At 37.1% G+C, this 72,089-nt stretch overlaps 3 long non-coding RNA genes, 10 other non-coding genes and 4 pseudogenes across 16 annotated transcripts; 1 reads left to right on the forward strand and 16 right to left on the reverse strand.

The window, feature by feature from the left end:
- Positions 1-3,827: 3,827 nt before the first annotated feature.
- On the forward strand, positions 3,828-5,648 carry LOC136206957 (uncharacterized). The gene is made up of 2 exons (XR_010676488.1): positions 3,828-3,928; positions 5,438-5,648. It is a non-coding gene; the product is annotated as an uncharacterized lncRNA (long non-coding RNA).
- A 115-nt stretch (positions 5,649-5,763) lies between these two features.
- Positions 5,764-16,644, reverse strand: LOC136206958 (uncharacterized). Of its 4 annotated transcripts, none has more exons than XR_010676492.1 (6): positions 16,482-16,644; positions 16,003-16,048; positions 13,321-13,459; positions 13,151-13,195; positions 10,563-11,146; positions 5,764-6,104 (listed from the first exon to the last, which is right to left on the reverse strand). It is a non-coding gene; the product is annotated as an uncharacterized lncRNA (long non-coding RNA). The 4 variants fall into 4 exon arrangements; XR_010676491.1 differs by having other exon boundaries at positions 5,764-6,493; XR_010676490.1 differs by having other exon boundaries at positions 5,764-10,442.
- LOC136207514 (U2 spliceosomal RNA) lies at positions 7,112-7,307 on the reverse strand. The gene has a single exon (XR_010676660.1). It is a non-coding gene; the product is annotated as a U2 spliceosomal RNA (small nuclear RNA).
- Positions 10,739-10,862, reverse strand: LOC136207842 (small nucleolar RNA snoR127; annotated as a pseudogene).
- LOC136207814 (U1 spliceosomal RNA) lies at positions 11,859-12,019 on the reverse strand. Its single transcript, XR_010676939.1, has one exon. It is a non-coding gene; the product is annotated as a U1 spliceosomal RNA (small nuclear RNA).
- On the reverse strand, positions 13,552-13,747 carry LOC136207518 (U2 spliceosomal RNA). The gene has a single exon (XR_010676664.1). It is a non-coding gene; the product is annotated as a U2 spliceosomal RNA (small nuclear RNA).
- Positions 15,288-15,476, reverse strand: LOC136207858 (small nucleolar RNA snoR127; annotated as a pseudogene).
- Positions 16,316-16,476, reverse strand: LOC136207720 (U1 spliceosomal RNA). The gene has a single exon (XR_010676849.1). It is a non-coding gene; the product is annotated as a U1 spliceosomal RNA (small nuclear RNA).
- A 5,708-nt stretch (positions 16,645-22,352) lies between the features above and the next one.
- LOC136207173 (uncharacterized) lies at positions 22,353-23,699 on the reverse strand. Its single transcript, XR_010676603.1, has 2 exons — positions 23,496-23,699; positions 22,353-22,609 (listed from the first exon to the last, which is right to left on the reverse strand). It is a non-coding gene; the product is annotated as an uncharacterized lncRNA (long non-coding RNA).
- Positions 23,700-25,648: 1,949 nt separating this feature from the next.
- LOC136207501 (U1 spliceosomal RNA) lies at positions 25,649-25,807 on the reverse strand. The gene has a single exon (XR_010676647.1). It is a non-coding gene; the product is annotated as a U1 spliceosomal RNA (small nuclear RNA).
- A 5,915-nt stretch (positions 25,808-31,722) lies between these two features.
- Positions 31,723-31,898, reverse strand: LOC136207542 (U2 spliceosomal RNA; annotated as a pseudogene).
- A 7,260-nt stretch (positions 31,899-39,158) lies between these two features.
- On the reverse strand, positions 39,159-39,319 carry LOC136207744 (U1 spliceosomal RNA). Its single transcript, XR_010676872.1, has one exon. It is a non-coding gene; the product is annotated as a U1 spliceosomal RNA (small nuclear RNA).
- Positions 39,320-40,215: 896 nt separating this feature from the next.
- On the reverse strand, positions 40,216-40,411 carry LOC136207523 (U2 spliceosomal RNA). The gene has a single exon (XR_010676669.1). It is a non-coding gene; the product is annotated as a U2 spliceosomal RNA (small nuclear RNA).
- A 6,716-nt stretch (positions 40,412-47,127) lies between these two features.
- Positions 47,128-47,252, reverse strand: LOC136207818 (small nucleolar RNA snoR127; annotated as a pseudogene).
- Positions 47,253-47,717: 465 nt separating this feature from the next.
- On the reverse strand, positions 47,718-47,878 carry LOC136207698 (U1 spliceosomal RNA). The gene has a single exon (XR_010676827.1). It is a non-coding gene; the product is annotated as a U1 spliceosomal RNA (small nuclear RNA).
- Positions 47,879-49,242: 1,364 nt separating this feature from the next.
- Positions 49,243-49,438, reverse strand: LOC136207506 (U2 spliceosomal RNA). Its single transcript, XR_010676652.1, has one exon. It is a non-coding gene; the product is annotated as a U2 spliceosomal RNA (small nuclear RNA).
- A 1,738-nt stretch (positions 49,439-51,176) lies between these two features.
- On the reverse strand, positions 51,177-51,337 carry LOC136207605 (U1 spliceosomal RNA). Its single transcript, XR_010676738.1, has one exon. It is a non-coding gene; the product is annotated as a U1 spliceosomal RNA (small nuclear RNA).
- Positions 51,338-72,089: the final 20,752 nt, after the last annotated feature.

Raw genomic sequence — 72,089 nt, forward strand, 5'->3', positions numbered from 1 at the left:
ATAAAAACCCGTTGGTTCCGGTCCGAGTCCGGTCCATGAACATATCTACTCAAGATCTAATCTGCAGCTTAAAATGTAAATGAGTTAGTTGCTTGTTTAAGCTCTAATACGATAACAAAATATTTATATTTTGTAATGATATCTGACCAAATTTGTTAAAATTAAGAATAAAATTGCTCTTGATTATCAATTTAAGATAAAATTAAACTATTTTATATATTAGCGGTAATTTTACCTTATCCCTATAATTTATCCCCGTGTAAGAAAAATATTAGAATTATAAAATGAGATATTTGCTTGCTCGGAATCCAAATATGAAGCTTAAGATATGAATGAGCATAATTCCTTGCTCACATTGTAATAATGTTTTGTACATTTTTAATTGTGATAAGTTGTAAAACTACTTTTTAGCGTTGACGGCTCGGAGCAATTTTACCTATAATGTTTAAAATGGTGTAATTTTATCTTTAAAGTTGGAAGCTAATAGTAAATTTACCTCTAACATTGGAAAGTTGGATCAATTTCAGACACACCATTATAAAAGACGTACTTTTTGTTTTTTTATTCTGCATCAGTTGCAAATCAATTGGTTCTTAAAAAAATATTCACATATTTTGTGATTTAATAATAGAATTGGAGATTGATATTTTTAAATTCGATGAAATATTTATATTTTTTTATATCCAAATCGTACAAAATGCAATATAGTTTGATGAATTATTATTCAAATTGATCTAACTTATCAATGTTAAGAATAAATTTGGTTTTTACTGTCAAACATTAGGGATAAAATATCTCATGACTATCTTTGATAATGAATATTGATTTTAAGTCCAAGTCGGTCCAAACCCATTAGAGTCCGTCTATAAATGGGCTTGGGATTAATAAAAATAGCATAGAGCGACCCGCCTATTAATATTCATTAATAACTTTATATATTAAATTGTGTTTCTTATAATTAAAAAGTATATATATATATATATATATATATATATAGGCTCTTGTGAGAACCCTTTTCTAGGTGAGGATAGGTGAGAACCACTCAAAACTACGTCGTTTTGAGTATAAAAGTTAATAAAAACAAAATGCTACTGTTAGGGCTTAAACCCTGGCCACTTCACATACACTCCATACTACTTACCATTGAGCTAATTGTTTTCCTTGTCTATTATGGAGCGCGCTGATTAATATACCATTATCCATGTAAATTCTATTGTTTAATATTTGACACATGCACTTATTAATATCGATTAAATGTGCATAATAATAAATTATTAATAGAAAAAAAAATGCGCATAATAATGAATTATTAATAGAACAAAAAATCCAAAAACATGCTCCAATTTTTTATTTATTTAATTCCTCTATATTTTTTATAATTTATGTTTTTAAATGTTAAGGACGATGTTCTAAATAATGTTACATAATTCTAAACTTTATAATTTACGTTCTCCAAATTAAGTATAATGTTTAAAAAATCAGTAAATATCTCGATCATTTTTGCATTTGTTCTATAATATAATTTATAACTCATGTTCGAAAAAACGTAACGCATGTTCTATAAAACATAACACATGTTCTAAAGTTTATAGTTTATGTTCCAAAAATTAAGTATAATGTTTTAAAAAAATCAGTAGATATATGGATCGTTTTTTCATTTGTTCTATAATATAATTTATAACTCATGTTCGAAAAAACATAACACATGTTCTAAAAAAACATAACGTATGTTCTAAAAAATACGTCGTACGTTATAAACTTCATAGTTCGTGTTTGTTCTATAATATAATTTATAACTCATGTTCGAAAAAACATAACGCATGTTCTAAAAAACATAACGTATGTTCTAAAGTTTATAGATTGTGTTCCAAAAATTAAGTATAATGTTCTAAAAAAATCAGTAGATATCTGGATCGTTTTTTCATTTGTTCTATAATAATTTATAACTCATGTTCGAAAAAACATAACCAATGTTCTAAAAAAACATAATGTATGTTCTAAAAAACATGTCATACGTTCTAAACTTCATAGTTCGTGTTTGTTCTATAATATAATTTATAACTCATGTTCGAAAAAACGTAACGCATGTTCTAAAAAACATAATGTATGTTCTAAAGTTTATAGTTTGTGTTCCAAAAATTAAGTATAATGTTCTAAAAAAATCAGTAGATATCTGGATCGTTTTTTCATTTGTTCTATAATATAATTTATAACTCATGTTCGAAAAAACATAACACATGTTCTAAAAAAACATAACGTATATTTTCTTATATAACATAAATTACAAAAATATAGAGGAATTAAATAAATAAGAAATTAGAGCATGTTATTGGATTTTTTTCTATTACTAATTCATTATTATGTACATTTCTTTTTTTCTATTAATAATTTATTATTATGCACATTTAATCGATTTTAATAAGTGGATGCATCAAATATTAAACAATAGAAGCTAAAAGAGAAGTAGTATATTAAGCAGTGTGTAACATGATACACAAGAAAAGCAATTGGTTTAGTGATAAGGAGTGTGGAATGTAGCTTAAGGGTCTTAGGTTCGAACCCCAGCAGCATTTGTGTTTTTTTTTTATTTTCATACTCAAAACTACGTAGTTTTGAGTGTAGCCCACCCTGATCCCGTCTAAATTAATAGCGGACTAGGATAGGACTGGATTGGGCATTTTTACATAAAAATACGATAGGTCCGGTCCATGAACAGGTCTAGTGATGATTAATCCTAAAAAATCTGCAATTCTTTAAGTATTTAAAAAACTGTGAGACATTTGTTTAGTAATACCAATCATAGGCATGACTAAGGGTGTTATGAGCTAGGGTGTTTAGAACATGTGTTATATCATAGTTCATCTCCGTCAAAACTCGCTCAATACGACTTGGATCGAGTTCGAGATCAGCTCGAACCTTACCCGAGCTTCCTTAGGTTCTACAAAGCTCGCGAACAGGCTCAATATTACTATATTTATTCATTAATTTCTAATTCAAAATAAAAAAAATTAATGACCATAATAAAAAAAATGAAAATGAGTAATTAGTTTTTAACTCTAACCTTTAACTAGTCACAACTCACAGCCCCCCTTAAAAACACTAGAAGCCTTAACAATTATTGTCCATGCACAATCACAATGGCAACAAGACCATATGTGATCTGTGAGCCACATGTAACAACTACTATCTTTTAAGCTGGTCCATGAAATGTGATTGTTTTAATCTTTTCAACTCATATTGACTATGTTATACGGATTTTATTTATTGTCTTCTATACTACTTATTTTTCTAGATTTTAATCTAGAAAAAGCTCGATAAAAACTCGGCTCGATCAAACTCAGCTCAATCAAAGCTTAGGTCGAGACATTAAGGAGCCAATACCGACCTTGTCTAGGTTCGGTATCGCTTCGGCTCGTTAACATCCCTAGGCTTAATACATCACAAGCCCCCCAAATTGTCCAAAAACGTTACAATTAACTCTTTCAACTTGTTTATTTGAAACAAATAACCCCTCAGATATCACGTAACAGTGCGTGATTAGAACTTCAAAACGTTACACTACTATCACGCGCTGCGAATCACGAGAACAATGAAAGACTCAATACATTGAAATGGAGGGGCAGGTGCACTAAAATTTGAATGATAAGGAGGGTAGGATGTATTTAGGCATAAAGAAAAAGACAAGTGAGAAACAAAAGCAACAGCAGCGTTGACCATTGCATAGTGTGTGTGAAGGCATGTGAAACAGAAGGTGGCACCCAGAAAGTCAACTCTTTTATCACCCACTTTATTATAAGTAGGAAACATGCCCCCCTCTCACTATGAATTTAAGAGAAAAGAGAAGAGAGAATGGGTAATGGGCGTGCTGTTTGTGTGCTCTTTTTTCTTCTACTTTTCTTTGCTGCTCCTAACACCATTTTCATCTCAGGTATGTATGTTTTTCTCCTACTTTTTCTATTCGTTTCATATCTGATTGTTGAGAATGAATTACGTTATATATATTATGTTCTATGTTGCACGGAAACTCCTCTTTTTGGCTTCTGCGTTTCGTATCCGTGTCAAGGGTGAATTGTATTTTCAAGCTTATAGCTAGCTGTGTGTACCAATTGAAATATGTTTTTGATTATATATCAATAAGTTGGAAAGATGCTCTCCACAATCCAGAAGCTTGTCGTTTTCCTTAATTTAAAAATGGAGGTTGTAATTAATAATGGTAAACTCGACAAAAAAAACTCATATACTTTCATTATTTTTTTTTCAATTGGTATTTGAAAAAAAAAATTAATAAACTCTCCCCTGAACTTTCAAATGTCTCAATAGCTCAATTTGCATAAAATGCTCAATTAGCCCCTGAACTTGCGCAAAATGAAATCAATTAATCACTCGGTTGCAAAAAAAAAATAAGTTAAATACAGAAGATGTACTACACGAGTCTTAAAAAAAAAGTAAAATGACCAAAATCGAGGTATACAGTTCTAATATTAGAGAAGAGAAGTTGTATGGTTGTGCAAGCAATAACTTCATTTTTAATCTATTTTTGAATTATGTAATAACATTTTAAGATGCGTGGAATACATCTTCCGTATTTAAGTTACTTTTTTGCAACCGAGTGATCAATTGATTACATTTTACACAAGTTCAGGGGCTAATTGAATATTTTATGCAAGTTGAGGGGAGCTATCGGGACACTTTGAAAGTTCAGAGGGTCAATCAAACTTTTTGGACAAGTTCAGGGGCAAATGATGTATTAAGGCAAAAAAAATGTCCTGTTATTTTCATTTTGCTAAAAACGATGATGTTTAGTTTAACACTATAAAAAGGGAGAAATTATTAGACGCACTCAGTTCTCCACATCAAATGGAGGACCTTCCATACATATTTTGACATGTATAATATGGATCCACACATACTGTAAGAAGTTCCACTATTTTAATTATTAAGTGGATCACAATGCACGTGTCCAAATGTGAATTAGAAATCTTCCAAATGACATGGAAGACCGAATGCTTAATATAACTCAAAAAAATAACTGTTAATGACCTCTTAATAGAACATTCCAAAAATTAAAGTTATTTAGTACCATATTTACTATAGAACCAATTTTTTTTATTTCCCAAAATCATCATTTTCAGAACTCTCTACATATTCATTTTCTCTATTTCCACCAAACAACACTTAAATGACCTCAAACTTAAAAAAAAAATTGAAGATTTAAAGTTGCTTAAAATAAGTGTTTTAGCTTTTTCAATTTTAAAATCGTCAACGCTCATTTTAATCTTGTTTTTAAATAAAGCGAAAAACCCCAATCATCTATCACAAACGAAAATCACAGTCCTCGTCCTCATCTCGACAAAGAGTGAAAGTACAGGAGTTTTGTTTTTAACTTTACCCTTTATAATAATAAAAGCTTTGATGTGTGAAATTAAATAAATTACAGGGGAAGGAGATGATGGAATGAGGGGAGGAGGAGGAGGACGATTTTTGAAGGAGATGCTAACCGACTACAACGACCCAACAGCAAATAGAGGGCATGATCCCCCTTCCAAAAATAAGCCTAGGCCTTAATTAATTTCCCATTTATCTCATCAATAAATTGTATTTGCTTTTATCATCTATTATCTATCTATCTATCTTATCTATTTTATGAACATGGCACGGCACGCAATTCATAATATAATCCCCAAACCTTATCTTTTCATACATTTCTCACCATTAGGATGTTTCATTCAATTCCTTTTTAATTGGGAGAAAGAAATATGTTCAACAACACAATTTATAAAGACAATCCCCTGACACGATCCGCGCACTCTAACACACAAAAATAAGTGATCTTTTCAAGCACTTTTCAGCAATCATACTTTCATTTTAGACATTACAATGAGCAGTATTCTGCCATGAGAAGGAAGGGCCCGTTCGTGTATTCACAATCTAAACTCCCATATATATATATATATATATATATATATATAATCTATAGTACTCTCTCCTCTCTCAACATACCTATAATTGATGTAAATCTAGCCCCTGGTGGGCACTTAAATCAAACAACTTCTATAGCCATACCTATGATTGATGGAAACCGAGCGTCTGGTAGTTCAATTCCCCTGAAAATTGAGAGAACTTATCCTCCAACGAGGGAATGGATGACATGAAGTGTGAAAGCCAAATATATGCATCAGATGAACAAACTTAGTTCAAGAATGTGAGACACAACGGGTCAACAAATCGTCAAGATTCAGATAGTAGACGTCCACAATAATAATTTTATGAACTCCCTAGAAAATCAGCTAGGTCAATCACTACAACCAGACAACTGACTTGTATCAACTAACGGTAGTTCACACAGAACCACAACGCATACACTAGAATTAAGTTGCAAAGAAAAGACAACCACATTGCATCCATGAACTGACACCTGCATTTCTGCAATCCCAGTAATACACAATGTGATTATGTTTATACGCTTCTCAGGAATTGCTGTTTGCGTTTCCTCCTACATATATAGTAATAATCTCAATATTCATTGTCAATATATACAGAGGACGTGCTTCTACATGTTGACGTATAGACATTGCCTAATGGAACCATGAACCACAGAAAAGGATTATACTTTAAATCACAATAGAAACTAACTCAATGCAGGAACAATCTCTTGAGTGAGCAAAATACCAAACTACCTTTAAACTATTTATCACTCAACAAAACAGAAAGTTCAGCTTCACCAACCATACATAGACCCATAAACACATCTAAGCAGCAGCAAAATATTACTCAGTAATCACACTATATACAGAGTAATACTCAATAGTGCCACAGATGCAAAGCAAAGAAAGGATAATGATCAACAGAGGATACACTTCTACGTAAGGCACCATATCTAATGCTTGGTTGAGCTTACACGAGACATTAATAATGCTTTGTAAAATCATAAATATTAAAAATTAGAATTTGGTCAAACATTGAGTCAAGTTAAATCAAAACATATACCCTTAATCTATCTGTACTATTTAATTATTTAACCATAAAACACAGTCTAACATCAACCACTAACACTATTTCAAATAAAAGACAAAAATTAAAAATAGAAAACTTAAAGATAGAACTGGAATTGGAGGGGTGAGCCAGGCCAATGCTATAGTGCAACACAATGGCGACTCTTGAAGACCCCAATGGCAAGCCATTGATATGGGCCTTCCCCCTAAAAAAATTAATTTAATATCGTGTGGACCATTGGCCCACATATCAGATATTAAACTGATAAGAACAGATACTACACTTGATCTTAGCCAAAAGGCCGAGAAAGGTATGCTTCTTCTAGTGCTACGTTTCTCTTTTTATACTTCACTTCTTGGCCCTCAAAGAGCTTTCTTTCTTTGATGTGGGATTTTAGTCAAGTAAATGACACACTTCCTCACTCACTTTAACACCTTGTCAACAATTTTAGCAAAGTATTTCCATAAATCACAACCAAATTTATTTCTTACAACCATCTTGTGCAGATGAAGTCCTAAAAATAACCATTTATGCATACATTAGTAAGTTATTATCATCATCTAGCATATCGAGATGGCTTCACAACAAATTAACAAGTGGGTTGGAGCCAAGGCTAGAGAGATAGCTCCTTGGGGTTATAAGCTTTGGTACTCAGGAAAGGATAAGGGTAGAAATGGAGTAGGTATTCTTATTGATAGAGAGTATATTGATGATGTAGTAGCGGTGTCTAGGAAGAGCGATAGAATTATGAGTGTTAAGCTAGTGATAGGGGATGAGGTTGTGAATGTCATTAGTGCCTATGCGCCACAAATAGGATTAGATGTGTCTATAAGACAAGCTTTTTGGGAGGACTTAGAGGAAGTGGTGCAACAGGTTCCTAGGGATGAAAAAATGGTACTGGGGGGTGATCTCAATGGACACGTGGGTTCTAGACGTGATGGGTTTGAGAGTGTTCATGGAGGGTATGGTTTTGGAGATAAGAATGAAGCAGGAAATGATATTTTGGAATTCGCATCAGCCTATGACTTGAGTATCATGAACACATGGTTTATGAAGAGAACATCCCACTTAGTGACTTATCGGAGTGGCGGTAATGCGAGCCAAATTGACTTCTTCTTAATAAGGAGTGCTTGGAGAAAGAGTTATATTGATTGTAAGGTGATCCCTGGTGAGAGTACGACAACCCAACATAGAGTAGTGGTGCTTGATTTTCGAAGTAGGAAATGTATAAGAAAACAAACACCACAAGTAGAGACTAAGATTAAGTGGTGGAAATTGCAAGGGGAGAATCAACAAAAATTTGTGGATGAGATGACCAAAAAAGATATTTGGACTTGCAATATGGATTTAGATATAGATTCGATATGGACTAAGATGGAGCATAGTATAAGGGAAGTAGCGAAGGAAGTTCTAGGGGAATCTAAAGGTAGCATGCCACCGGGTAAGGACACATCTTGGTGGACAGAAGAAGTACGACAAGCAGTAAAGAGTAAGAGAGAATCCTATAAAATATTGGGGAAATGTAGGAGTGACGAGAACTACGAAAAATACAAAGAGGCTAAAAGGGAAGTAAAGAAGGTCATACGAGATGCTAGAGCAAAGGTGAATCGGGATCTGTATACAAGATTGGATACGAAATAAGGGGAAAGAGACATATATAGAATTGCTCGGATGAGAGATAGGAAGACGCGAGATCTCGGAAAAGTTAAATGTGTGAAGGATGTGGACCAGAAAGTCCTAGTTGGAGATAAGGATATCAAGGAACGATGGAGGTCCTATTTTGATGACTTATTTAATGGAGATCGCCAGCAAGATGTTGGAGATATAAGTATCCATCACGATATGATAAATCATGAATGCCTGCGGAGAATTCAAAAGGGTGAAGTCAAAATGGTATTAAGTAAGATGAAGTCGAAGAAAGCAGTAGGACCTGATGGCATCCCTATTGAGATTTGGAGATGTTTGGGAGAAAGAGGAATCAAATGGTTGACGACGTTCTTCAACAAAATTTGGAGAAACAATAAGATGCCATCAGAATGGAGGAAAAGTATCTTAATCCCTTTGTATAAGAATAAAGGCGATGTCCAAGATTGTGCCAACTACCGGGGAATCAAATTAATGAGTCACACTATGAAACTTTGGGAGCGAGTGATCGAACAAAGGCTAAGGAGGACGGTGAAGATCTCGGAAAACCAGTTTGGCTTTATGCCGGGAAGATCAACTATGGAAGCCATCCATCTAATGAGACAATTAATGGAGCACTATCGAAATAAGAAGAAAGACTTGCATATGGTTTTCATTGACTTGGAGAAAGCATATGATAAGGTACCAAGGGAAGTACTTTGGTGGGCCTTGATAAGGAAAGGCATTTCGCGGAAATATATTGACATCATAAAGGACATGTATGAGGGAGTATGCACGAGTGTACGTACTAGTGTTGGGAAGACTGAAGAGTTTCCTATTACGATTGGAGTGCATCAAGGTTCCGCACTAAGCCCATTTCTTTTTGCCATCGTTATGGATGAACTAACAAGTTCACTTCAAGAGGGTATACCATGGTGCATGCTGTTTGCAGATGATATTGTGTTGGTTGATGAGACGAAAGAAGGAGTGGAGAGGAAGTTGGAACTATGGAGACAAACTCTAGAATCTAGAGGCTTTAAGTTGAGCCGAAGTAAGACAGAATATTTGGAGTGTAAGTTTAGCGGCCATAGGAGTAGGGAGGCAGGGACAATCACCCTAGATGGGAGAGTTGTTCAGGCCTCGGATTGCTTCCGGTATTTAGGATCTATTATCCAAACGGATGGAGAAGTAGATGGAGATGTTGCTCATAGGATTAAAGCTGGTTGGTCGAAGTGGAAGAGTGCTACGGGTTTCCTTTGTGACCCCGGCATGCCTAATAGATTGAAGGGAAAATTCTACCGGACGGCAATTAGACCAGCATTGTTATATGGTATGGAGTGTTGGGCAGTGAAACACTGCCACATCCATAAGATGTCGGTGGCGGAGATGCGTATGTTGAGATGGATGTGTGGTCATACGAGAAAGGATCGGGTGCGTAATGAAATAATTAGGACAAAAGTAGGGGTCAGATCTATTGAGAATAAAATGAGAGAAAATCGACTAAGGTGGTTTGGCCATGTGAGACGTAGAGCGCTTGATGCGCCGGTTAGGAGAACCGAAGAGTGGCAAAGGGATGTAGTGGTGAGGGGTAGGGGAAGACCTAAGCAAACTTGGAGGAGGGTGATCGAGAATGATATGAGTTTACTGGGAATTGAGGAAAATATGGTAGTGGATAGGACGGAGTGGAGGGAGCGAATTTGTGTCGCTGACACGACTTGATTTCACGGTTTTATATGATGGTTCATGTTAGCCGACCCCGAATCATTTCAGGACTAAGGCTCTGTTGTTGTTGTTGCTGCTGCTTACATTCATCAAATATCATCTTCCTAGAAATGAAAAATAAGCAAAGGTTTCACAAAAAGCATAGAAAGACAGCAAACAAAACAGGAAATATATGTAATGCTACTACATGTTCAGATACCAGAAAAAAACAAAAAGGACTATACCTTCAAAGCTTCTCGAGAAGAATATGCTTGACCAGTCGGCGAGAACCGGATAAACTGTGCTTATTGCTTATATGGCTGATTGTTGATCAGTTTTTAGAATTGCAAGCTGGGTATACAATTTGAGAGAAACCCTGACTAAACTTAACACAAAGGAGCAAGCTTCAACACATAAATAATCTAGAAGAAACGACATTATGGAGCACAAGAGGCATCTATGTGCCTCTGCAATAACTAACTGAAGCTTTATGGAGCCTTATGGAGCACATTTGTTTCTGATTTGGCTAAATAACATCATTCCAGAGAAGGGAAAACAAAAGATATGATAAAGATTGTGTGGTTTGAAGGGAAAAAACAAAACAAAAATAACCTCATCAGGGACTCCAAGATAATTAATACTCCATGGATGTATAAATCTAGCATTACAGCTAAAATGGAACCATGAAGCACAAAAAAAGAAACGCCCAATTAAGGAACGCTTTCTTGAGTGAGCAAAATACCTTTGAACTATTTATCACTCAATAAAACGGGAAGTTCAGCCTCACCAACCATATATAGGCCCATAAATGACAACAAAGTTAGTGTACCTGCAATGATAGGGAGAATAACTCAAGTAGAAAACAACTGATTGAGATTATGGCTGAACACGTCTTGAGCCAAAAAAGAAAGAGCTGGAAGCTTATGCTTCCCTTGCTGCTACTTTGCGTCTACAGACACTTATTCAATCTTCTAGAAAGAGTCTATGGACCCTTTATGAAGCTTACGCACTGATAGACAAAGCAGCCACACAACTAAACACAACATTACAAAAAAAAGTTAACAAACAAAGAACACATCAAGTTAAAAAAAAATAAAAAAAAAATAAAAGCTAAAATAACGGACTTATTAGTTGTTGCCCCCTTTGCTTTCCCCGATGGTGTGTAGGCGTAGGTAAGGCAAGATGTTATTCCAAATGTAGACTGCAACAAATTTATTCTTAAAATCGGAATGTTTGTCTATGTATGTAATTTCGTTCTTTTATGGAAGGAATTTAATTCCCAGTTTGTAAGACTCTTTCTTGCTCTTGTCCATCTTCTCCTAGGTATGGTAATCCTAATTTGCCTCATGAAAAACTTTGTTTTATAATGTATTCATTTGCAATACCCCTTATTATTAAATATAAAGAAGGCCACAAGTAGAAGCAACCGATGCTTTGGTCATTCAGTTGACTCCTTGCTGCCACTGCCAGTCCGTGCATGCTGTCATGCTGGCAAAAGCAGGGGTTTCGGCCAGTATCAACAAAACTGAAACTAGTATTGGAAGGGGGCCGCGCGAACGCAGGCCCCCACTGCAACAAATTATGACATAAGCTCTCCCTCTTGGGGAGACTTTAGGGAAGCACCCCTCCAAAGTGCAATGGAGGTCACAACCCTAGGCCATGAGCCTCAATGATCACCCATTGACCCCGTCCAGGTAAGTATATTACCCCTTCGTTCTTGACTCTCATTTATACAGTTGCTGCTTCATTATCCTGCTCATGCTTTCCAATGTGGGATTGTTCGTCATATTGTTCTCAAGGCGAGGCTTTTCTTACACTCTTATAAAACTTTATTTTATAATGTATTCATTTGCAATACCCCTTATTATTAAATATAAAGAAGGCCACAAGTAGAAGCAACCGATGCTTTGGTCATTCAGTTGACTACTTGCTGCCACTGCCAGCCCGTGCTTGCCGTATGAAAGCGATACTCTATTAAAAACATGTAAGCAGCAGCGAAACAAGCCTGAGCGTTGAATTAACTTTAAGTTTTGGTTCTGTTAAAACAAATTAACAAGGACCAGATCTCCATGATTTTAACTTTTCCATAAAGGTGCATCCATAGTTATTAAAGGCGCATGGCGCACTAAGGCGCTAGGGGTCCTGGAGCCTTGGCGCATGGCGCGCGCTACAAGGCGCACTTACAAAAACAAAAATTATAAAACTATAAAACTATAAAAATGCAATATTAAGCATAAATAAGTTTTAAAATGCAATGTTAGAAAGCTAAAGTTGAATACTAAATCCCAAGTTCTACTCCTGATCAAAACTCTCTAAATTAATCACTCATGTTGAATTTGAATTCCCTTGGCTGTGTTTCTGTTTGAATTCGTTTTCTTTGTTTTGTTCTACTAAACTTCTTCCTCATATAATAAGATTTTGTGGTTGCCTCTTCTAATTAATTCAAATGTATAATCTCTCTCTTCCTTTTTAATATTTTTTTTTTCTCATTTTGGACCCTTCAGAACACTTGACTGTCAAACAAACCATAAAACTGCCCCTAACTCACCAAGGCTCGCCTTAGTGCGCCTTTGGCAACTGCCCTTGGCGCAAAATGGCGCACAAGGCGCGCGCCATGGCGGTTGCACCACGCCATGGGGGTGGAATGGCGCTAAGGCTTGCGCCATAGGCGCGCCTTTAATAACTATGAGTGCATCAGTTTCAAAAGCATCATAAAGTGAAACTATAACTCCTTCAAGCAAAAACTTATTATTTCTAACACGTACTTAAAGGGAGTTCAAAACCAGTTCAAATTTGATGTAAAACAACATAAAAGGCAGATCCACTATTTTACCTTGGAATGATGACCGAGGGCTGTCTTTAGCAACGAAAGAGGAACCTGATACATAAACGAATCCAGTATAATCAAGCCCCAACATAACATCCAACAGAAATATTCGCAACCCTAATTGATAATGAGAAATAAAATAACAATGACTTTGTTAAATAAAATTAATAAATTACCTCCACCAATAGGATGAAGAGATATATAGATAGGAGAACACGTAAAAAGTAGAAAAACCTGCTTGGATACCAAACCTTCAAAGGCTATAAAGGGCAGCCCAGTCGCACTACGCATCCCCGCTGAGCGAACCTTCAAAGGCTATAATGAGCAAAATTCAAAATGAACAATAAGAATCCCAACTTATGAAAGTTACTAAGATCAATCAAAAAATAAAACTGAAACTAGTATTGGAGGGGTGAGCGAGGCCAATGCTATAGTGCAACGCAATGGCAACTCTTGAAGACCCCAATGGCAAGCCATTGATATGGGCCTTCCCCCTAAAAAAATTAATTTAATATCGTGTGGGCCATTGGCCCACATATCAGATATTAAACTGATAAGAACAGATACTACACTTGATCTTAGCCAAAAGGCCGAGAAAGGTATGCTTCTTCTAGTGCTAGGTTTCTCTTTTTATATTTCACTTCTTCTTCCTCAAAGAGCTTTCTTTCCAATGTGGGATTTTTGTAAAGAAAATGACACACTTCCACACCCACTGAATACCAGACTCAAGACAAAGTATTTCCATAAAGCACAAACAAATTTATGTCTTACAAGAACCATGTGCAGATGTAGTCCTAAACAACAGATAATAATGAGTCTGCACAGCCAACAACCAATCCCTAAACAACAGTAACTTTATTCCTCAGACGATTGTGGAGAGAAAATTCCAACAGGAAACCAACTATTTTGTTTGATCACATGTTGGGTTGTGAAGTAAGACAAAGCACATCTTAAACACCACATTGACAATCAAGCAAAGCCTTTGTTCTTTCCATGAATCACAAGTACAACTCGACAATTTCTTATAAGAATGCTGGGTTCCTTATAATCATAATTGCTGAGAGAGTTCCGTATGATCACAATTGCATAAAAGAGTTAACAATTTCGAGCATGACAAAACAATTTGTGTAGACAACTCGACTAACACAACAACATTCAGGGTTTCAGCTCGAATATATCATCCAACATGTTGATTTGGCATATCAGAATGTTATTTCACACACAATCACAAGGCATATACTACAAAACATGAATTGAATTACATGGTACAGACAACCATATTGCATCGAGAAATTATTGATACTAAAAAATAGAAATTATATAACCTACGGTACTCTCTCCTTCTCTCTCAACCAAAACCAGCTAAGCCTATAAAACGAAATGTACCTTAATTCCCAGTTTACCCTTTGTTCTTCTTGCCGCATTCTTTATCAAACTCCAAGATAATTAAACAGCCTAAACGGCATCTCTACAATTTCAACTTCGGGACTGCCTTTAGTAACAAAAGAGGAAGCTGAAACATAAATGACAAGCAAGCCTTAACATAGTGCCTAAGGCTAAGAATCAAAATCCTAATTGATAAAGAGAGTTCGGTAATTATTGAATATCATCTTCCCAGAAATGCAAACTAAATAGACTAACAATAGATTTTGCCAAAAGGATGAAAACGACAACATACAAAGCAAGAAATATATGTAAAGCTACATGTTTAGATACTAGAAAATAACAAAAAGGAGGAATATGCCTTCGAAGCTTCTAGAGAAGAATAAACTGGAATAGTCTGTGAGAACCGGATAACCTGGGCTTATTTCTTATACAGCTGATGGTTGATCAGTTTTCACACGCTAGTAGTAAACCTAGAATAGAATTCAAGCTGGGTATACGATACGGGAGAAACCTTGGCTACACTTAACGCAAAGGAGCAAGCTGCAACACATAAATAACGCTAGCTCAAACGACATTGTTTACCAACAAAAACTCCATCCTCGTCTCATCATCTATATCATCAATTAATTAAATCCTTGAAAGGTTACAGAATCCAAAAAGAAAAATTGAAACTACAGATGGACGGGTCACGTGAACAGAGAATAAATATTCAGAACCTCTCTGGTCATTATATACACAGTAAACTAAAGATAGTGAGTCTGGTCAGCCAACAACCAATCCCTAAGTGATCAACAGAGGACGCGCTTGTTAATTTGTTGTTCTACATGTTGACGTTACACAACAGGCATCTATGTGCCTCTGCAATAACTAACCCAAACCTTGAAGACATAGACATTGCTTTATGGACCACATCTGTTTCTGATTTGGCTAAATAACATCATCCCAGAGAGGGGGGACTAAAAACATTAAGCTCTTGGAACACCTCAGTTTGAAGGGCAAACAAAACAAAAATAACCTCATCAGGGATTCCATGGATGTAAAATTCTAGCACTCCAGCTAAAATGGAACCATGAAGCATAAAAATAGATATACATTGAACCACAATCGAATCTAACTCAATTTAGGAACACTCTCTTGAGTGAGCAAAATAGCAAACTACCTTTGAACTATTTATCACTCAACAAAACAGAAAGTTCATCTGAAATTTACTAAATGCACATTGCAAGTTCCATCATTCATCAGCTTCACCAACCATACATAGACCCATAAATATCAAAAAGACAAATCAACAAGCATCTCATCTCCATGATTTTAAATTTTAAGTGACTCAGTTTCAAAAGCATCAAAAAATTAAACAACTCCTCTTAATTATTCATATACCCAAGCAAGCAACTTCTTTCTAACACGGTATGAGTTCAAAACCAGTTCAAATTTGATGCAAAATAACCAAAAAGGCATCTCGGCTATTTTACCTTGGAATGGATGTCCGAGGGCTGCCTTTATCACCGAAAGAGAAAGCTGAAACATAGATGACTCTAGTTGATAATCAAATTGGCCCGACATAGCGTCCAAGAGAAACAATCAAATTCCAAATTGATAACGAGAAATAACTATTAACAAATAACATCTTCCAAGAGAAGCAAAATAAGCAATAACAATCCTTTGTTTGTTAATTGAAAGATAACTCGGAGAACCCTTTCTGGATAAACAATGATCAAAAAGAAGATACCAACTTCTGCAAGTTTCTGAAACCAATCGAAAGAACAAAACTGAAACTAGTATTAGAAGGGGGCCGCGCGAACGCAGGCCCCCACTACCACAAATTATGACGTAAGCTCTCCCTCTTGGGGAGACTTTAGGGAAGCACCCCTCCAGAGTGCAATGGAGGTCACAACCCTAGGCCATGAGCTTCATTGATCACCCAAAGACCCCGTCCAGGTAAGTATGTTACCCCTTCGTTCTTGACTCTCATTTATACAGTTGCTGCTTCATTATCCTGCTCGTGCTTTCCGATGTGGGATTTGCTCTCCAGGCTTCTTTTCCCTTGTTACGAGTTACGAGCCGCTGTTGCAGTTGGAAGAATAATGGTGTCTTTAAGCGGACAAAAACGGAGGTTTCAATCTAAGCAGGAAAGGTAATGGGAAAAAGTAGTTCCATAGTACGGTACGGATGGCCAATATGATTAGAGAATAAAGCTCTGTTTGTTATATTTACCGTTTGCTATTGCTATTTGATGTTTGCTGTTACGGTTTGATGTTTGCTGTTACGGTTTGTTGTTTGCTGTTGGAAAAAGCTGCTTTTCCAAAAAGCAGAGATTCTCTGCTTTTGTAAAAAGCTGCTTTTCGGGTCTAAAAGGCAAACATGAGACCACTAACCAAACACCTAATGCTGCTTTTCAGATGTAAAAGGCAAACAGAAGATCACTAACCAAACACCTAAAACTCTCCCTTTTAAAGTGAAAAGGCAAAAAGGAGCATGAAAATGAGCAACAAACACCCCATAAATTACATTCATCGCCTCTAACTTTGCTCTTTCTAACATGATTACCCCTCAATTATATTTTTTTACTAACATAAAAATCTTTTAGCTTTTGACCATAAAAGCCCCTCATTTTAGAGTCGGATAGAGATGTTATTCTAAATAACTTGAATTCTCGATTTTTTTTGTTTAGATTGTCATTTAGTTATTGTTTGGTTAGTGTAGGAATTAATAGCATAAATATGTCTTGATCTATTTACTGATCTATTAAGTATGTCTGTAACCTTAAGAGCTAGGGTAAAGTTTAGGTTTAGCCTAGTTATAATTTATAAAATATTTCTGTATTTTTAATTTATTCTTGAATATGCGGAATAATTAATATTAATTATTAAGCATTCTGAAATTGTTTTTTTTAAATGTGTAGAATTATGTAACCCTTAAGGATACTGAATAATTAGAGATTATCTTATTCTGTATATTTTTGTCATAATCAAAATTAGTGTGGAAATTGTGTTTCAACACAACTATCGATAGCTTTGTAATCTACCTATAAATATGTTATTCTTTTGATGGATAAATATACAATTATTCACAAAACCACATGGTATTAGAGTTCTCCTTACTCTAATCGTATCTTTCTCAAGCATTTTTTAACCTAAAACAACTGTCCTTCCTCTCTCCTCTTTCTCAAGTCGCTCTTAACATAAAACACCATGACTACCGAAAAAGACTCTCCACTCTTAGACATAGCCTCCCATCCTTTCTTAATCTCGAATCCACCTCTCATAGTTGGCTCTTCCTCTCACGGTACTGAGGTTACCTCTCTTATTACCAACCACAAATTCAATGGCCACAACTATCTCCAATGGTCACAACCTATGATGATGTACATTGATGGAAATGGGAAGGAGGAATACCTTACGGGAGACGTAGTTGCTCCAAAAAGAATTGATGATCCAAAGTACAAAACATGGAAAGCTAATAATCACATAATTAAGTCATGGCTGGTTATTTCCATGAGTAATGAGATTGGAGAATTTTCTCTTATACCCAACAACGAAAGAACTATGGGATGTTGTTAAAGACTCTTATTCAAGTTCTAAAAACACATCAAAATTATTCGAAATTGAGGCTTCTCTCTATGATCTCCCCTAGGAAGATACCTCTGTCACTCAATACTTCAACACTCTTACACGTTATTGGCAACAACTGGATCTGTTTGAATCCTACTCTTGGAAGTGCCCTGGAGATACTACTCTATATAGGAACATTGTGGAGAAAAATAGAACTTTCAAGTTTCTTCATGGCCTCCATAAGGATTTTGATGCACTCAGGAGTAGAATCGTGAGTACCAAGCCCCTTCCTCAAATCAAAGAAGCATTCTCAAAGGCCATAAAGAAAGCAGAAAGAAAGTCATGATGGGCTCTTATATCCTTCCAACTACTTAGGACCCTCCGCCCTTGCTGCTCGAGGAAAATTCCAAGGTGCCAACCAATTTAATCGACATTGAAAGGGACGTCCATGGTGTGATTATTGTCGTAAGCTTGGACATTTCAAGGAAACATGCTGGAAAATCCATGGAAAGCCAGCAGATTGGAAGCCAAGGTCATGGAAAGACAAGGAAAGCTATGTACACACTGCTACCACTTCTAGTATCACTACTGAAGGAACAGTAAGTGGATCTGATTCATCCAGTTTACTAAATCATAATTAGAGGCACTTTAGAAGCTCCTGAGCTAGTCCAACATAACTACACCTTATGCATGGTTGTTAGCCATGAAAGGTAATCATTTAGTAGCTCTTGTTGTCAATAAAAGACCTACTAATCATTGGATTCTTGATTCTAGAGCATCAGATCATATGACGGATGATGAAAACATTTTTTTTAAGTTTCACCCAAGTTCATAAGATCATACAGTGAAATTTTCCGACGGTATCCTCCAAGGTTGAGGGTTTGGGTTCAGTAAAAATAAATCAGAATCTAACTCTCGCATTTGTTCTCTATGTGCCAAAACTATACTGTAATTTACTATTTATTAAGGATAGTGAATAATTAGAGATTATCTTATTCTGTATATTGCTGATTATTAGGAAATTGGTTCCCGATTTTTAGGAGATTAGTTAACTTATGTTATCTATACAGCTATCGATAGCTTTATAATCTGCCTATAAATAGGTTATTCTTTTGAGGTATAAATATACGATTATTCATAAAAACACAATATATGGAAAATATTTTAAAATATCCAGAAAATTATATAAATAAAAAAATAGTTACAGAAAATTAAAACTTGTTTTCGATTCTAAAAATTAATTTTTTTTTCTTCAAAAACACGTTTCTGATTAAAAGTTAGATTAATAAGAGACTAATTATACTTTTTAGATATTGTATATAGATATATATTTGAATATACGTGTGATTTCCTTTATTAAAAATAATTATTTTGAAATTTTATTCTAATTAAATTATTATTAGTTCACAATTGATAATCAAAAATCAGTTTTAATTATACATCATATGTTGCATATATCTGTGTGATTATAATTTATTTGCATATTGCGTGACCACTTGTGTAATCTGGAAAACTGTTTTGTCGTGAATCGTATGTTCTGTTGGTCCCTTGTGATATGAGAATAAGTTCCTAAGGGGGGGGGAGGGGGGGTTAAATGAACTATTTAAAATTTTAAGTATTTAAACTGACTTGTTCTTACTTGTGAAATATATTTTCTCATAAAGTTTAATAGCACAAAGATACTGAGTGCGGTCAGAGGCAGCTTTAGTTGGTCAGCAACTAAAGTTGTTTCTGACGTTGATTCAGGAGATAGCACTTAGAAGTCCATTCCTGAACAGAACACTAGATCTAGCAACTCAGCAAACTTAAGTTAAATGATTTCACCGCAAAGATAAAAGCAAGCAGATATAGGAGATAAGGGATAGAAGATACTACTCAGCAATTTTATCCTGATTTGGCCTCCTGCCTACATCCAGTCCCTAGAATTCATTTTTCGAGCTTTAATCCACTACTGAGCTCTTTCAGGTAGAGCACAAACCCTTTACAATAGTCAGTGAGCAGTTACAGAGTACCGTCCTCTATATACCTACACTCAGCATTATCCAACTCTGATTGCTGAATACCGAGCAACTCAGAGTCTCCTAACTAAGTTTAGTGATTGATAATATTTTGTTCTAAACTAAGAACACTTGAATGATCTATTCTACTGTTTACACAGAAGAATAAGAGTTTGTGTAATATTGTTTTGCTTCGCTTTTAGCTGAAACTTCAAGAATGAATTTGCTCAGAGCTTTCGCGTATGTGAAGATCAAGTTCCAATGAAGCAAGTGACAGACCTTTTATAGTGACACTTCAAGGCATTAGTCATTTCAAATTTTGAAATAACCGTTGGAGGGAAACGACTCTGCTATCCCTTTCATCCTCAACAGCCAGTGCCACAGCCAATCACAATGATGTCTTCTCTGTCATTCTGTTTCTTGTTTAGCAGCGCTTCAGTGCTTTACTCAGAACGCCTCAGATTGTCTCTCCATTTTTTGTAAGACAGCGCAGCGACAACTCGTCTGTTGCATCTGAATCTTTCCTCAATTGGTTAGCCTTTGTCTGCAAGTTAGGAAGTCAACTTGTGCCTTGTCTGCTTCCTTCTTTGGTCTTCGAAGTCATCATCTTCGTAAAGAAGGCAATGGCTCTCTTCTGGATCCTTCCTCCTGCTGGGCTGAGTCAATCCACAAGCCATTGATCCACTTGACTTTCTTCTTTACTTCCTTGGGCTTTGGCTTAACTCATGGACTTGGGCTTTATTTTACTTTCTTTTACACTTATCATTTAATTCATCCAAACACTCAACAAACACATTAGTATATAAAAATCTCTCTTTAAATTTAATGTGTTGAGAATTTTGTTTAGGGATATTAATTCTAATTTATATATATATATTTGTCAAATCAAAATTAGTGTGGAAATTGTGTTTCAACATGTTCCTCAAAAAAATGGACCAAAGATGACAATATCATTTGGATGTTTGTTTTGCGATGACAATAAACAAAAGTCAATGACAACCATTTTACATGTGGTTTATATCTCCCTCATCCAGTTTTTAGCCATGGTCAGATGTATGTTACAGTTGTTAAAGATAAATAGTATATTTATCTTTAGGATAATTTATATTTAAATTATCAAAGATAATAATTGGTAAATCTTATCTTAATCTTGTGTATCTCTAGGGTTAGAATTACCAGTATATTTTGTATAAATAGAACACTTAATACAAATTCTTATATTAGGGTAAATTTTACACCATTCAGTTCTTCTAAACCCTCTAACCCTAATGACTCTATTCTAAATTACTGACACATGCATTTCTTCAATCCCAGTAATACACAATGTGATTATGTTTATACGCTTCTTAGGAATGGCGTTTACGTCTCCTCCTACATATATAGTAATAATCTCAACATTGCCATTATATACACAGAAAACTAAAACTAAATCACAATAGAAACTAATTCAATGCAGGAACATTGAGTGAACAAAATACCAAACTACCTTTAAACTATTTATCATAAAATGAAACTATAACTCCTCTTAGTTATTCATATACCCAAGCAAAAACTTCTTTCTAACACATACTTAAAGGGAGTTCAAAAGGCATAAAGGCTCCACTATTTTACCTTGGAATGCACTACAAAAAAAATGGCTTTTAACGAAGGGGAATATTCTCACTAAAAGCCGAAATATCCTCACAAAATTATTTTTAGTGAGAATAATTACTCTCATGGCCCCCTTCATTACAGGGGTCCCTTGCTAAAAGTATTAACGAGGGCAAAGGGATATTCTCACTATAAACATTCAATGATACTAAGTTTATCCCTATTAGAAAAATAAATTAATGATAATTAAATCCTCTCACTAAAATATTTGTTATGATTTAAAAATAATTCTTATTAAAATATTTATAATGAAAAAGAGTTCTCTCACTATATTAAAAAAATATTCTCATGAAAGTTTTTATAATAATAAAAAGTCTTCTAATTATTCCGTGAAATTTTCATCATAAAAAGTAATAGTAGTGATAAAAATTATCTTCATTAGAAATATTTATAAAATGACATTATATGTCATTAAAAATTAATAATAATGATAAACATTATCCTCACTATAAGTATTTATATATACCAAGATATATATGCCATTAAAAATTAATAATAATGATAAAATATATCCCCACTAGAAATATTTGTAATCATTGAGAAAACTCATTATTATATTGCATTATCATCTTTCCAACATAAAAAAAATAACAATACAAAAAAAAGTAGTTTTAGTATCACAAATTAAACCACTAAAAGAGACATATCATATACCTTCAAATTCAAAATATTACAAAGTACTATTCATTAACACATAGAGACAATTCTCTATGCTGAGAAAAGAGATAATTTGTCCAAAAAGTACTAATAATTCACTAATTGCTTTACAATATATATTCATTTGAAAGCACCTTCATCTATATGATGCAAAACCAGATACTTTGTCCACAAAAAATACTAACTATGTTAATCTATAGCTTCAACCTTCACTTTCGTGCAGCCTGTAAAAAATAACAACAGCATAATTACTAGACACATCATTTGATATAAATGATTCAGCAATATATTTGCAAGCACATCTGATGAATGGCTAACAAGTTAAAAATGACTAGTAAAATGTTAATGATGCATGTCTATTTAGGATTTCTAATTGTCCAAATAAACACAAAGATGAATATGTCATGCTTAAAGAAAATTCAAAATATAGTGAACAAATCTAAAAAACCAAACATGTCAAAAATTACTTTATTTTAGGCAAGCAAGATATGCCAAATCCCATGAACCAAAGCTGAACTGGTCTTGTTCTGTTATAGGACCAGTTTTGTTATGGAACATCCTTCTTTCAATATCCCTGACTTACCGAAAGCACTAAAAACAATTACACATACTTCTATCATTTCCTAGCAAACCACTATTCACCATTTTCCTAAATAACATCAGTGAACATCTAGGATTATAACACCTTCAAATACCCAAGAATCGTGATATTCCAATAAACCACACCTCAAACATTACATCATACTTATTATGAGCAACAACAATTCAGGTTTTGGAGCAATGAATCAACAAAGTTACATTGAAACATAACTTTCGAAGATACACATTGTTCACTACTACACAACATTAATGGGCAGACTTAATGCATAACGCAAAGCAACAACAAAATTTCAAAAACCATATACCAAACCAAGTGCCCAATTTTCTCAAAACAGATGGGCATATATGGTAGAAAATACAAACATATATTAAAAACAGAGAGATGATATTCAAAACAGACATAGATTTCATTAGCTTCATCCAACCATTGTTAACACCAAAAAAGATATAAGCATGAATGATATTTATCACACATCTCGTGATTGTTAGTATCTGCAGTTGGCGATGCACCTGATGCTGATTGGACACAACCATTCCCCATTTTCTCTAACTTGCTTTCAATCGCCTCCAATCTTCTCTTGAGGTTACTATTTTCTTCTTCCCTCTCTTGGATTTTAGCATCCCTCTCTTGAATTTTATCATCTCTCTCTTGGATTTTAGTCTCGAGCTCTTTTTCATAAGCAGATTTTGATCCACTCAATTGCTTTCGCTTCATTCCACCTCCATAACCAAAGACACGGTTGTGGGATTGTGGTCCAAAACATTTGTCAATCACCTCTATCGTGGAAAGTGATGGGTCAGATTGTGTGGTCTTCACAATTTCATCCTACAAAGCTCAAATGGATTAAATGTAGTATTAAACACTTAACATACAATAATATAACTTTAGATAACCAATTAGAAATGTTTACATATTTGTTTGTCATTTCTTGGTCTTGTAATTTTCCATTTTTTTGCCGAGTCTCGAAGAAAAGACTTTGGAAATTAGGTGGATTTCCATCTTTGCCTCCCTATTTTGATGTAAATGAAAGTGTAATTTTATTTAACTGATTAATGAAATAAAGGAAAAGAAGGCGTTGTAGACTTGCTTCTTACCATATCATAAATAATTGCTCGATGTGGCTTACTTCCACTACGATGAGGCATGACCGTCTTCGCTCTATTTTTCATGTTTCGTTTGCTCATTTTCTATAAATATTGTAAAACATCAGATTTCTTCGGACTCTTTATGGTATAATATACAAGCAAAAAATACTATACCTGAAAATCTTCAGTAAAAAATTTCTCGTTCACAAGCCACGTCCAATCTATAACATTAATATGCGGTGGACGATTTTTCAAGGCTTCCCCTTTGGTTTTGCAAGTTTTCACGTAAGTAAGATACAATTTCGACCTCCATACTGTCCACAAATAACCCATATGCTCCAAGGTTTCTTCACGATAAATTTCTATATTCTCGTGTTCAAAACAGTCCTACAACATATGGTACGACAAAACCTCCAAATATTAATTAGTTCTCTTGAGGCAGCAAATATAAATCTACATATAACTAGATGACATATAAGTTTATAGATTTACCTTGACTGAGACCCAAAGATGGAGGGAACCCTAAAGTGGAGGGAAGCTGAAAAATTTGGGGAAAAGAGAGGCGGTAAACCAAAATTTTTGGGGGAAAATTATTTAGAGATATTGGTGAGGATAAATAATCTTATTAATATTAAGCTAAAAAAATATAATGAGAATAGTCAAAGGTAGAATTTAATAAATTCGTAAAAACATGTATTGATGAGAATAAAATAAACTAAAAATTAATAAATAAATTGTTTTGCTATTATTATTAAAACATATAATTTATTCTCATTAAAATTATGGAGAATATGCTTTTAGTAAGAATATTTTGTTATTCTCATTATTTTTTTCTCACTAATACTCAATTTTCTTGTAGTGATGGATGACCGAGGGCTGTCTTTAGCAACGAAATAGGAAGCTGATACATAACCGAATGTAGTATAATCAAGCCCCAACATAGCGTCCCATAGAAACATTTGAATCCCTATTTGATAACGAGAAGCACAATAAGGAATAACTTATCCTTTGTTTGTTACATAAAATTAAAGCTTAAATACACAAATAACCCTATGAACTTGTCCAAATATTGCAACTGCCCCCCCCAGAACTTTCAATTGTAACAACTTACCCCTCAAACTTGTCCAATTGTAAAACATAACCTCAAATTGTTGACATGGACTACAATTGAAGAAACATGTGAAATACAAAAGCTGCAACGCTCGTGGAATGTGATAATCAGATCTTTGGCGTGATACGAATCCGGAAAAACATTTTTACGGTTGCTTCAAGTACGGGGTAAAAAAATTCCCAATTTAGGGTTATGTTTTACAATTGGACAAGTTTAAGGGGTAAGTTGTTACAATTGAAAGTTGGAGGGGGCAATTGCAACATTTAGATAAGTTCAGGGGTTATTTGTGTATTAGGCCTAAAATTAATAAATCGCATATACTAATAGGAGGAAATACATAGCTAGAGAGAACAGATAAAAAGTAGGAAAACCTGCTTGGATACTGAGAAAATAAACAATGCTGGAGCAAAATAATCCCAACTTCTGAAAGTTTCTGAGATCAATAAAAAAAACTGAAACTAGTATTGGAAGGGCAACGCGAACGCAGGCACCCACTACCACAAATTACGATGTAAGCTCTCCCACTTGGGGAGACTTTAGGAAAGCACCTCTCCTAAGTGCAATGGAGTTTCAATCCTAGGCCATGAGCCTCATTGATCACCCATTGCTCCTTCGATTATAGTATTATTATACCCTGCAGCCTCGTTATCCCGCTCCTTCTGTCCGATGTGGGATTTGCTCTCAACACTTTGCTTCCCTTGTTAAGACTTAGGCTCTGTTCTTTTTAACTTAAATTCAGTATAAGTAAATTCAGTTCAGTAGCATTTAGTTCAATTCAGTAATTTAATTTCAGTAATTATCATTATTTGCTATAAATGATATATTATATATAAATAATTATAATTATAATAAAAAATGAAAAATTATATATATAAAATAAAGTATATATAAATAATTATAATTATAATTATAATAAATAATGATGAAATATATATAAATTATAATAATAAATTATATTATAATTATTTATTATTATAATTTATATATATATCATCATTATTTATTATAATTATAATTATTTATATATAATTTATCATTTTTTATTATAATTATAATTATAATTATTTATATATAAGATATCATTTATTATATATATATATATATAATTTATAATTATTTATTATAATTATAATTATCAATATATAATTTATATATATATTAGGGATAAGTACAAAAAAAAAATGCCTATGGTATACCGGATTTGCAAACTCGGCCCTGTGGTATTTTTTTTTTTTGCAAACAGAGGTCTGTGTTACAAACCGTTAGCAAACAGCGGCTAAATTGACTAACGGTGTTAAAATTCAAAGAGAAAAGAGTTAATTTGGTCCTTATATTTATTTATTTTATAAATTAACCCCCCTAATTATCTAATTATCACAAATAAACCTCAAAATCAAAAATAAAAATAAAAAATACATTCTTCTTCTTCTTCTTCTTCTTCTTCTTCTTCTTCTTCTTCTTCTTCTTCTTCTTCTTCTTCTTCTTCTTCTTCTTCTTCTTCTTCTTCTATTAATAGAAGAAGAAATTAATGGAAGAATAAGAAGAAGAAGAATAAGGTATTTTTGTTTTTTATTTTTAATTTTGGGGTTTATTTGTGATAATTAGATAATTAGGGGGGTTAATTTATAAAATAAATAAATATAAGGACCAAATTAACTCTTTTCTCTTTGAATTTTAACACCGTTAGTCAATTTAGCCTCTGTTTGCTAACGGCGTTTAGCACAGACCTCCGTTTGCAAAAAAAAAAACCACAGAGCCGAATTCGCAAATCCGGTATACCACAGACATTTTTTTTGTACTTATCCCTATATATTATTATAATTTATATATAATTCATCATTTTTTATTATATATATATAATTCATTATTTTTTTATTATAATTATAATTATTTATATATAATATATCATTTATTATTATTATATATATACATATAATTTATAATATTATTGTTATTATTCAATATTCAATATTATTCATCCAAAATTATTATTTATTATTATTTTTTTAAAAGTCTAATATCATTATTATTGTTAAGTTAAGTTCAATTCAGTTAAGTTAATTTAATTTAATTTCAACAAAAAAGAACAGGACCTTAAAACCCGGTACTGAAAATTTAAATTAAAAAATTAGTTGGAAGAATAATGATTTTTTTACGGGAACAAAAATGAGAGATTTTCAATCTAAATAGCAAAGAAAATGTAAAAGTAGTTCCATACCCGGGCTCCAATAGTACTAATTTTATTCATAAAGGTTTCTCAACTCTGCCATTTACTAACATAACAGGTGTCATATAACCTTTTGTTTTAGAGCTGGAGCAATTAATATTCTCAACAACTTCAATTCTTAAATTTTTTATTTTGTTGTTTGGTCAGGACTGAGAAAGTGATTGCATCGGCAACATTTCCTCCGAACCAATCAAAAGAAAGAATACATACTAACTCAGAGTAGATATTGGCACTAAAAAATAGAAGTGAACAAGTGTGAATTCTACTATTGGAATAATGGTAACTAATAAAGCTATATACTCTATTAGCACAGCTTCACATTAACGGCTTCTCAGTAATCACACTACATACAGAGTAATATTCAATAGTGCCACAGATACAAAGCAAAGAAAGGATGATGATCAACAGAGGATACACTTCCATCAATCATATCAGTTCCAGAAACCATTGGAACAGAAATTCAACCTCAAATAAAATGAAAGGCATATAGAGAATTCAACCGATACTTATCAATCCTATGTCTGCTTAGTTGAATAATTATAATAGAATCTCAGAAATTCACAGTAGATTATTATGTGACCACATTTGGAGAATAGCCAAACATAACCAAAAATCAAAACAGAGATCTATCTTCATGTCAACATGGATGCAAAATTCAATTAAACATGCAAAATTCAATTAAACATCTACATAAATATGCACTGCATCTCTTACTTAGCTTATCCTAACAAACAACAACAAAGCCTTAGTCCCGAAATGATTCGGGGTCGGCTAACATGAACCATCATATAAAAACGTCAAATCAAATCGTGTCAGCGACACAAATTCGCTCTCTCGACTCCGTCCTATCCACTACCATATTTTCCTCAATTCCCAGTAAACTCATATCACTCTCGATCAGCCTCCTCCAAGTTTGCTTAGGTCTTCCCCTACCCCTCACCACTATATCCCTTTGCCACTCTTTGGTTCTCCTAACCGGCGCATCAAGCGCTCTACGTCTCACATGGCCAAACCACCTTAGTCGGTTTTCTCTCATTTTATTCTCAATAGACGTGACCCCTACTTTTGTCATAATTATTTCATTACTCACCCGATCCTTTCTCGTATGACCACACATCCATCTCAGCATACGCATCTCCGTCACCGACATCTTATGGGTATGGCAGCATTTCACTGCCCAACACTCCGTACCATATAACAATGCTGGTCTAATTTTCCCTTCAATCTATTAGGCATGCCGGGGTCACAAAGGAAACCCGTAGCACTCTTCCACTTCGACCAACCGGCTTTAATCCTATGAGCAACATCTCCATCTACTTCTCCATCCGTTTGGATAATAGATCCTAAATACCGGAAGCAATCCGAGGCCTGAACAACTCTCCCATCTAGGGTGATTGTCCCTGGCTCCCTTCTCCTATGGCCGCTAAACTTACACTTCAAATATTCTGTCTTACTTCGGCTCAACTTAAAGCCTCTAGATTCTAGAGTTTGTCTCCATAGTTTCAACTTCCTCTCCACTCCTTTCGTCTCATCAACCAACACAATATCATCTGCAAACAGCATGCACCATGGTATACCATTTGAAGTGAACTTGTTAGTTCATCCATAACGATGGCAAAAAGAAGTGGGCTTAGTGCGCAACCTTGATGCACTCTAATCGTAATAGGAAACTCTTCAGTCTTCCCAACACTAGTACGTACACTCGTGCATGCTCCCTCATACATGTCCTTTATGATGTCAATATATTTCCGCGAAATGCCTTTCCTTATCAAGGCCCACCAAAGTACTTCCCTTGGTACCTTATCATATGCTTTCTCCAAGTCAATGAAAACCATATGCAAGTCTTTCTTCTTATTTTGATAGTGCTCCATTAATTGTCTCATTAGATGGATGGCTTCCATAGTTGATCTTTCCGGCATAAAGCCAAACTGGTTTTCCGAGATCTTCACCGTCCTCCTTAGCCTTTGTTCGATCACTCGCTCCCAAAGTTTCATAGTGTGACTCATTAATTTGATTCCCCGATAGTTGGCACAATCTTGGACATCGCCTTTGTTCTTATATAAAGGGATTAAGATACTTTTCCTCCATTCTGATGGCATCTTATTGTTTCTCCAAATTTTGTTGAAGAACGTCGTCAACCATTCGATTCCTCTTTCTCCCAAACATCTCCAAATCTCAATAGGGATGCCATCGGGTCCTACTGCTTTCTTCAACTTCATCTTACTTAATGCCATTTTGACTTCACCCTTTTGAATTCTCCGCAGGCATTCATGATTTATCATATCGTGATGGATACTTATATCTCCAACATCTTGTCTGCGATCTCCATTAAATAAGTCATCAAAATAGGACCTCCATCGTTCCTTCATATCCTTATCTCCAACTAGGACTTTCTGGTCCACATCCTTCACACATTTAACTTTTCCGAGATCTCGCGTCTTCCTATCTCTCATCCGAGCAATTCTATATATGTTTCTTTCCCCTTCTTTTGTATCCAATCTTGTATACAGATCCCGATTCACCTTTGCTCCAGCATCTCGTATGACCTTCTTTACTTCCCTTTTAGCCTCTTTGTATTTTTCGTAGTTCTCGTCACTCCTACATTTCCCCAATATTTTATAGGATTCTCGCTTACTCTTTACTGCTTGTCGTACTTCTTCTGTCCACCAAGATGTGTCCTTACCCGGTGGCATGCTACCTTTAGATTCCCCTAGAACTTCCTTCGCTACTTCCCTTATACTATGCTCCATCTTAGTCCATATCGAATCTATATCTAAATCCATATTACAAGTCCAAACATCTTTTTTGGTCATCTCATCCACAAATTTTTGTTGATTCTCCCCTTGCAATTTCCACCACTTAATCTTAGTCTCTACTTGTGGGGTTTGTTTTCTTATACATTTCCTACTTCGAAAATCAAGCACCACTACTCTATGTTGGGTTTTCGTACTCTCACCAGGGATCACCTTACAATCAATATAACTCTTTCTCCAAGCACTCCTTACTAAGAAGAAGTCAATTTGGCTCGCATTACCGCCACTCCGATAAGTCACTAAGTGGGATGTTCTCTTCATAAACCATGTGTTCATGATACTCAAGTCATAGGCTGATGCAAATTCCAAAATATCATTTCCTGCTTCATTCTTATCTCCAAAACCATACCCTCCATGAACACTCTCAAACCCATCTTGCCTAGAGCCCACATGTCCATTGAGATCACCCCCCAGTACCATTTTTTCATCCCTAGGAACCTGTTGCACCACTTCCTCTAAGTCCTCCCAAAAAGCTTGTCTTATAGAGACATCTAATCCTATTTGTGGCGCATATGCACTAATGACATTCACAACCCCATCCCCTATCACTAGCTTAACACTCATAATTCTATCGCTCTTCCTAGACACCGCTACTACATCATCAATATACTCCCTATCAATAAGAATACCTACTCCATTTCTACCCTTATCCTTTCCTGAGTACCAAAGCTTATAACCCCAAGGAGCTATCTCTCTAGCCTTGGCTCCAACCCACTTGGTTTCTTGTAGGCACATTATATTTATTCTCCTCCTCTTCATAACATCTACAATTTCAGCTAATCTTCCTGTCAAAGAACCTATGTTCCATGTCCCAAAGCGTAACCTACTATCCTTACCCCTACCCTTACCCCTACCCCTACCATTACCGTGGACTAGCTTATTTACCCGCAACCCTTGCATATTTGACACCACCCCCGGGTCCTGGGGTGGCACGCCGCTTCGGGGCGACGACCTAGCAACCCTTGCACATTTATCACTACACCCGGGTCTAGGAAGTGCAGCGCGTCGCTGAGTAGGGAACGCCCCAACAGTATTTATAGTATGGTTCATGTCATAAGATGTGGCTAAGTTTTACGCTGGCCGCCACAAACCTACCGCAACCCTCCTCCTTTGTCTGGGCTTGGGACCGGCTGTAAAGGCCACCAAGTAACAAAAGGGGGAAAAATATATGCCATGCCTTAAAGAAATCATATGAAACTCAGACATAAAAATTCAGATCAAAATGTAAATGAACAGACAAGAAATACAATTCTGAATAACATATATCAACCATTATTTTGCTATCTATATGTACTATTCAATTATTACCCCTAACACACAAAGTCTAACATCAATCTATCAGCTCTAATATCAACCATTATTTTGCTATCTATATGTACTATTCAATTATTACCCCTAACACACAAAGTCTAAGCTCCAATATCAACCTTTATTTTGCTATCTATTTTAAATAAAAGTCAACAAATTAAAAATCAAGAACTCTAAAGATAGAACTGGAATTGAGAGTGAACCAGACCAGTGCTATAGTGCAACACAATGGCCACACTTGAAGACCCCAATGGCAAGCCATTGATATAGGCCGTCCCCTTATAAAAATTAGTTTAATATTGTGTGGACCAGTGACCCACATATCAGATATTAAACTGATAAGAAGACATACGCTTCTGACACGGTATTCCGTTTGATACAACTATCATTTTATTCCCATTCTTATACATCCCATTTTGACACCCCTAATTGAAATGCCTCAGAAGATATGGTAAAGATTGATTGATTGGTATGAAGGGGCAAAACAAAACAAAAATTACCTCATCAGGGACTCCAAGATAATTAACGTTCCATGTCAAGTCTTCACATAGTCTCCAACACAAATAATTGAAACCCATTAACATCAGGAAATACATTGAGAAACTAACTAGAATGCTGAAAAAATACGAAGAAAAACGACCAAAGCTTCTACAATTTGTTAGCCAGCTTCAGAAGTTAAGTAACGCTCATCATCAGCCATAAAAGGCTCTGCTACACATCAAAAATTGAAACTAGGATTGGAGGGGGGCCACGTTTACGACAGGCCCCCACAGAAACAAACCAGGACGGAAAGTCTAAACCTTTACCCCCTAATCTAAACATTGATAAAGATCGTACCCTTTGGCCATGAGCCTTTTTTATGGCCCTTATTGATGGCCCTGTCCAGGTTAGTCCTTACTGGTGCGTGAATCTTATTTATACCTGATGCTTCATTATCCTGCTCGTGCATCTCCAATGGGGATTGATCTCAAGACTGTACATGAAGGCTGGATATATCAACTGAAGCTGTTTTGTGATAAAGATTATCCAGAGAAGCCATGACAAAAATAATGATATATAATAGATTGATTAGCTGGTGAGACTGAACAAAAACCAGTTGAAAAAGGCCAGACCATTCTTTTGGGCCATTTTAATCAAATTGGTTAGCTCCCAAGGATGGCAAAGCAGATTTGACACCACTGCGAATCGCAAAGAAATTTTTGGACTGAAATTTTTCCTGTGTTTCAAACTGAAAAATCATTCAAATAGGAAGAAGGTTACATTAAACACAAATTTAATTTTCATTAATGTGATAAATGAAGGTCAGTAAAACGTTTTTGTAAGCTACAACATTTAATTATAAGAACCCTCCATGTAAACAAAAACAAAGTACAGTTTCAAGCATGTCCACGCGTTTCCAAGGATAAAAAGTTAAAGAGACGTAATTACCTGCTTGCTTAATTCACTGATGCTCTAGGTGAATCTGATGAAGTTTCAGGAATCCCATTGGCATTCAGAACTTGTCCAATTGTTTTGGATTATGTTATTTGTCATTTGGCTTGAATAGAAATCTAAATTCCTCCTTCCGCCACTCCGAAAATCATCCGATAAATCTAGCGCTGTTTTGGTGCTGAAATCTGTTAAGTTTAGTAGCAGTTATTAATTAGCTGTTAGTTTGTTAACAGTTAGTTAATAATCACTAGTTAATAAATCTAACTATAGTTACAAGATTAGTTAGACAGTTAGTTATTAAGGACAGCTGTCATAGAAGTAGGCTATATAGGCTAGTATGCCCCTGTATCTTTTTAACAAGATTGTGTTGTAATTTCTGTTTTCTCTTTAATCAAAGAATTGTTTTTCTGTTCATCTCATTTTCTCTAGATGGTATCAAAGCGTTCCGCATAGATAATCGATGGTGGGTAGGAGAAAGAAGAAACAAAGACAGAATAACAAGAAAGCCAGCAATCTTCGAATCCTTGAAACAGAATCAGAAGAATTTGAAGAACCACAATCGCATCACCATTCTAATTCAACAAATTCCAGTCGAAGTCAGCAAGTAGAGGAAGAATCAAGCGAAGAAAATTCCAGTCCCATAAGTCAGCAAGATCTAGAAGAATCAAGTGAAGAAAAATCAAAAGCCTCTTCAGAAGCATCTTCAGACGAAATGACGAGCGATACAGATGCAGATTTGCTCAAGTTGTAAAAGTCTGATAATCCTGGATTATCTCTTGTAAGTGCACCACTTACTACCACAAACTATTTTTCCTGGCTTTGAGTAGTAAAAATAGGACTTCAAGCTAAGGATAAGATGGAATTTGTCCTTCGTGATGATCTTGAGCCACCAATTGGTTCAGTTGCCTTACATAAGAAACGGAGGAAGTGCGATAGTATGGTTCTTTCATGGTTACTTGGATCTATAAGTAAAGATCTTTCAGAATCTTTCTTATACGTGAAAACAGCAAGGGAACTTTGGCTTGAGTTAGCGCAAAGGTTTGGCGAGTCAAATGGGCCTCTAATTTATCAAATCAAGAAAGAATTGAACTCATTGACTCAAGGAGATATGAATGTTTGCATATATTTCACAAAAATGAAAAGGCTGTGGGAAGATCTTGCTGATCTTAACCCAATACCAACTTGCAATTGTACTCATTGACTCAAGGAGATATGATAGAAGCAGATCATTTAATGGGGTTTTTGATGGGTTTAAACGGTTTCTATGAGCATACTCGAAATCAGATCCTTATGATGGATCCCCTACCCTCTGTCAACAAGGCGTATTCCATGGTCCAAAAGATGGAAAAGCAGAGACAAAATGTCCGCATTGGTGCTCAGTTTGATAAATTGGAGATTGCCAATGTAGCAGCAAGTTTTAAGAATGATTTGGATGGCAAGAGTAAAGAAGAAATGGTATGTTCTCACTGCAAGAAACCAGGTCATCTCAAGGAAACTTGTTTCAAGATTAAGGGTTATCCTGACTGGTTTAAACCGAAGAAACGAGGAAATAAGAGGGGCGGCACACAGCAGGCTCATTTGGTTCAAGAAGCATGTGCAGAAGGAGATGATGAACAGGATCAGTCAACTTTTCTTTCTTATTTAATACAGAAAGAGTTCCAGAAATACCAAAAATCTTTCTCTGCACCAAAACCTACAAATGATTATGCTTGCTTTTCTGGTTTTGCAGGTAACACATTTCATTCTAAATCACTAAAATATGCAAGTAGCGATATATGGATAATTGATTCGGGAGCTACAACACATATGTGTGCACATTTGTCTAGTTTAGTTGAGATTTATCCATTGCCTCAAACACAATCGGTTTATCTACCAGATGGGAGTATAAAACATATTACACAAAAGGGTGTGGTGAAGTTTAGTGACATTTTTCACTTGAAGAATGTCCTATATGTACCTTCTTTTAAATACAATCTATTGTCAGTAGGACAGCTACTGCAGGAAGAACAGATTGGTATCAAATTTTACCCTGCTTATTGTGTTTTACAGGACCTGAAGACTAAAAGAGTTTTGGCAATAGGGTTCTTGGAAGAAGGACTTTATATCTTGTCAAAAAGATCTCTTCAAGCTGAGGTATTACAGAATAGTAATTTTCTTCAAGATTTTGCTTTAAGTAGTGTTTGTAAGTCTAAAGTAGTGGATGAGAATGTTCTTTGGCATTATTGGTTGGGTCATGTGTCTTGGAAGAAGTTAAAGAATGTCAAATCTATTCAATGTACTGAAATAAATGTTCTTTGTGAAGTTTGCCCTCTTGCTAAGCAGCATAGGCTTGTTTTTCCACATAGTAGCTCACAATCTCATCATATTTTTGAACTTGTGCATGTTGATACATGGGGTCCTTATCACTTAGAATCTACAAATCAATTTCGGTTTGTTTAAACAATAGTCGATGACTATTCTAGAGCCCTGTGGACCATTTTATTGCCAAGCAAATTTGAGATTTGTAATTACTTGAAGCAGTTCATTTTGTTGGTACAAACTCAATTTCAAATGCAAATCCAGACTATCCGCAGCGATAATGGTACTAAATTTGTCAATAGTGCTTGTCAGTCCTTATTCGCTTCTTTTGGCATTCAACACCAGAGGTCATGTGCTTATACTCCTCAACAGAACGGGATTGTTGAACGAAAGCATAAGCATCTCCTAGAGGTCACAAGGGCTCTTTTATTTCAGTCTGGACTGCCGCACAAATATTGGGGGGAAGCTTTGATGACCGCTACTCATGTGATCAATTTATTGCCTGTGGAAATGCTAGATTGGCAGACACCTTTCGAGAGATTACACAAACGACAACCAGATTATTCTCACTTAAAGGTATTTGGCTGTTTGTGTTTTGCTACTAATGTACTTCCTCATAAAGATAAGCTAGCAGCAAGGGCATATAAAGGTGTTTTTCTTGGTTATAACCCTGGTCATAAAGGTTACATGGTTTTGAATTGTGATACAAATTACATACATGTAACTCGGGATGTTATTTTTCATGAGGATGTGTTCCCATTTAAATCTACTGTTCCTGCATTACTTACAGCAGATTCACCGTCCTCCTCTACTGGTATTCCCACATTGTTTCATTCCACTGCATATTATGAACCAGATTTGATTCCTGCACCTATAATATCTCATGTTTCCAATAATTTACCTCTTGATCACACTATTCCAAATGACACAACTACAGAACCAAGCCCGACTACAGAATCAGTTTCAGAATTGTATGAACATCCTCCTAAGCACCCCAGCATATACAAACTCAAAACTTAACTACAATTTCCTCTGTACCCCAGCAAAACACTATACCTCAGCAAAACAGATTTGGTAGGCACATCAATAAACCTTCTTGGCTTACCGATTTTGTGAGCAATGTCATCCTAATACCCAATTCCTCTTTTGACATCTGGCACTCTCCTATTTTTTCTAAATCTCATCAAACATTCCTAGCAAACTTAATAGTGGAGGAACATGAGCCAAAGTCTTATAAACAGGCTGCTATGGATGATAGATGGCAGGCAGTTATGGCTATGGAATTGCAAGCTCTTGAAGAAAATGGAACTTGGCTTCTCACAAGTTTGCCTCCACAGAAGAAAGCTATAGCCTCCAAATGGGTTTTTAAGGTCAAAAGAAAAGCAGATGGCACTATAGAGAGATTTAAAGCAAGACTTGTTGCAAAGGATACAATCAAACCTACGGTCTTGACTACACAGAATCTTACTCACCTGTGGCTAAGGTGGTTACTGTCAGGACTTTTCTTGCACTAGCAGCTGCAAGAGGCTGGGCCATTCATCAAATAGACATAAATAATGCCTATTTACATGGGTATATAGAAGAGAATTTATATATGTTACCTCCTGAAGGTTACACTAAAGCAGCTCCCAATCAAGTTTGCAAACTGGTCAAGTCATTGTATGGACTTAAACAAGCTGGCAGAATGTGGAATAAGGAAATGTCTGCAAAGTTATTGCAGTTTGGTTTTCATAGGTCAATACATGATCACTGTTTTTATACACAGGAGGAAGGGAATCATTTCACAGCTTTGGTTCTTTATGTAGATGATCTGCTAATTACTGGTAATTCAGAAGCGCATATCAAAGCATTGAAAGATTTCTTACATAGTCAATTTACTATCAAAGACCTCGGGTATGTGAAGTATTTTTTGGGTATAGAAGTGGCAAGATCTTCTGATGGCATGATTCTTTCCCAAACTAAGTATACAAAAGACCTTCTAGCATATGCAAATTTGAAAGAAGCTACTGTAGTCTCTTCTCCATTACCTTCAGGTTTTCAACCAAAACAGGATTCACCTCTTTTACAGTCTGCAGATGTTTATCGGAGACTCATAGGACGACTCTTATACTTAGGGTTCACTCGTCCAGATATCTGTTTTAGGGTTCAGCAGCTTAGTCAGTTCATGACTACACCTCAACAGCATCATTTAGATGCTGCAACACATGTACTCAGGTTCTTGAAGGGTACAATGACTCGAGGTTTGTTCTATCCACAACAAAAAGATTTGAACTTAATAGCATACTGTGATGCAGATTGGGGGGTCTGCAAAGCAACAAGAAAATCAGTCACTCGGTATTGCATTTTTTCAGGCAAATCTCTAGTTTCATGGAAGAGCAAGAAGCAATCAACTGTCAGTCGGTCTTCAACAGAAGCTGAATATAGAAGTATGGCGACCACTGCTTGTGAAATCAAGTGGATCACATTTCTACTTGCTGTTTTCAAGATTTCAATTCCTAAGCCTATATCTTTGTACTGTGATAATACTTCTGCAATAGCAATTGCAGCAAACCCAGTGGATCATGAGAAGACCAAACATTTTGACATTGACATACATTTCGTTAGAGATTATGTGGAGCAAGGATTTATTTGCACCCCTCATGTATCCTCAACTTGTCAACTAGCAGATATTTTCACAAAAGTTTTGACAGGGAATCAACTTGATCGATTTCTGTCCAAGTTTGGTATTGTCTCTATAAACATTACCAACTTGAGGGGGGAATGTTAAGTTTAGTAGCAGTTATTAATTAGCTGTTAGTTTGTTAACAATTAGTTAATCATCACTAGTTAATAAATCTAACTATAGTTACAAGATTAGTTAGACAGTTAGTTATTAAGGACAGGTGTCATAGAAGTAGGCTATATAGGCTAGTATACCCCTGTATCTTTTTAACAAGATTGTGTTGTAATTTCTGTTTTCTCTTTAATCAAAGAATTGTTTTTCTCTTCATCTCATTTTCTCTAGAAAATCTTTGGTTATTTCCAGAAGAAGAAAACCTTGCAGTAGGATAACAACCTTTTGTTCTCCTCCAAAACTTAGAACTCAAGAATTCCGCACCAGGCAGTTTGCAGCATGTGTTATCTGCAGAGTCGGTATCAGGAATCCTTCCCAGTGACAGTGCCAAGTCGAATCAAATTTCATCCAATGCCATGCTGGGAGCTCCCAAAAAATCTCTATATTGAATCAAACCTGAGATAAATGAAGTCAGCAAACAGTTCTAACACTTCAGAAATTACATTCAAACTATTCTGATACACTAGAAATAATGAATCAGAAATTAAAATTCCATCTGAAGCCAAAGCAAAGCAAAACATTATGAAAGCTTCAGCTTCACCAAGCATCTGATCTCCATAATTTGAACTTTGAAGTGCCTCAGTTTCAAAAGCATCATAAAACGAATCATACTTAAAGGGAGTTCAGATTTGATGTAAAACAAACTAAAAGGCATCCCCTCTGTACCTTGAAATGGATGCCCGGGAGCTGTATTAGCAACGAAAATGGAAGCTGAAACATAAACGAATCCAGTAGGTAATCAAATTGCCCCAACACAACGTCAACCAGAAACAATCAAAGCCCTAATTGATAACGAGAAATATCGAATATCATATTCCAAGAGAAGCAAAATAAGCAATAACTTATCTTTTGTTTGTTACGTGATATAAATAAACAATCGCCTCAACGAATAGAACAAAGAGATATATAGCTACGAGAACAGGAAGCAAGTAGAAATAATACACACTCTACCTGCTCAGGATTTCTACTGAGCAAACTTCAACAAAAACAATGCTTGAGCAGAAGCCTACAATCTTCTGCAAGTTTACGAAATCAACCAAATACATATAACTGAAACTACTATTGGAAGGGGGCCGCGCGAACGCAGGCCCCCACTGCCACAAATTATGACGTAAGCTCTCCCTCTTGGGGAGACTTTAGGGAAGCACCCCTCCAGAGTGCAATGAAGGTCACAACCCTAGGCCATGAGCCTCACTGATCACCCATTGACCCCGTCCAGGTAAGTATGTTACCCCTTCGTTCTTGACTCTCATTTATACAATTGCTGCTTCATTATTCTGCTCGTGCTTTCCAATGTGGGATTTGTTCTTCATATTGTTCTCAAGGGTAGGCTTTTCTTACACTCTTATTTATAAAACTTTATTTTATAATTGTATTCATTTGCAATACCCTTATTATTAAATATAAAGAAGGCCACAAGTAGAAGCAACAGATGCTTTGGTCATTCAGTTGACTCCTTGCTGTCATGCTGGCAAAAGCAGGGGTTTCGGCCAGTTTTACCTACAATTGGATTTGAACCAATCACTCTCGCCGTATGAAAGCCATGCTCTATTAAAAACATGTAAGCAGCAGCAAAACAAGCCTGAGCATTGAATTAACTTTAATTTTTGGTTCTGTTAAAACAAATTAACAAGTACATGATCTCCATGATTTTAACTTTGAAGTGCATCAGGTTCAAAAGCATCATAAAGCGAAACTATAACTCCTCTAAGTGATTCATATACCCAAGCAAAAACTTATTATTTCTAACACGAGTTCAAAACCAGTTCAAATTTGATGTAAAACAACATAAAAGGCAGATCCGCTGTTTTACCTTGGAATGAATGATCGAGGGCTGTCTTTAGCAACGAAAGAGGAACCTGATACATAACCGAATCCAGTATAATCAAGCCCCAACATAACGTCCAACAGAAATATTCACAACCCTAATTGATAACGAGAAATAAAATAACAATGACTTCACCTTTGTTAAATAAAATTAATAAATCACCTCCACTAATAGGATACTGAACATTCAAAGGCTATAATGAGCAAAATTCAACATAAACAATCCTGGAGCAGAAGAATCCCAACTTCTGAAAGTTACTGAGATCAATCGAAAAATAAAACTGAAACTAGTATTGGAGGGGCGAGCCAGGCCAATGCTATAGTGCAACGCAATGGCGACCCTTGAAGACCCCAATGGCAAGCCATTGACATGGGCCTTCCTCCTAAAAAAATTAATTTAATATCGTGTGGGCCATTGGCCCACATATCAGATATTAAACTGATAAGAACAGATACTACACTTGATCTTAGCCAAAAGGCCGAGAAAGGTATGCTTCCTCTAGTGCTAGGTTTCTCTTTTTATATTTCACTTCTTGTTCCTCAAAGAGCTTTCTTTCCAATGTGGGATTTTTGTAAAGAAAATGACACACTTCCTCACTCACTTTAACACCTTGTCAACAATTTTAGCCACTGAATACCAGACCAAGGCAAAGTATTTCCATAAATCACAACCACTTTTGCTTTCCCTCTGATCCCCTTAGTAAGTTAGTATTTCACAACAAAATAGCAAGCTTGTTGCTTACATTCATCAAAGAAATATTCATGGTAAACACTACAATGTGATTTTGTTTATCTGCATTTGCATATCTTCCTACATACAGAGTAACAATCAGAGGATAATAATGAGTCTCAAATCCCTAAACAGAGGATGCTTTCTTGAAGACATAGACACAGACACCAGCAACTAAACAAAGGATAATATTGATGCAAAGAACTTGTGTTTAGAAATTATAATTGCTATATTTGTGTCATAAAATCTGTATTCCTGGCAGCCTCTTTTTTTTTCTGTTAGCTCCATATTGGAGCCATTAAATTATTTCTCAAAGGTGAATCTTATTCCCACAAACTGCAACCAATGAGTCCAAAAGCTAAGGGAATATTAGAATATGTATTATTTATCTGTATCAATTCTGTTATTTATCTCTAGCCTAGAATATAGGGCTCAGTTGTTGACTATAGTTGTTCACTACAGAGTGAACTGTATTCTGTATAAATAGGATATTTCATATCAATAACAACTCACTGAGAATTACAATCTTACATGGTATCAGAGCCATGGTTCAAGGTTGGGGCTCCCGCTGATATTAGCATCACGCACCAAATGAATTGGGCGTGAGGGGGGCGTGTTAAACATCCCACATTGCTAAATGAGGAAGCTATATGGCTCCTTAAATATGTGAGGCAATCCTCACCCTTTGAGGTACCTTTTGGGGTGAGTTAGGCCTTTGTTTACATGGTATCAGAGACCCTAACCCTAATCCTCACATATCTTTCTCCTTCCCCGTCGCCGCCGCCGCGACATCACCTCCAACCTCACGGCCGCCGCCGCCGTTAGCTTCTCCCTTTTTCCGATCATCTTCTCCTTATCGGTTCAGAACAGAATCGCAATCCCTTCTCTTTCCTTTCCCGTCGACGATAATGAGCACCAACACCGAAAACTCCTCAACCGGTACCCCCCCCCCCAAAATCAAACTCGACAATGGACAACACAAACACAAATCCAAATCACCATCCGTCCCTCACCGTCTCCAATATTTCTACCTTTATCAAAATTACTCTCGACATAGAAAAAGGCCATTACCCTACTTGGGCTGCTCTGTTCAAGCTCCATGCCACCGCATTCGAGGTCCTGGACCATATATTTCCTCCATCACCCACCAACCCTTCCGCCAATAATCTTAAACAATCCAATCCTAAGCTCTGGGCTCGCATTGATGCCGTTGTTCTTCAATGGATTTATAGTACCATCTCCCTCGACCTTCTCCACACCATTATTGAAACCGATTCCACAGCCGCCAGGGCTTGGAGTCGTTTAGAGGAAACCTTCTCAGACAACAAGAATTCCCGAGCTCTATTTCTCCAACAAGAATTCTCCAAAACCAAACTCAGTGACTACTCTGATATCTCAGCCTATTGTCAGCATCTCAAATCTTTGTCTGATCAACTGACAAATGTGGATTGTCCGGTTACTAACGATCAGATGGTGCTACAACTTATATCCGGTCTGACTGAGGCTTATGATACCGTTGGAACTCAAATTAGACATGGGGATCCACTTCCATCTTTTCAGAGAGCCCGATCCATGCTGATTCTGGAAGAAACAGCTCGTGCCCGCAAGACCCCTCCTCAATCTGAACCAATTGCATTGCATGTGTCGTCCGCCGAAGCTACGGGTGCACCGTCGCACAACGATCCACGACCTGCGCATTATCGCGGCTCATCGTCTTACCGCGGGGGCAGACACGGTGGCCGTTATAATCGCGGCAGGGGCGGTCGACACCACAACCGATCGGCTCCGCCACCACACTATCGTCCTGCTGCCCTTCCTCCTTGGGGATATACATACCCATGGGCACCACAACAACAATGGGCTACTCCTCCATGTCCTTACCCTAATTCAGGCAAGCAGCCGTCCCAATCTGGAATCTTAGGGCCTCGTCCTCCGATGCAGCAAGCACACCTTCATATGGAATCACCATCATATGTGCCTACTGATATTGCAGAAGCTATGCACACCATGACACTTGCTCCACCTTCTGATCAATGGCACATGGACACAGGAGCTACCTCGCACATGACAGCTGACAAAGGTACACTCACCTCTTATTTCAATTCGAACCTCAATGAAAATATTATTGTTGGTAATGGTCATTGTATGCCTGTTTGTGGATCTGGTAATGCCTATTTAAATGCTAATCCTCACTGTTTAAAATTAACCAATGTTCTGCATGCACCTCATCTTATCAAAAATCTCATATCTGTCCGTCAATTTACTAAAGATAACCAAGTGTCTGTGGAATTTGATCCTTTGGGTTTTTCTGTGAAGGATTTACGGACGGGTACTACTATCATGAGATGTAAGAGTTCCGACGCCCTATATCCAGTCACCTCTAGCACCCACAATTCAGCGTCATCTCATTCTGTCTTCACTGCTTTATCTTCCGCCGTTTGGCATAATATATTAGGACATCCAGGGCTTCCTGTTTTGAACGCCCTGCTCAATAAAAAGTTGATTTCTTGTAATAAAGTTAAGGATTCTTCTGTTTGTTCTTCATGCATTAATGGAAAACAAGTAAAATTACCTTTTCAGTTCTCCAACAATTTTGCTTGTATGCCTTTCGATTTAATTCATAGTGATATTTGGACTTCACCCGTTCTTAGCTCGGGTGGCCATCGTTTTTATGTACTGTTTTTAGATTCGCACACCAATTTTCTTTGGACCTTTCCGTTAGCTCACAAATCTCAAGTCTATTCCGCTTTTCTTATATTTCGGTCGTATGTTCGAACTCAATTTGAAAGAGAAATTAAGGTTTTTCAGTGTGACAATGGGGTGAATTCAATAACAATTCCTTTAAACAATTTTGTCAAACAAACGGAATGCAATTTCGGTTCTCTTGCCCGTATACCTCACCTCAAAATGGGAAATCAGAACGTACCACTCGCACCATTAATAATCTGATTAGAACAGTAATGCATCATGCCTCCATCCCGCTTAAGTTCTGGCAACATGCTCTCGAATTAGCAACCTATCTTCTAAATATATATCCTCACAAAGTTCTAGGATATCAATCACCCACCAAGATTCTGTACAAACAGGAACCCACTTATTCCCACTTGCGCATCTTCGGATGCCTGTGCTACCCTCTAATTCCATCCCAAACACGAAATAAGCTCGAGTCTCGTTCCTTTCCATGTGTTTTCTTAGGTTATCCTTCTAATCATAGAGGATACAAGTGTCTGGACATATCTAGAAATAAGATTATCATATCCCGTCATGTAATTTTTGATGAATCAATCCTTCCGTTCTCAATAGCACCTCCAAATCACACATCTCCCCCGCCAACTTCTGTCGAATCGAACAGCGATTTCCTACCCGCTGTCCCGTTTCGCACTCACACGACTCCTAATTTTGTTGATTCTGCACCTTCGTCCGCGTCACCCACTTCTGTTGCGTCTGTACCGTCATCTGCGTCACCCGTCACTCCCTCAAGTCCAACTGAGTCGTCTGCGTCGTCTAACCCGACATCTGGTCACGTCAGTTCGTCAGTGTCATCTGCCGTCCCGTCAAGTACACACCGTTCGTCCGAGTCGTCTCCTGTATCGTCATCTAATCCCAGTCCGTCCGCCTCCTCGTCTGCGCGCATCGCGCACACGCAGTCCTCCGAGCCGATTTCAGCCCACATTTCCCCCTCCAATACATCTCAAACTTCTGCTGATATAGCACCTTCTGCCTCGTCTCCTCAATTGCAAATTGTTAACAATCACAAAATGACCACGAGAGCTCAACATGGCATCCATAAACCTCGTCGAATGCTAAATCTATCCACCTTAACCAAACCTACCATATCTCCGCTTCCAAAAACACCTTCTCTTGCATTAACTGGTCCAAACTGGCTACAAGCCATGACTGATGAATTTGAGGCTCTTATTGCAAATAAGACGTGGGTACTCGTACCCCGTCCAAAATGTGCTAATATTATACGTAGTTGGTGGATTTTCAGGCACAAAACAAAGTCAGATGGCTCCTTTGAGATATATAAAGCAAGATTGGTTGGGAATGGTTCCGGACAGTTGGCAGGAGTTGATTGTGGTGAAACATTTAGCCGTGTGGTTAAACCGGCCACTATTCGTGCGGTCCTCAGCATAGAACTGTCTAAAAATTGGAAAATTCGGCAATTAGACGTCAAAAATGCCTTTCTCCATGGGGATCTTACTGAAACAGTTTACATGCATCAACCACTGGGGTTCCGAGATTCCAGGTATCCTGATCATGTCTGTCTGCTACAGAAATCACTATACGGCCTGAAGCAGGCACATCGGGCCTGGTATCAGTGGTTTGCTAACTTTGTCATATGAATCGGCTTCTCCAACAGCATATCTGACAGCTCCTTATTTATCTACAGACAAGGCTCTGACACGGCATACATCCTTCTGTATGTTGATGATATAGTGCTAATCACTTCATCTGACACACTTCAGGCTTCAGTAATGTCAAATTGAGCTCCGAATTTGCAATGAAAGATTTGGGTCCTCTACACTATTTTTTAGGCATATCAGTAACTCACTCTCCTGGCTCCTTATTTCTGTCTCAGCGGAAGTATGCTTCTGAAATAATTGCAAAAGCCGGACTCAACTCGTGCAATTCGGCTACCACTCCAGTTGACACCAAACAAAAGCTCAGTATCAATTCTGGCTCTGAATATCATGACCCCACTGAATTCAGACGATTGGCTGGTGCTCTCCAATATCTCACTCTCACCCGACCTGATATTTCATATGCAGTTCAACAGATATGCTTATTCATGCACAACCCAAAAACTACACACATGGCTTCTCTTAAACGCATTCTCAGGTATGTTCAGGGTACTCTTGACTTTGGACTCACACTTCTGGCATCTTCTCCTAGTCAATTGATCTCCTACACGGACGCCGATTGGGCAGGCTGTCCTGACACTCGCCGATCAACATCAGGCTACTGTGTATTCCTCGGGGACAATTTAATCTCTTGGTCCGCCAAACGACAGCCAACACTGTCCCGATCCAGCGCAGAAGCCGAATATCGCGGCGTTGCCAACGTCGTGTCTGAGACATGCTGGATACGCAATCTGCTTTTAGAACTTGGCTGTCCGATTCAGAAATCTTCAATAGTGTATTGTGATAATATCAGCGCAGTGTACCTCACGGGCAATCCGGTTCAGCATCACCGCACTAAGAATGTGGAAATGGACATTCACTTTGTCCGAGAACGCGTTGCAAAAGGCGAAGTCCGTGTCCTTCACGTATCATCTCACTATCAAATCTCGCTATCAAATCGCTGACATCTTCACCAAAGGTCTTCCGTCAACACTATTTGAAGATTTTCGTAATAGTCTCAATGTTCGCCCTCCGAACCTTTCGACTACGGGGGCGTATTAGAATATGTATTATTTATCTGTATCAATTCTGTTATTTATCTCTAGCCTAGAATATAGGCTCAGTTGTTGACTATAGTTGTTCACTACAGAGTGAACTGTATTCTGCATAAATAGGATATTTCATATCAATAACAACTCACTGAGAATTACAATCTTACAGGGAAAACAACAAGTATGATATTCTGAATATATTGCAGAGGAAAGGCATAAGAGATTTACCAAGAATCGTAAATTTGGTCAGAAAAATGAAGCAAGCACAACCTTTGTATACTTTGACATACCACAGGGATTTAACAATGTCTTCTCGAACCTGAATTGCGGCAGTTGCAGTCAATGGTATATCCTATTTTAACTGCAAACAAACTAAGAGCTTTGAAGTTCTCTCACAATATAGACATGCGCCTGAAATACTAAGAAAAAATTGAGGTGTGTATGACTCTAAGATAATAATAAGTACAATTTCAATTTTATTTGTAGAGGTTGAAATTGGATGATGAATTATCGCCAGCCATGGCATTAAAAATAACTGGCAACACAGAAGAGTAAATAGAGGGGAAAACATTGGGAAAGGAGCCAACGTGGCATAGAAAAACTAAATTCAATTTTGCAGACAAAAATGAAACTAGAGATGGACGGGCCGCATGAATGGGGAATAAATATTCAGAACCTCCCTTATCATACCTATGATTGATGGAAACCGCGCCCCTGGTACTTAAATTCCCCTGAATATTCAGAGAACTTAGCCTCCAACAAGGGATTGGATGACACTAAGTACTAAACCAAAGATAAGCATCAGCAAGAAGGAAGTAAATCGAAATATGAACAAACTAAGTTCAAGATAGTAATTTAATCAGCCACGCGTAGGAAGAACAGAAGTAAACTAACGGTAGTTCACACAGAACCACAAGGCATACAATAGAATTGAGTTATAAGGAAAACACAATCACTTTGCATCCACGACACATGCATTTCTGCAATCCCAGTAATACACAATGTGATTATGTTTATACGCTTCTCAGGAGTGGAATTTTCATTTCTTCCTACATACATACCGAGTAAACTAAAGATAATGACTCTGGTCAGGCAACAAGCAATGCCTAAGTGATCAGCGGAGGACGCATTTCTACATAAGGCATAGACATAGACATTGCCTTATGGAGCACGTCTGTTTCTGATTTGACTAAATAACATCATCCCAGAGAGGGGGGACTGAAAACATTAAGCTCTTGGAACACCAAATGAGGCACTCCATGGATTTAAAATTCTAGCATTCCACCAAATGCAAATTGCAAGTTCAGCACCCAAGTCTGAAATTTACCAAATGCACATTTGCAAGTTCCATCATTCTTCAGCTTCACCAACCATACATAGACCCATAAATATTAAAAACATGCAAGCATCAAAAGCATCTGATCTCCATCCATGATTTTAACTTTTAAGTGACAACTAATTATTCATAAAATGAAACTAATTATTCAAAAACATCATAAAATGAAACTACAATTCTTCTTAATTATTCATATACCAACGCAACAACCTTAAAGACATCTCGCTATTTTACCTTGGAATGGATGTCCGAGGGCTGTCTTTAGCACTCGAAAGGACAACTAATTTCTGCAAGTATCTGAAACCAATCAAAAGAACAAAACTCAAACTAGAATTGGACGGGGGCCGCGCGAACGCAGGCCCCCACTGCCACAAATTATGACGTAAGCTCTCCCTCTTGGGGAGACTTTAGGGAAGCACCCCTCCTAAGTGCAATGGAGGTCACAACCCTAGGCCATGAGCTTCATTGATCACCCATTGACCCCGTCCAGGTAAGTATGTTTCCCCTTTGCTCTTACTCTCATTTATATCGTTGCTGCTTCATTATCCTGCTCGTGCTTTCCAATGTGGGATTCGCTCTACAGGCTTTTCTTCCCGCTGGTGAAAATTAAAATTAAAAAATCAGTTGGAAGAATAATGGTGTCTTTAAGCGGACAATGATGGTTTCAATCTAACAGAAACGGTAATGGGAAAAGTAGTTCCACAGTACACTCACTCTAATCCACCACATTTACCATACTAATTTTATTCAAATCCAAATTGGTAACGGTAATTGGGAGAAAGAAATATGTTCAACAACACAATTTATAAAGACAATCGCCTGACACTATCCGTTTCTGCTAGCGCGGACTCTAACACACACAAAAATAAGTGATCTTTTCAAGCACTTTTCAGCAATCATACTTTCGTTTTAAACATTACAATAAGCAGTATTCAGCCATGAGAAGCAAGGAGTCATTCATGTATTCACAATCTAAACTCTTCTCTCTCCTCTCTCAATGTACCTATGATTGATGGAAATCGAGCCCCTGGTGTGCACTTAAATCAAACAACTTCTGTGGCCATACCTATGATTGACGGAAACCGCGCCTCTGGTAGTTAAATTCCCCTGAAAATTGAGAGAACTTAGCCTCCAACAAGGGAATTGATGACATGAAGTATGAAAGCCAAATATATGCATCAGATGAACAAACTTAGTTCAAGAATGTGAGACACAACGGGTCAACAAACTCGTCAAGATTCAGATAGTAGACGTCCACAATAATAATTAATGAGCTCCCTAGAAAATCAGCTATGTTTAGGACAAGAAACTAGCTTACCTACCTCAATCACTTGTCTTGTATCAATTAATGGCAGTTCACACAGAACCACGAGGTATACACTAGAATTAAGTTGCAAATAAAAGACATCCACATTTCTGGAATCCCAGTAATACAGAATGTGATTATGTTCATACGCTTCTCAGGAATGGCATTTGTGTTTCCTCCTACATATATAGTAATAATCTCAACATTGCCAATATATACGGGGCAAACTAAAGATAATGACTCTGGTCGGCCGACAACCAATCCCTAAGTAGTCAATAGTGGACGCGCTTCTACATGTTGACATTAGACATAGACATTGCCTTATGGAACCATGAAACACAGAAAAGGATTATACTTTAAATCACAATAGAAACTAACTCAATGCAGGATGCTCTTTTGAGTGAGCAAAATACCAAACTACCTGTACTATTTAATTATTTACCCCTAAAACACAGTCCAACCTCAATCTATTAGATCCAATATCAACCACTAACACTATTTCAAAGAAAAGACAAAAAATTAAAAATAGAAAACTCTAAAGATAGAACTGGAATTGGAGGGGTGAGCCAAGCCAATGCTATAGTGCAACACAATGGCGACTCTTGAAGACCCCAATGGCAAGCCATTGATATGGGTCTTCCCCCTAAAAAAATTAATTTAATATCGTGTGGACCATTGGCCCACATATCAGATATTAAACTGATAAGAACAGATACTACACTTGATCTTAGCCAAAAGGCCGAGAAAGGTATGCTTCTTCAAGTGCTAGGTTTCTCTTTTTATATTTCACTTCTTGTTCCTCAAAGAGCTTTCTTTCCAATGTGGGATTTTTGTAAAGAAAATGACACACTCACTCACTTTAACACCTTGTCAACAATTTTAGCCACTGAATACCAGACCAAGGCAAAGTATTTCCATAAATCACAACCACCCTCTGATCCCCTTAGTAAGTTAGTATTTCACAACAAAATAGCAAGCTTGTTGCTTACATTCATCAAAGAAATATTCATGGTAAACACTACAATGTGATTTTGTTTATCTGCATTTGCATATCTTCCTACATACAGAGTAACAATCAGAGGATAATAATGAGTCTCAAATCCCTAAACAGAGGATGCTTTCTTGAAGACACCAGCAACTAAATTTTAGCTCCATATTTTAGCCTCTCTTTTTTCTGTTAGCTAAGGTGAATCTTGTTCCCACAAACTGCAACCAATGAGTCCAAAAGCTAAGGGAAAACAAGAAGGATGATATTCTGAATATATTGCAGAAGAGAGGCATAAGAGATTTACCAACAATCTTTGTATACTTTGACATACGACAAGGATTTAACAATGTCTTCTCGAGCCTGAATTGTGGCAGTTGCAGTCAATGGTGTATCATATTTTAACTGCAAACAAACTAAGAGCATTGAAGTTCTCTCGCAATGCAGACATGCGCCAGAAATACTATTAAAAATTAAGGTGTGTATGACTCTAAGACAATAATAAGTACAATTGAAAGGGAAAAAATGGTAGCCATCCAGGTCATATTTAAATTTTATTTGTAGAGGTTGAAATTGGATAATGAAAAGTAAGATGGCTTAACAAATTAGCATTCAGCTTTATGGACCAGAGTTGAGAACCTGTAGTCATGGCCCCACTTAGATACGCAATGAACTTCATCAATTGCAAATAGGGAAATTCCATGAATTTTTTGCAAGCTTCTGTAGTGGTTCTATCAGTCTGCAGTCAAATTATATGTTTCACAATCAAAAGGACTGAACAATGTTTCTTACCTGACTACAGGTTGCCTCTCATTGCTTATGTCGTACATGCCTCTCATTGTTTTCCAGACCCAAGAAAACATGCAGATATCCCATGTCTCGGTAGCATGAATGGAGAATAAATATTCAGAACCTCCCCTATCATACCTATAATTGATGGAAACTGCGTCCCTGGTACTTAAATTCCCCTGAATATTCAGAGAACTTAGCCTCCAATAAGGGATTGGATGACACTAAGTACCAAAGCCAAAGATAGGTATCAGCAAGAAGGAAGTAAATCGAAATATGAACAAACTAAGTTCAAGATTGTAGACGTGCACATTGCAAGTTCCATCATTCTTCAGCTTCACCAACCATACATAGACCCATAAATATTAAAAACATGTAAGCACCAATCAAACATGCCTGCAGCATTAAATTAACTTTGATTTTTTATTCTTCTGAAACAATAAGGAAAAAACAAATTAACAAGCATCATAAAATGAAACTACAATTTAACTAAAAGGCGTCTCGCTATTTTACCTTGGAATGGATGTCCCAGGGCTGTCTTTAGCACCGAAAGAGGAAATTGAAACATGAATGAATCCAGTCGATAATCAAATTGAACCAACATAACACCTTCTCAGACTTCTACTGAACAAGCTTCAACATAAACAATGATCGAAAAGAAAACTTCTGCAAGTATCTGAAACCAATCAAGAGAACAAAATTCAAACTAGAATTGAAAGGGGGCCGCGCGAACGCAGGCCCCCACTACCACAAATTATGACGTAAGCTCTCCCTCTTGGGGAGACTTTAGGGAAGCACCCCTCCAAAGTGCAATGGAGGTCACAACCCTAGGCCATGAGCCTCTTTGATCACCCATTAACCCCGTCCAGGTAAGTATGTTTCCCCTTCACTCTTGACTCTCATTTATACGGTTCCTGCTTCATTATCCTGCTCGTGCTTTCCGATGTGGGATTTGCTCTCCAGGCTTTTCTTTCTTGTTACGAGTTACGACCAGCTGTTGAAAATTAAAATTAAAAAATCAGTTGGAAGAATAATGGTGTCTTTAAGCGGACAATAACCGACGTTTTCAATCTAAACCGGAAAGGCAATGGAAAAGTAGTTCCATAGTAGGGAAGGCCAATGTGATTTGGGAGTAAATTACATTCATCGCCCTCTAACTTTGCTCTTCCTAGCATGATTACCCTCAATATAAAATCGAACATAAAATCCCCTCAATTGTACTATTTTTTAAAGTTTTTTGGCTGATAAAAATGTTATGCTAAATAACTTTAATTCTGGATTTTTGTATTTAGATTGTCATTTTGTTTGATAGAAATCAAAAGTATAAATGGATCTTAGTCCACTCACTAATCTATTAAGCGCTAATATTAATTTATTAGGTATTTTGAAATTATTTTTTAATATGTGAAAAATGTTTAAAATATTCAAAAAAAACTATATAAATAAAAAGATAGTTACAAAAAATTGAAACTTGTTTCCGATTCTAAAATTTAATTTTTTTATAAATATGTTTCTGATTAAAAGTTAAACTAATAAGAAATTGATTATACCTTTTAATTTTTTAGATATTATATATATTTGAATATACGTGTGATATCCTCTATTAAAAATAATTATTTGAAATTTTATTCTAATTAAATGATTATTAGTTCATAATTGATAGTCAAATATTATTTTTAATTATATGTCGTTCGTTGTATATATCTATATGATTGTAATCTGTTTGTATATTGCGTGACCAATAAAGTCATATAATATTTTGGAAAACTTTTGTCATGAATCTCATGTTTCTCAAAGAAATGGACCAAAGTAGATAATATCATTGGGATGTTTGTTTTGCAATGACAATAAACAAAAGTCAAGGACAATCACTTGCACATATGGTTTATATCTCCCTCGTCCAGTTTGTCATCATGGTCATATGTATGTTGTAGTTGTTAGAGATAAATGGTATATTTGTCCCTAGGATAATTATATACTTTTAAATTATAAAAAAATAATGATTGGTAAATCTTATCTCTATTTTGTGTATCTCCGGAGTTAGGGTTACTTGTATATTCTTGTTGAGTAGCTATCTCCCAACAACCTGTTGTTTCAATATGGCGTCATTTTTTCTTAATCTTGTTGAGGAGCAACCTGATACATGGACCTGGCAGAATTCAACTTCAAGCTCGTATTCAGCAGCCTCGGGTTTCCAGTAACTGATCCAAACTAAATATGGCAGTGATTGTGATGCTTTATGGAAGCGGATATGGAATATCCAGGTCCCGGAATGAATTCGGGTTTTCATTTTGCTTGCTCGGAAAAACGCAGTCTTCAGTAATAAAGTCCGAGTAGCTCACCATTTGACAGATGAGATCAACTGTTCTTTTTGTGGAACCTCAGAATCGACGATTCATACGGTACGGGACTGCGATCAAGCAAGAGGCATGTGGAAACAGCTGGTCCCGAGCAGGTATAAGCAAGCCTTTTTCTCACTCTCTTGGGCTGTTTGGATTGATGCGAATTTAGGAGGCTCATTTCGTCTATTCGGTGTGTCCTGGTCATCCATTTTTACGCTAAGAGTGTGGTGGAATTGGAAGTGGAGGAATCTATGGGTGTTTGAAAACGTGCAACATCTCGCGAAAGGAGTTTATCGTTTCAAAGGCATTGGAGGTCAGAAATGCTTATTCTAGGGGACTGTCGGGTGAGGTGCATAGGAGAATGGACATTTGGGTTCGCTGGAGAGCTCTAGAAATCGATTGGGTTAAGGTCAACACTGATGGGGCTAGTAAAGGGAACCATGTGTTTGCCTCTGCAGGAGACTTGATCCGGGATCATTATAGGATCTGTCGGGGAGGGGGGGGGGGGGGGGTTTGGTGTGAACCTAGGAATATGTACAACCTTCCTTATGGAACTCCAGGGCATCTACTTCGGTTTTCATATTGCTTAGGACTACGGCTTCAGGAAAGTGATTTTCAAGTCAGACTCAAGCTCCGCCCTAACGATTTAAATAAGAAGATAGACATACATCACCCTCATGCGTGGCTTATTTTAAAGTGTCAGGAGCTAATGAATAGACCGTGGGAGGTTCAATTTATGCATACTTATTGGAATGGCAATCAAGCTGCTGACTAGATGGCGAATTTCGCAGGCTCTCTTAGTTTGGGTCATCACGAGTGTGGTGCGCCTCCTGCAGACCTTCAGGTCATTCTTGAAGTGGACCGTTTTGGTCGGTCAGCTTTAAAAAATTACAACCGTTAGTCACTAGCCTGATGTCCTTTCTGTCTGGCTCTTTTTTTCCTTTTCCTTTTCTTTCTGATGTTTGTCTTGGCTATTTAGCCTCCTATTCTACCCAAAAAAGGGGTTACTTGTATATTCTGTATAAATAGAACACTTGATACAAACCCTAACTTAACGAAAATTATTTTACACAATTCAATTCTTCTAAACCCTCTAACCCTAATTACTCTCTTCTAACTTAATCTGCTTCAATGTGGTACTAGAGTAAAACTCTCATACGGCCTTTGCAATAGCCATAGAAACCAACGGAGAACGTCTCCGTCCAGACTACATATGTTGTTGCTTCTATGGCTATGTCAGTCGCCCTTGTGGCTGCTGCTATCGCCGTTGTGTCTATTGGAGCCGTCGCAACTACTGCGCCTGTGGCCTCTACTTCCGCTTCTTATCTAATTCCACTTTAAACACAGACAACTCCTCTTCTTCTATTCAACCCTCTTCACAACCCTGGATATTTCATTCCCCATTTGTATCTAATCAATCTTTCCCTTCTTCGGTTACAAGTTCCTACTTGTTCTCCAATTGGCAAGTAAATTATTACCCTGAACCTCGATCTATATCCCTCATCAGATAGATGAATTTCACCCTTTTTCAATTTCAGTTGGAAAAAATCCTTAATTGATACCCAATTTTCATCCATCAGGCTCCATTCATACATCTGATCAATTTAATTCTTCCTTTGCTGAATCAAATTAGGCTGGCTATTCCTTTCTTCATTCTAACAATAGCAAATTGATGTTATTGGAACAACAGATGCATCCACGCCAGTCAATACATCAATCACATCTACGCAGCAGTTGTCACATCCACTGTGATTATCATATCAGATGTGAGCACAAAATTTTTCTGGTCCTAGTGATGAGTTTACGTTACACTCTAGCTAACAATTGGTGTAGGTGGGCTTTACACGACACGTTGTACGAGATACGAGCTAAGGACCCGGGCCCTGTTTTCTGAGTCATTTTAGTTCGTTTTATTTTATCAAATCCATTTTGATCTATCATTTCTGAAATAAAAAATACTCGAAGTAAAAAATGATCTTAGATGGAAGACATGTTCCTCGATTAAGGATGAGGGTCTTCGATCGGCGATCCTTGACGGTTTCGGACAGTTTTTAGTCAGTTTTCAAAGTAGTTCTGTCCACTTCCCACTACTAAAATGAAAGGCAACTGCCTATTCGGGGACAGATACATTTTGGCAAGAAAAAGAAAAGAGATTTTGAGTGAAATTAAGAGAAACATATATAGTGAAATCACTTCAAACTTAGTGAAATCCACTTGAAAGTGAGTGAAAAGGAAGGTTTTCTACACTATTTCCACCAAAATACACCCTTTTGAGAGTTTAAAAACACCCAAAACACACAAATTACAAGTTTTAGTTCGAAGAAACACGTTTATTACAACTGTTCTTCACTAAAGACGTCAATTCTGAGTAATTACACTTCCAGAATTGACCTTTTGGGTCAAATCTACCCCAAATCGGAGGTCATTTTGGTTCTAAGTACGTGGGATACCACATTCTGATCGTTGTTGTTGCTTGCTGCACGGGTCCGGGTTGCTGCTCCAAGTCTCAACCACGCATTCGTTGGCCTACCCAACACAAAAAAAAACTAGAAACCCGTTTTAGAGCTAACATCTGAAGGGTTTTAAAAGCCTGTTCCCTCCTGCTTGCACATTGTTTATTTAAATTTCACACTTCTCCCCTTGTTTTCTAGTTCTGACACTAAAACAGAGGGTCTGCCCGAAAGTAGAGGCGTCAAAATGAGTCATACCCCATTTATTGACCCTTTTACCCAATCATTTAATGGGTAAAGGTTGACCTTTTTATGGATTGGGTTATAAATGGATTTAGCCATTTAACCCATATAATAAAAAGGTTGGATAGGTTTTTTAGAGGGTCAACCCATGAACCCATTAATTTCATATTCAAGTCTTAAAACAAACACGAAATACACAGCACTGTGCTCCTAACTAAAACTATGGCCGATTCTACGTTCTCCCAAACGCTGATTCCGCCGACTCCGCCGCTTGATTCCGTCGTCTGATTTCATCATCGACCTCCTGATTTTTCTTCTCAGCACTTGATTGCTTTTTCTCCTGGCTCTTCCTGCTTGATTCTGCCACTCTTTCTCTTTTCTAGGTATTTGCTTCTTCGCTCTGAAATAATTAGTTTCAAACGTGCATTTTATACTTTTGTGTATGATTTTTCTGTTTTTTACTGGAATTCCTTGTTCTGCTTCTGCTCTTCTTTGTGGCTTCACTCAATCATGAAACTTTGATTTGATGGTCTCTGTTCTTATTTAATGCACAATTATATGTTTTCTGCCTTTTAGTTTGAGGCATTTCATTATTGGTTTTTGTATCTACTCATTTATTTCTCTGTACTCTTTCATGGTAAGTGGGTCATTTAGGTTTCAATAAATATTCATTTTGCATTATAATTATAAATTTAATATGTAGTTGAAATGATGAATATGGAAAATGAATTAAAAATGATAGGGAAAAAAGTAGTGAGTTCATGATTATCAATTAGCACAAGTTGGAAGTTAATTAACCTATTTGGATTTATACTGCACATGGGTCCATTGTTTCTATTCAGTATTTATGATATTTCCTGTTGAGGACAATTGATTTTTGTTTGATTGAATTTGGTGTTTTATGTGGTCTCTATACTGTGATATTTAATGCATGTAAGCCCTTTTTTTAGTTCAGTCATATTAAGAAAGTAAACATCAGGAAGTGCAATGTAAACTGTAAATCAATTCTTAATTTGGTATAAACTGCGGTGTGATCCAAAGTAGTGTTCTTGAAGGACCCATTCCCTCAAGCATTTTTAATTTATTTATGTTCTAATTTGCAATGCAGATGGCTGGTGATAATACTGAACATTTTCTAAGGGTTGAGAGTATTAACATTGATATTGATGATGATGATGATGATATCATGGAGTTGGATGCAGGAGAAACTTCTGTTGGTCCCGTGTGATTAGTTCCAGGTGGGGTTAGGAACTAATGTAACTTTTTCGTTGATTAATCTTGCTGACTTGATAATTTTAGTGAGTTTATTAACTCAGCTTTGGTCAGCTTGGCCGATCTTAGTGTGAGACAGCTTTAGTCAGATGTTGACTAAGATTGTTTCACTTGTGAGTTGGGAATTGACACTTTTGTGGTCAGCTTCCAACTCAGCACTCTAACTTTTCTCAGTGTCAGCTTTACACAGTTTATATGCTGAGTAAGTAAAACAAGCAACACATGCACATATATATATATATATTAAGAGAGTCAGAAATTACTCAGTATGACTTATCCTGGTTCGACCTCTCCGCCTACGTCTAGTCCCCAGACTCCTCCGGGCTTTTAGAATCCAATACTGAGCTCTTTAAATGTAGAGCACAAACCGGTTACAAGGTAGTTGAATATGCAAGAGTACCTTCCTCTATTCGTCTACTCAACTCCTACTAAGTGCTACAACCCAGCACCTAGATTTCTCTACCACTGAGTATTTACAACCAAACACTCAGCACAACACTCTCAATTCACAATTGATACAATTTGCTCTTTTCAGATAAAGAACACTTTAGATGATTACAAAACAATCAATCTAACATTTACACAAGGAATAGAAAGTTGGTGTAAGATCTCTTTCTTGTTTTTGAGTGCTTTGAATTTGTATCTTTCTCACTTGTATTTTCTGTGTTTTTCGACGATGATCCAAGAGGATTGCTTGTCCTTTTATAGTTGTACTTTGAGGATCAAATGATTTGAATTTGATTTGTCCGTTGAATCCAAAACGGCTCTTTTGGGGGACAAACTTCTGGTCAGCTTCAGATGTGCATGCCAATCTTGTTTTCTGATTTCTTCAGTTGTCAGGCTTGTCTTCTTCCTACAGGCTTTGTCTTCTTGCAGCAATTTGTCTTATAGCAACGAACAGTTGACCCATGCATCTCGGAATTTGGCTTTTGCGTAATTCCAAGGCTTCAATTATTGGTGCAGACAGTTGTCGGATTTGTCTTTTAGCTAACGGATCATTCATGCTGTCCTGAAGATCACTCAGCTTCACTTTGATAGTCATTGTCTTTGATTGTCACCAAATCTCATACTGAGTTCTTTTTTTCACTCAGCTTCCATGGTCAGTTTCGTTCTGCAAGATCTAGTTCTGAAGCAGACTTCTTTTATGCTGAGTTCCGTTCCACTCAGCTTCTTTGATCAGCTTCATTCTTAAGCTGTTGTTTTGAAGATGGCTTATCTTCTCTTGTGCTGAGTTGCTCTTTACTCAGCTTGTGTTGTGTTCTCATGCTGACTTTGTCCTGTCTTAATTTTTATTTCCTTTTGCATTTATGTTTATACTCAATATTGAACAAACGAATTAGTACAATTAAATCAAAGCACTTAAATTTAATTGTCTCTTAATCATGGATTAAACTTAAATAATTTTGTCAAATCAAAATCTTGTGGAAAGGTGTTTCAACAAACTCCCCCATTTTGATGTTGGCAAAATATTTAATTTATGGAACTCAGTATTGAAATTCCCATGATTGAATTACTTTTTATTCTTCTGAAATTACTCCCCCGTAAGGGTTGCATATATTGTCTTAACTTAACTCTAAACCTTCTAAGATTTAATTGAGTAATAAGGGAAGACATGTTTATACTGACTTAGTTCAATTCTAGACCTTCTAAGATCTAATTCAGATGAGCCTATGTCAACTTTCAGAAGAGTTCAATGTTTACTCAGTTTGATACATGAATAGTTTTGGTATCAGAGGTTATGTGTGGATGTATCAGAGTTAATGTGTACTGAGTATATTTTTAATTTGAATTTATTTGTTTGTTCAATTTTAGATAGATCATCATATAGTATAATAGTAAGCATCACTTATGACAAACAATGTGAATGAAAAGATGCTTAAGATGATATAAATGGTCATCATACAAAATACACAAGTCAATTTCTTAACGCTAATCTATTTGCTATTGACTTGAGCTTTCCCTTTGCCTTTGTCTTTCCTCTTTTGCTGACTGCCTGAAGTTTCTCCTGCCTTTGGCTGAGTTCCATCAGCTTGTGCTTTCTCCCCCGTTTTGCCACCATCAGGCGGAGGAGGGATGATGGTTTCATTGAGAGCAGCACGAGTTAGCTTGACCGAATACGCCTTGAGACGTTTCGTGCTTTCAAATAACCCATCAAGCATTGGGACTCCATCATCCAGAACTGAACTGGGGACTCGAACAAATGCGCTGATCATGCTGAGTATGTATTCCTATGATTTACTTAGCCATGATATTGCGTCAGTTAGCTGGGCATAAGATTGACGGTACATTCGAAGTACAGCCTTATCGTAAATGTCACGCTGAGCGTTTGTGTGACGCACATGTCCGAATAAGCTTTGAGTAGTTTGTAGAATAGTATTGGTTTTCACCAAGTCAGTTTCCATTTCCTCTTTACTCAGGTTTAGAAGACGGACAGCTTCGCTAATTTCATCCATCGAACATTGTGAAGTTGAGGAGAGAAGTTCACGAGTGCCAGTCGGCTCAGAAGTCAGCTTGGTAAAATAGTGACTTAACTCAGCAGATGTAGCATAGCCCATGTTGACCGTAGGTAGAGCATTGATTTGTCTCTGAAGTGAATTCATATGATTCACCATCATCAATTGCAGTTCGGCCAGCTTGACAATCGATTCTTGCCTGGGTTGCTGGGCTTGGACCGTGGTCATGACACTTACTAAATCTTTGAGATTTTTTTATCTCATTGAGAAGCTGAGTGACAGACGAAAATTCTTATGATTCAGCATTTGCAGGCCCAGCATGGTTGGCATGAGAAGAGTATAAGTCCTGGAGAAGAGTTTGAGCGGAGTCAATAATGCGACGTCCAGACTCAGTTGCATGAAGATAGGCAAATTGTCCCTCAGGATTTAGCTCAGTGGCTGGGATTCTAGTAGCACCAGATGGAGGAGGTGTTTGGTGCTGTCCTTGAGTGGAAGTGCCAGTATGGTCAGCAGCTGGACTTTGATTTTGATTAGCAGCAGGAACTGACTGCTCAATATTCTGCGAAATGTGATGGGAAGGAGGTGGATCTGCAGAGATATTTACCTGCTCAACATGGACTTGAGTTGGTGCAGGAAGAGGCACCTCAGGTTGAGCATGATTTTCCTTAGCTTGCTTGTCTCCTTGAGCAGCTAGGACTTCGAGCTCTTGCTCGGCTTGGTTTGGATTTTCTGGAGTCTTGGCGTGTTGCTAAGTATGAGTAACATAGGCTTGTTTTTCCTGTGTAGAGGACTCAGTATGCCTTGAGAAGAACTTAAATTATAGATCCGTGAGGTCAGTGATTTGATCCCTCAGAGGCGAATCATCCAGGAGGTCAATGACTGGAGATTTGTAGGCCTTCTTCTTAAGCCTTTTCAACTTTTTGGTCTTTGGAGGAGAAGGGTCAACAGGAATGGAATCAAGAGATGACTCTACCCCGAGATCAGTGTTGAGGCCTTCCATGACTATTTCTTGCTTTGTGAGCTCAGCATCAACTTTCTTACTCTGTACAGCTGGATTTTCAACTTGCTCAAGATTCCCTATTTGTTCTTGCTCAGCATGAGCTTCTTGATGTTGCTCAACATCCTCATCATTATCATGATGACCTGCATTGTTTCTTAGTTCTTCTGCTTCTTGATCAGCGGGGATTTGCTCAAGGTCAATCTCTTGGCTTCTTATGAAGTGGGAATCATCAGGAACTGCAAAACCAAGAGGGACAGCATCATCTGGACTCAGATCAGAAGTTTTCTTCTTCTTCTTCTTCAAAGGGGTTTACTCACTTTCCAGTTCATCAGGCTCATCTTGCCGCTTTCTTTTCTCTGCTGACTTACCCTGCTCAGCATCAACTTTCTTCCCCTTTGAGACAATCCGGATTTTCTTTGGAACAGGATCAACATCTTTGGAGCTGGTTTGGATTGCTTTCCGTTTCTTCTCTCGCTTGGTTTGATCAGCAGATTCAGCTATGGCGATGTTCTCTTCCTGAGGTTGCTCATGAACAACTTCCTTCTCGATTTCCTCGATGACCCCTTTTCCCTTCTTGGGCTTGATGGGTTGGTCATATACTAACCCAAACAACAAGGCAGCCGTGATTTCAGTTCCCCAGGTTTCTGTTTCATTAATCAAGTCGATTTGATGATCTTCGAGGATTCTGGTTATAAGAGAACCCAGCCTGAGCTTGATAGTACTCCGTTGAAGTGCTCCTACCAGAAATACAGGCATGTTGAGAGGGCTGTAGGTCAGCATGTGGCAAATGAAGCACTGCTCAAAGTTTGAAGCTGATGATGCTGAGTTGATTTTTGGGAAGATGAAGTTAGTCAGGAGATAGTGAGCCATCTTTTGATTTTGACCCATGCATGTACTGGGTATTTCTCCTTTGTGATTCGTTGGTTTACAGAACGTTGCAGTGTGGTCAAGCTTTTCCTTAGTAGTCCTGAATTCCGTTCCGGTGTTTGGCAAATTTAGTAAGGTTGCGAGATAGGATGGGGTAATCGTTAGCTTCTTACCTTTAACGTGGGTTACCAGATGGTCAGCATCCCTTCCATTAACACAGAGGTTGGAGTAAAATTCCCGTACTAACCTAGGGTAGGATCTACCAGGAAGTGAAAAGAGTCCAACCCATTCATTTTTCTCAATCCATTCACAGAACGGTTGCTCATCCGTTATGAAGCTCGAAGAGAACCATCGACATCGAAGAACCTCATGATTCTTTACGCTCGGGTACACTTTAACAAAGAATTTTTCATTGGGCTGTTTGTCCTTCTTTTTCTTCTTCTTCTTTGAAGAGGTTGCGAGGTCAGTTTTAGGGTTCTTGTTTGGAGTTTGGTCATGCTGACCCTGTTCTTTAGTGGGAGTCTTGCTATACTCCTGCTGAGGAGGAGACTTAGGGTTTTCGTCGGTGTGGTCGTCGTTGTAACCACCACCGGAGAGATTTTGGGAATCCGTCATGATTACGAATTCTTTGAGAGGATTTTGGGTTTTTGAGAGAGAGAGATTTGAATGCCAAGAATTTTGAGTGTAAGGAGTTATAAGTGGGAATTCTTCCACTATTTATAGAGGTTCAGATTGATCTTATTCGTTGAACTAGCCGTTTTACCTCGAGATGATCAACCGACATAGATTCTGGCATTTATGACACGTTCGGCGCATGTGTTTTCTAATTATTGCTTACGTTATCCTAGGTGGCTATTTAATACGTGTGTTAGCATTTAATGTTTAATTGAGTTTCACTCAGTATTAAGAATGTCAGACGTTTGAGATTCTTAGTAGTCAGTTTTATGTAGGGTGGTTGTTTGTGAGCTTAGTAACTTAGCTTAGGATAATCACTCAGCATGTATGTCTACTCAGCATAGGGTGATTTCATGTCATTTTTAACTCAGCATGCAACAGTTACTAATTTATCACAAATCACTCAGCATGGTAATCACTCAACATTCAATTAAGCACATAGTATTATTGAAGAGGATTAGACATACCGATAGCTTCCCTTAGTATGTTGAATCGTTCATGAGCCAAAGGCTTGGTGAAAATATCCGCAAGCTGTTCATCTGTTGGAACGTAGGTCAGCTTGATCTCACCCTTGAGTACATGATCTCTAATGAAGTGATGCCTTATGCTGACATGCTTCATCCTGCTGTGTTGGATTGGATTTTTAGATAGGTCAATGACACTTTTATTATCGCATTTGACTTCAATTGTTTCTGTTTTGACTCCATAATCCTCAAGCTGTTGCTTAATCCATAGGACTTGTGCAACACAGCTTCCAGCAGCTACGTACTCAGCTTCAGTTGTAGACAGGACAACTGATGACTACTTCTTGCTGAACCAAGATACTACACAGCTTCCAAGGAAGTGACATCCTCCCGAGGTACTTTTACGCTCTAGCTTATCTCGTCCATAGTCAGCATCAGTGTATCCAATGAGTGTGAAGCCATTTGAGGTTGGATACCATAAACCTGCATTAATTGAGCTCTGCAAATATCTAAAGATTCTTTTTATAGCTATGAGGTGAGATTCCCTGGGGTCAGCTTGATATCTTGCACAATAACATACTGAGTACTGAATATCAGGTCTACTAGCGGTAAGGTAAACTAGAGAGCCAATCATACCTCGATATAGCTTGCTATCTACAGATTTACCTTTCTCATCTTTGCATAGGATAGTATCAGTACCCATTGGGGTTGATATGGGTTTACAATCTTCCATATCGAATTTCTTTAGCATTTCTTTGGCGTATTTGGACTGACTAATGAAGATGTCGTTCTTACCTTGCTTGATTTGAAGTCCAAGGAAGAAGTTGAGTTCTCCCATCATAGACATCTCGAACTCAGTTTGCATCTGTTTACTAAACTCTTTGCACAAAGATTCGTCAGTAGCACCAAAGATTATATCGTCTACGTAAATTTATGCCAACAGGGTATGTTTACCCTTTTTCTTGATGAACAAGGTTGTGTCAGCTTTGCCTCTGACATAATTCCTGGTCAGCAGGAAGTTGGTCAACCTCTAATACCAAGCACGCGGTGCTTGCTTTAGGCCATATAAGGCCTTCTTGAGTTTATAAACGTGGTTTGGAAATTTTGGATCTTCAAACCCTGGAGGCTGACTAACATATACCTCTTCGTTTATAAAGCCATTAAGAAAAGCACTTTTAACATCCATTTGATATAACTTAAAATTCATATAGCTAGCATATGCATACAGTATACGTATAGCCTCTAACCTAGCAACGGGTGCAAAGGTCTCACCGTAGTCGATGCCCTCTTGCTGACTATAGCCTTGGGCTACAAGTCGGGCTTTATTTCTAACTACGTTGCCTTGCTCATCTAATTTATTTCTAAAGACCCACTTAGTTCCTATGGTCTTTTGATTCGTAGGTTTAGGTACTAAATCTCATACCTCATTTCTTGTGAATTGATCAAGCTCTTCTTGCATAGCGTTGATCCAGTATTCATCGTGCTCAGCACCAGTGAAATTCTTTGGCTCATGCATTGAGACGAAGGCAACATTGCTGAGATACTTCCTAAGCTGATCTCTTGTCATCAGCTTGTTGTCAGCAGCATCAAGAATGGACTTCTTCGAATGTCCTCTTGGAATTTTTATTTCTTTGGGCAATGTTGAGTTGTTTGGAACAGGTGTTTCTACAATCTCTGCAGGAATAGATTGGTCAGCAAAGGTTATTTCAATTTCTTGCTTACCTTTGGTCAGCCCTTGTATTGATGACTCAGAGGCTCCATTTTGATCAGCAAAATCTGAGCTTGGTTCATCTTCATCGAGCTGAGTTGACTTTCCTGCAGGGTCAGCTTCATCGAACTCAATATGGACAGACTCTTCTACAACCTGAGTTCGTTTATTATACACCCTATATGCTTTGCTGTTAGTTGAGTACCCTAAAAAGATCGCTTCGTCAGCTTTAGCATCAAATTTTGCAAGATTATCTTTTGTGTTGAGTATAAAACACTTACACCTAAAAGCACGAAAGTAGCCAATGTTGGGCTTTCGTCCTTTCCAAAGTTCATATGGGGTTTTCTTAAGAATAGGTCTAACTAAAGCCCTATTGAGAATGTAGCATGCTGTGTGGACAGCTTCACCCCAGAAATACTTAGGAAGCCTATTTTCACTCAGCATTGTCCTAGCTATTTCGACAATTGTTCTGTTCTTCCTTTCCACAACCCCATTTTGTTGAGGTATTCTAGGAGCAGAGAAATTATGGTCAATACCACTGGCTTCACAAAATTCATCAAACTGTTGGTTTTTGAATTCTCCACCATTGTCACTTCTAATATGAGCTACTCTTAGGTCTTTGTCATTTTCAAGCTTTTTAATCAATATGGTGAACATCTCAAATGTTTCATCCTTGCTACTCAGCAAGATGATCCAAGTGTACCGAGAGAAATCGTCTACAATGACTAAGGAAAATTTCTTACCTCCCAAGCTGAGTGGCTGGACAGGTCCGAAAATATCCAAGTGTAGTAATTCCAATGGTCTATTGGTTGAGACAATATTTTTACTTTGAAATGACTTCTTAGTTTGTTTACCTTGCTGACAAGCATTACACAATTGATCTTTTTCAAATTTAAGTTTGGGCAATCCCTCAACTAGTTGCTTTCTAGCTAATTTGGCAAGAAGGTCCATGCTTACATGACCAAGTCTTCTATGCCATAGCCAGGAGTTATCCTCTTTAGACACTAAGCATATATTTTTAGAAAACTGTTTTTCTAAACTCAGCATGTATACATTGTCTACATGAGGGGTAGTTAAAATCAATTCGTTTGTTTTTCCCTCGAGTATTTGACACTGAGTATTATCAAATACAACCTTTCTGCCGCTCTTGCAAAGCTGAGCTACACTCAGCAGATTGTATTTGAGACCTTTAACTAAGGAGACTGACTCAATAGTAGGGTTACCTCCGATAGTACCTGAGCCGACTATCTTACCCTTCTTATTGTCTCCAAAGCTTACACTTCCACCTCGTTTAAGCTCTAGTGTGATGAATTGAGTTTCATCACCAGTCATGTGCCTCGAGCATGCGCTGTCTATATACCACAGTTTTGATTTCTCCACGCATCTCAGGCTCACCTGCATTTTAGACTATTCATCTTTAGGTACCCAATTCTTTTTGGGTCCTCGTTTGTTAGCATAAACAGGTGCAAAGTCATTTTTTAATTTGTGACGACATACTTTTATAGTGTGGCCACTTTTACCATAGAAGTCACAGTGAATTACCCTTTGAGGGTGATGTTGAGTGTGATCAGCATTATTGTGCTGAGCATGCCAACATACCTTAGTGGTATGTCCTTTCTTTCCGCAGAAGTCACATTGGACAACCCGCTTATTGTTCCAACACACTTCTCTTGTGTGCCCCTTTTTCCCGCAACAGTCACACTACGTGAACTGTTTATGCTGACTAGTACTTGAGTACTCAGCATGGGATTTATTTTTATTTAAGCCTCTTATTTGGCTCTGTAGGGTAGTGACATCCTTTTTCAGTTTCTTTGAATCTGATTGGACCTCCGAGACAAACTTATGCATAAGTTCTATGTTACTATGCAAAGTTGAATTGTCTTGGAGAAGATATCGGAGGTCACTGAGCTTGACCTCTTCAATCTCATCACACCGCCTACTGAGTGCATTTACTTTCTTATTGCACTTTTTAGTTAGCGCATATAAATCACTCAGGGCGTTTATCATCTCATTTCTAAGCAAAAGTAAGGATGTTACCTCATTATTGTGTTCCTCCTGGTCAGTTTCATCAGAGAGATCAGCTTGCTCAGAATAAGTGCGGTCAGCATCATCGGTCATGAAGCATATATTTGCTGTTTCATTTGCATCAGCTTCTGATGAGGTTGACTCATCACTATCACTCCATGTGGCTACCATAGCCTTTCTGATGCTCTTCTTGTCTTTCTTCAGCATGGGACAACTTGACTTGATGTGCCCAGTTTGGTGGCACTCGAAACATGTGACAGGCTTTGAGCTGTCCTTCTTATATTTGTTGTCGCTGGGCTCAGCTTTGTATTTGTCATTTCTTCTGAATGGCCATTTATTGTTCCTATCATTCTTCCTGAACAGCTTCTTCATCTTCCTGGTGAACATTGCCATTTCCTCATCATCAGATGAGTCAGCTTCGGTGGAGTCAGCTTTCATGACAAGTGATTTTTGTTTCTTGTCTTCTGACTTCTCTTTTTCTTCAAAGTTTTTCATTGATATCTCATGAGTCAGCAACGATCCAATCAGCTCATCGTACTTATACGTAGTCAGGTCCTGAGCTTCCTCCACTGTAGTCTTTTTGGCCTGCCAGCTTTTGGGAAGACTTCTCAAGATCTTCTTCACCTGTTCTTCCTCGGTGAAGTTCTTTCCAAGTCTTTTCAGCTCATTTATAATGTTGGTAAATCTAGCATTCATTTCCGAGATGTCCTCATTATCATTCATCTCGAACAACTCGTATAATCCCATATGCTGATTTACTTTTGATTCCTTGACCTTGTTTGTGCCTTCGTAGGTTACTTCAAGCTTTTTCCAAATCTCCTGTGCTGACTCGCAACCTGAAATCTTATTGTATTCTGCAGCATCTAAAGCACAGTGAAGCATATTGATAGCCGAAGCATTGTTTTGAAGTTTTCTAAAGTCATCTTCTGACCACTCAGTTTCACTCTTAACAACTTTCCCATTGTTACCAGTTTTATATGGCACGTATGGGCCTTGAACTATTGCAAGCCATGCACTCATGTTTGTGGCTTGAATAAAGTTCTTCATCCTATTTTTCCAGAATGTATTATTAGATCCAAATAATAGGGGAGGCCGACTAATTGACAATCCCTCAGGGAGTATCTGTGTTGTTTGATTCCCGGGAAGGAAACGAGTGCTGTTCTCAGCCATTTATCAGGATCAGCTCAAGATAGTTATATCTTTGAGTAGTGAGCTTAGGCTCTGATACCACTTGTTGGTCCCGTGTGATTAGTTCCAAGGGGGGGGGGGGGGTTAGGAACTAATGTAACTTTTTCGTTGATTAATCTTGCTGACTTGATAATTTTAGTGAGTTTATTAACTCAGCTTTGGTCAGCTTGGCCGATCTTAGTGTGAGACAGCTTTAGTCAGATGTTGACTAAGATTGTTTCACTTGTGAGTTGGGAATTGACACTTTTGTGGTCAGCTTCCAACTCAGCACTCTAATTTTACTCAGTGTCAGCTTTACACAGTTTATATGCTGAGTAAGTAAAACAAGCAACACATGCACATATATATATATATTAAGAGAGTCAGAAATTACTCAGTATGACTTATCCTGGTTCGGCCTCTCCGCCTACGTCCAGTCCCCAGACTCCTCCGGGCTTTTAGAATCCAATACTGAGCTCTTTAAAGGTAGAGCACAAACCGGTTACAAGGCAGTTGAATATGCAAGAGTACCTTCCTATATTCGTCTACTCACAAGTGTATCCTATCGCAACAAGTAATATTGTGCTAAGCACGAGATCGAACCACAAAGACTATTCGTTATAACTAGCAAATCTACCTAGAATGATCTAATTGTTTAGAGGGTTGGATAAAAGTTGGATTTTTTTATAACTAATTAACTAACTGAAAGCAATAAAGATAACAAAATAAAGTGAACAATTGACAGAGTAGAAGGTGAATTGACGGATGACACAATATAGGTTGAGGAATCCTTTGATTAAATCCTATGTATGGGTTTAGGGAGTTCAGATTTATGTTTTACCAATGATTGAAGGTAATTGTCCTAAGTGAAAGACAAATTTGTACGGGATTTGTCTAACCTATTCACATGCATTCGGGTGACGGCTTGATTAGGCATATACCCTAGGTCATGCAAAGCATTAGGTTTATTGACAACTAAGGCTAAAGCCGTAGCCCAGCCACAAAGCCTCATTCCTAGTGGTCTCTAGCGAAGTCAAATTTACACAATTTTGGTATAGACGATTCCATGGTCAGGTTCTCATCTATCTATAATCCTATTTAATGTCAGGGTCACAGGCATTAAGCACATTATATACATAAACAGGCTAGTTGATCATTATCAATGTTCATTCTAGCATAAATCCTGTTCCTAACAATTTCTAGGCATTAAGCATGCATAAACTAATCAATCAAAGGTCCTAGATCCCTAATCATACATATTCATACAATCAATTTCATCCCCATCCCAAATTGGATGGAGATCAGTTCATAGACAAACCAATCATAGCAATAGGAAAATAGGAACAATGGAAAAAGCTTCAATTGAATATAATCGCAAAAGATGAAAGGGAAAGAGATAGAAATCCAAAACCCGTTTGCCGATTCCAATTATAAAAATAGAAGATGCGGAGCTTCTCCCATCAATTGTTCTTGACAAAAGAAAATAAAAACTGAAATAAACCTAATCTAGAAACATGAAAATAAAACTGAAATAAAAGCTAAATCTACATTGTGGAGGAGAGAAAGCCCTAGCGGCTCTCCAATTTATTAAGTGGCTAATCCCCCCTGAAAGATTAGGATTAGCTCCCTATTTATAGAGTTAGGAAGGAAACCCTAATGCCTCAGGGGTAAAAATGGCATTTACAAAGTGTTTAATGGGCTTTTGGGCTTAATATTCGCGGATTTCAGCAAAGGGGAAGGCGCAGGCGCGCCTTCTCCCGCCTCGTCTCGTCGAGACAAGGCCTGTCTCGACGAGACGAGGGCCTGTCTCGACGAGACAGCCTGTGTCTCGCCGAGACAGGTCCCATTTGGGGGATTAAACTCCGGTTTTTATCCTTTTGAGTCCCTGGGCTTTCGAAAGATGCTCTAATGGTCCCTAATGAATGCCAAAAGTGCTCCGATGGTCCCTGAAAAGTCCGGTAATTCCCCAATGGGCTTTGGTCTGGTTCGAAAATGCACGAAAAGTCCCTGATGATCCCTGAAAACACCGAAAATGCCAAAAATAAGGGAAATTGCTAATTTAAACTAAAAGATAATAAAACGCTACTGAAATTAAAAGGAAATAAAGCAAAAGGAAGCTAAAAGGGGCCTAAAAACCCTATACAAATGGGAGCTATCAACCTCCCCACACTTGAATCTTGCTTGTCCCCAAGCAAGACATAATTCAAAACAGAGAAAAATCAACAAATAGCTCCCTTATAAAAACAAGAATCTACTACATTTTATTATTCACAACACTTCATGAAAACGAAAGAAGAGAACTAAAATTGATAGCTCACAAGTGGTCACTCTAACGCTCAAGTGTTTGGGTGTAAAATTGTTTTTTGGAAACGCTCTACATTTTATTGCACAAAGTGGTCACGTTGGGATTGCATCATCCATCCGGTCAAAATTAATGAATTAAAATTAAACAAAATCATAGGTCTTTAAGGGTTGTAACATTGGCTAAAGGTTGGGGTAGGAAAAAGGGAATTTATAGGCAAAAAGTTAAATGACTCAAATAGTTAAAATTTTTGCAAAAAGGACACATTTTTCGCATTAGGGAGCTATAAACCACCTCCCCACACTTAAAATTTTGCTTGTCCTCAAGCAATTCAGAATCCAAAAGGGACACTGTTTCCGCTATGTATATGAAGGTTGAAGCTCAAGGTTGTGTTTATGAGGCAATGAAGTATTCGGGAAGCAACTAAAAATATAAACACGTCTTTTATCCTTTCCTCTATTTTATTGTTTTTTTTTTTTTGATTTGGTTTTTAACCTTTTTTTTTCTTTGAATAGAGGGGAAAAAGAGTGAAATTCAATTGGGTAAAGGTTGCTTATTCTATTAAAATTACAACCTTTTAATGATTGCTAGCGAGAATTTGAAGGATAAGTGTGTCTAAGGATTTATCAAAACTAAATTGAGTCAATTAACTTGGGTGAGAAAGGATATTTAAGAAGGCTAAGGTTTGTAACATGGTTGATCAAAGAAAGGGGTAAAAGGCTCAAAGGGGCTTATCTAGTGGAATTGTTAAGGGATTTTGGCTAAACAAAGAATAGGCTAAATTCACAAAGGGCTATACCTAGGTTGCCTAATCATTTCAAGTTTAATAAAAACACATAATTCAACCAGTATTGGATGCAATTCCTATGAGCACAAAGACAATAAATGTAATCCCACACCTAAGAGATCAATTGTTCCTAATCATGAGTCTAAAAATATTGATCTTTATGGCTCTAACTCACAATTGAAGGGTTATTTGTATCAATCCTAGCCTCAACTAACGTTCCGTTCCATGTCAATTTTAGGCAAATAATACTCTTTGGAGACTCAAACGTTGTTCAAAATTTTTCTCATGCATCAATTTCATTTAGAATGTGCAAATATTTAAGCGCATTATCAACTGTATTGCGGGATAGCTAAATGTATCAAATTCAACTGCCTAGGATTCTTTTTATTCCTAGAATTAAAAAGCAAACAAAAACATAAAGAACGAAATCCTAAAATTAAAGCAAAAACATGCAACCTAATATAAAAAAAACAAAAAGAAATTAAAAACATGCAAATGGCAGAATCAAAAATCATTATATCCTAGTATCTCCTCCCCACACTTACAACATGCATTTACTTTCATCATTACATAAAAGTAAAACATAAAGTGCAGAAAAGAAATAGGATAGAAAAACTCCCTCAGGGGTGGCTTGTCAATCCAACCCCAAATTTCCGATGCTAAATTTTCAATTCCAAGCTGCAGTCCTGAAAATCAATCCGGCGTCGGTGAGTATTCCGATTAGACGGTTCTGCCAATAGGAAAAAAAAGAAAACAAACATAAGAATAGAGAAAGCAACAGAAAAGAAAAAGAAAAAACGTTTAATTTTTTTTCTTTCGTGGCCGTCTCGGCGAGATGAATAGTGTCTCGCCGAGACGAGACGAAATTTTTTTTTTTCGGAAAAAAATTTTCGGGGAATTTTTTTTTTTGATGTGTCTCGTCGAGACAGCCAGGTGTCTCGACGAGACGACACGAAAAACCCGAAAAAATATTTTGTTTTTTTTTTAATTTTTATATACAAATCTAAACAATTGTTTCAACCTATTCAATTTACACAGATTATAAACGAAATAGTCCCCGGCAACGGCGCCAAAAACTTGATGGTGTTTTTGTCGGGTATTTCGAAATATAATCTAATTATAAATAAAATAGTTCCAAGCAAATTTAATTTAATTATAATCAAAATAGTCCCCGGCAACGGCGCCAAAAACTTAATGGTGTTGTTGTCGGGTATTTTAAAATATAATCTAATTATAAACACATTGGTCTAGGCAAATTTGATCTAATTATAATCAAAATAGTCCCCGGCAACGGCGCCAAAAACTTGATGCTCGTAAAGTATATAGCATTTAATAGGACAAGTGTATCCTATCGCAACAAGTAATATTGTGCTAAGCACGAGATCGAACCACAAAGACTATTCGTTATAACTAGCAAATCTACCTAGAATGATCTAATTGTTTAGAGGGTTGGATAAAAGTTGGGTTTTTGATAACTAATTAACTAATTGAAAGCAATAAAGATAACAAAATAAAGTGAACAATTGACAGGGTAGAAGGTGAATTGACGGATGACACAATATAGGTTGAGGAATCCTTTGATTAAATCCTATGTATGGGTTTAGGGAGTTCAGATTTATGTTTTACCAATGATTGAAGGTAATTGTCCTAAGTGAAAGACAAATTTGTACGGGATTTGTCTAACCTATTCACATGCATTCGGGTGACGGCTTGATTAGGCATATACCCTAGGTCATGCAAAGCATTAGGTTTATTGACAACTAAGGCTAAAGCCGTAGCCCAGCCACAAAGCCTCATTCCTAGTGGTCTCTAGCGAAGTCAGATTTACACAATTTTGGTATAGACGATTCCATGGTCAAGTTCTCATCTAATCC

Source organism: Euphorbia lathyris, chromosome 9 (assembly GCF_963576675.1).
Source record: "Euphorbia lathyris chromosome 9, ddEupLath1.1, whole genome shotgun sequence".
Lineage (NCBI taxonomy): Eukaryota > Viridiplantae > Streptophyta > Magnoliopsida > Malpighiales > Euphorbiaceae > Euphorbia > Euphorbia lathyris.